Source organism: Ranitomeya imitator, chromosome 3, assembly GCF_032444005.1.
Source record: "Ranitomeya imitator isolate aRanImi1 chromosome 3, aRanImi1.pri, whole genome shotgun sequence".
In the NCBI taxonomy this organism is placed as follows: Eukaryota; Metazoa; Chordata; class Amphibia; order Anura; family Dendrobatidae; genus Ranitomeya; species Ranitomeya imitator.
In genome coordinates this window covers 725,750,729-725,822,817 of record NC_091284.1, presented here as the reverse complement: position 1 = coordinate 725,822,817, position 72,089 = coordinate 725,750,729, and the positions used below count along the sequence as shown (strand labels likewise).

At 42.9% G+C, this 72,089-nt stretch overlaps 1 protein-coding gene across 1 annotated transcript; it reads left to right on the top strand.

The window, feature by feature from the left end:
• The first annotated feature begins 19,962 nt into the window (after window positions 1-19,962).
• Window positions 19,963-64,384, top strand: AMHR2 (anti-Mullerian hormone receptor type 2). The gene is made up of 10 exons (XM_069759895.1): window positions 19,963-20,011; window positions 23,639-23,725; window positions 31,247-31,318; window positions 31,429-31,550; window positions 32,198-32,434; window positions 33,049-33,163; window positions 45,050-45,207; window positions 55,848-55,995; window positions 58,086-58,219; window positions 63,602-64,384. The coding sequence occupies exons 1-10, from the start codon at window positions 19,963-19,965 to the stop codon at window positions 63,740-63,742; spliced, it is 1,263 nt and encodes a 420-aa protein (XP_069615996.1). The 3' UTR covers window positions 63,743-64,384.
• The last annotated feature ends 7,705 nt before the right edge of the window (window positions 64,385-72,089 follow it).

Genomic DNA, 72,089 nt, shown 5'->3' with positions numbered 1-72,089 from the left:
GTCTGCAAATTGGGATTCTGGTTTGGTGTTTGTCTTACGTCATATTGAAAGGTTCATTAAAGGGAGGGTGCCGTGATTTTAGTTTTTGTATTAATAATTATTGATTATATAATCAATTATTTTTAATACAAAAGTAAATGCACTACTTTAGTACTTTTTTATTTATTCATTTTTACTTTTGCCACTGGAGGCCGCCATTTTCATTAGTGTGGGTGTAAGTGTCTGGGCACGACACTTGCACACCTCACTTACGGCAGCCATGGGCATAGGAGCCAACAGTCGGGCTCCGACCGCTCCTCCTGCCTCTCAGCTGTGACTTGGGCACGCCCACTGGGCTGCTACGTCACAGCTGTGAGAGATCGCGGCCATTTTGTTTTTTATTTTCCTCTGTCATCGCACACACAGCTCAGTGTGTGCGATGACAGGAGCTGCCAGGGAGAAGCTGCTGCTGCTGGGAAGAGAGGTTCCAGGTGAGTATCTGCAGCCAGGAGCTGTGATTGCAGCCTGTACTTAGTATTACAGCACAGGCTGCAATCACTGCTCACTGCCCACATGTTCAGAGCAGAGCAGGGAGATCGTCACACTGCTCTGCCCTGAACATGATTCAGCACTTCCTGGAAGAGGACTGAAGGTAAGTACAGAGTTTTTATTTTCTTATGCATCTACCACTGCTACCAGCCCCTATATACCACTGCTACCTGCCCCTATATACCACTGCTACCTGCCCCTATATACCACTGCTACCAGCCCCTATATACCACTGCTACCTGCCCCTATATACCACTGCTACCTGCCCCTATATACCACTGCTACCTGCTCCTATATACCACTGCTACCTGCCCCTATATACCACTGCTACCTGCCCCTATAAACCACTGCTACCTGCTCCTATATACCACTGCTACCTGCCTCTATATACCACTGCTACCTGCCCCTATATACCACTGCTACCTGCCCCTATATACCACTGCTACCTGCCTCTATATACCACCTACCACCGCTACCTGCCTCTGTATACCACTGCTACCTGCCTCTGTATACCACCACTACCTGCCTCTGTATACCACCGTTACCTGCCTCTGTATACCACTGCTACCTGCCTCTGTATACCACCACTACCTGCCTCTGTATACCACCGTTACCTGCCTCTGTATACCACCTACCACTGCTGCCTGCCTCTATATACCATCTACTACTGCTGCCTGCCTCTATATACCACCGCTACCTGCCTCTGTATACCACCTACCACTGCTGCCTGCCTCTATATACCATCTACCACTGCTGCCTGCCTCTATATACCATCTACCACTGCTGCCTGCCTCTATATACCATCTACCACTGCTGCCTGCCTCTATATACCATCTACCACTGCTACCTCTGTCCTGTGTAGCTAATCTAGTCCTGTGTAGCTAATCCTGTCCTGTGTACAGTATCACACAAGATAGGATTAGATACACGGCGCAGCACAGTATCACACAGGACAGGATTAGATACACGGCTCAGCAGTCAGTATCTAATCCTCTCCTATGCACTCCACTCCCCCCTGCGTGTCTTTCCCCATTGTGGTTTATTATTTTTGTTGTGGGAGATGAGGGAGTCGAGGATTATGCGTTCGGTATGGTATAAAAAAGATTAATAAAGGACTTTATTCTGGCCGAGTCTTTATTTACAATACATGTGAGATCTATGTGGCGGCATTATGGGTGATCTATATGGCGGTATTATGTGAGAAGTATATGGTGGTATGTGAGAACACTGGCGGTATTATGTGTGATCTATATGGTGGTATGTGAGAACACTGGCGGTATTATGTGTGATCTATATGGTGGTATGTGAGAACACTGGCGGTATTATGTGTGATCTATATGGTGGTATGTGAGAACACTGGCGGTATTATGTGTGATCTATATGGCGGTATGTGAGAACACTGGCGGTATTATGTGTGATCTATATGGTGGTATTATGTGAGAACTGTATGACAGTATTGTGTGATCTATTTGATAGTATTGTGTGATCTATATGGCGGTATTATGTGAGAACACTATGGCAGTATTATTTTCAGAAAGCGGACCCATTCTATGGTGGTTCTGGCTGAGCACCTGCACGCGGGTCTGGGGTAATAGAGGGGGCAGCATGACCTCCAGTTAGGTGCAGTCAGGGGAAGGCTGGTGAGGCAGCTGAAGAGAGGGGTCTCATTTTTATCGTTACTATATGGCTACATTTCCTTCCCAGCGTCACCCCGTACTTCGCCTGTCGCCTCGCTTTCACACATTGCCAGGACAGGATGGAGAAGACAGGATCTGAGGAGGGGAATGGGGTCTGTATGCAAAGTCTGGATCAGAACAGGCCATCAATCCGCAGAAATGTTTCCTGGATTTCTGTGGAGCAGACGGTCCATCCATGTGTATAAAAGACAGCGCTCTATGTACAATCCCTGGCTGCTCCGCGCACCAAACAGGGAGCCCCTATAGACCAGCACACTGCTCTCCTGAAATACTCTGTGCTGCTGTCACCCTGCTCCCTCCACCACATATCTCCCAGAATCCTTGCTGCCTGCCATCCTTGGTGACTGTCTACTTGTCAGTATAAGGCTGCAGTCACACTATCAGTATTTTGGTCAGTATTTTACCTCAGTATTTGTAAGCCAAAACCAGGAGTGGGTGATAAATGCAGAAGTGGTGCATATGTTTCTATTATACTTTTCCTCTATTTGTTCCACTCCTGGTTTTGGCTTACAAATACTGAGGTAAAATACTGACCAAATACTGATAGTGTGACGGCAGCCATACTCTGCAGTCACCAACAAAATGGCTGCTCACTGGGTTCCTGAATATCATCCTCTCTTATCCCTTAGCAAACACCCAGAAGGGGAGGAGAGGAGACATCACACATGTCAGCAGACTCCGCCCATAATTACTGCAGTGCAGTAATGTGAGCTAGTTGTACACTAGGTTTTTCTGAAATTTCAGCAGCTGCTAGTGTTTAAAAGTGGAAATTCCAAAACTTTTCAAATTATTTTTCATATTTTACTAAATTATAAACAAATGATAATATTTTTTAAGAAAATGTAATCATTAATTCTTTACATTTTTACAATTTCTGAAAAAAATTTTTTTTTGATGGCACCTTCCCTTTAACCCCTTCCCGACCCATGACGCCACGTAGGCGTCATGAAAGTCGGTGCCATTCCGACCCATGACGCCTATGCGGCGTCATGGAAAGATCGCGTCCCTGCAGATCGGGTGAAAGGGTTAACTCCCATTTCACCCGATCTGCAGGGACAGGGGGAGTGGTAGTTTAGCCCAGGGGGGGTGGCTTCACCCCCTCGTGGCTACGATCGCTCTGATTGGCTGTTGAAAGTGAAACTGCCAATCAGAGCGATTTGTAATATTTCACCCATTATAACGGGTGAAATATTACAATCCAGCCATGGCCGATGCTGAAATATCATCGGCCATGGCTGGAAATACTAGTGTGCCCCCACCCCACCGATCGCCCCCCCACCCCCCCGATCTGGCCGGTACACTGCTCCGGCTCCCCTCCGTCCAGTGCTCCGCTCCCCCCCGTGCTCGTGTCCGCTCCCCCCGTGCTCCAATCACCCCCCCGTGCTCCAATCACCCCCCCTGCACTCCGATCCACCCCCCCCCCGTGCTCCGTTCCACCCCCCGTGCTCCATTCCAGCCCCCCCGTGCTCCGTTCCACGCCCCCCGCGCTCCGTTCCACCCCTCCCGCGCTCCGATTCCCCCCCCCGTGCTCCGATCCCCCCCCCCGTGGTCCCCCCCCACCCTATCATACTTACCGATCCAGCCGTGGTCCCGTCCGTCTTCTCCCGGGCGCCGCCATCTTCCAAAATGGCGGACGCATGCGCAGTGCGCCCGCCGAATCTGCCGGCCGGCAGATTCGTTCCAAAGTGCATTTTGATCACTGAGATATAATCTATCTCAGTGATCAAAATAAAAAAAATAATAAATGACCCCCCCCCCTTTGTCACCCCCATAGGTAGGGACAATAAAAAAATAAAGAATTTTTTTTTTTCCACTAATGTTAGAATAGGGTTAGGGTTAGGGGTAGGGTTAGGGGTAGGGTTAGGGTTAAGGTTAGGGCTAGGGGTAGGGTTAGGGGTAGGGTTAGGGTTAGGGTTAGGGGTAGGGTTAAGGTTAGGGGTAGGGTTAGGGCTAGGGTTAGGGCTAGGGTTAGGGTTAGGAATGTGCACACGTATTCTGGTCCTCTGCGGATTTTTCCGCTGCGGATTTGATAAATCCGCAGTGCTAAACCGCTGCGGATTTATGGCGGATTTACCGCTTTTTTTCTGCGCATTTCACTGCGGTTTTACAATTGCAATTTTCTATTGGAGCAGTTGTAAAACCGCTGCGGAATCCGCACAAAGAAGTGACATGCTGCGGAATGTAAACCGCTGCGTTTCCGTGCAGTTTTTCCGCAGCATGTGTACAGCGATTTTTGTTTCCCATAGGTTTACATTGAACTGTACACTCATGGGAAACTGCTGCGGATCCGCAGCGTGTGCACATACCTTTAGAATTAGGCTATGTGCACACGGTGCGGATTTGGCTGCGGATTCGCAGCAGTGTTCCATCAGGTTTACAGTACCATGTAAACATATGAAAAATCAAATCCGCTGTGCCCATGGTGCGGAAAATACCGCGCGGGAACGCTGCGTTGTATTTTCCGCAGCATGTCAATTCTTTGTGCGGATTCCGCAGCGTTTTACACCTGTTCCTCAATAGGAATCCGCAGGTGAAATCCGCACAAAAAACACTGGAAATCCGCGGAAAATCCGCAGGTAAAACGCAGTGCCTTTTACCCGCAGATTTTTCAAAAATGGTGCGGAAATATCTCACACGAATCCGCAACGTGGGCACATAGCCTTAGGGTTAGGGTTGGAATTAGGGTTGTGATTAGGGTTAGGGGTGTGTTGGGGTTAGGGTTGTGATTAGGATTATGGCTACAGTTGGGATTAGGGTTAGGGGTGTGTTGGGGTTAGTGTTGGAGTTAGAATTGAGGGGTTACCACTGTTTAGGCACATCAGGGGTCTCCAAACGCAACATGGCGCCACCATTGATTCCAGCCAATCTCGTATTCAAAAAGTCAAATGGTGCTCCCTCACTTCCGAGCCCTGACGTGTGCCCAAACAGTGGTTTACCCCCACATATGGGGTACCAGCATACTCAGGACAAACTGCGCAACAATTACTGGGGTCCAATTTCTCCTGTTACCCTTGTGAATCTAAAAAAATGCTTGCTAAAACATAATTTTTGAGGAAAGAAAAATGATTTTTTATTTTCACGGCTCTGCGTTGTAAACGTCTGTGAAGCACTTGGGGGTTCAAAGTGCTCACCACATATCTAGATAAGTTCCTTGGGGGGTCTAGTTTCTAAAATGGGGTCACTTGTGGGGGGTCTCTACTGTTTAGGCACACCAGGGGCTCTGCAAACGCAACGTGACACCCGCAGACCATTCCATCAAAGTCTGCATTTCAAAAGTCACTACTTCCCTTCTGAGCCCCGACGTGTGCCCAAACAGTGGTTTACCCCCACATATGGGGTATCAGCGTACTCAGGAGAAACTGCACAACAACTTTTGGGGTCCAATTTCTCCTGTAACCCTTGGGAAAATAAAAAATTCTGGGCTAAATAATTATTTTTGAGGAAAGAAAACGTATTTATTATTTTCACGGCTCTGCATTATAAACTTCTATGAAGCACTTGGGGGTTCAAAGTGCTCACCACACATCTAGATAAGTTCCTTTCAGGGTCTAGTTTCCAAAATGGGGTCACTTGTGGGGGGTTTCTACTGTTTAGGCACATCAGGGGCTCTGCAAACGCAACGTGACGCCCGCAGAGCATTCCATCAAAGTCTGCATTTCAAAACGTCACTACTTCAATTCCAAGCCCCGGCATGTGCCCAAACAGTAGTTTACCCCCACATATGGGGTATCACCGTACTCAGGAGAAACTGGACAACAAATATTGGGGTCAAATTTCTCCTGTTACCCTTGGGAAAATTAAAAAATTCTGGGCTAAATAATTATTTTTGAGGAAAGAAAACGTATTTATTATTTTCACGGCTCTGCATTATAAACTTCTATGAAGCACTTGGGGGTTCAAAGTGCTCACCACACATCTAGATAAGTTCCTTTGGGGGTCTAGTTTCCAAAATGGGGTCACTTGTGGGGGGTTTCTACTGTTAAGCCACATCAGGGGCTCTGCAAACGCAACGTGACGCCCACAGAGCATTCCATCAAAGTCTGCATTTCAAAACGTCACTACTTCACTTCCGAGCCCCGGCATGTGCCCAAACAGTGATTTACCCCCACATATGGGGTATCAGCGTACTCAGGAGAAACTGGACAACAACTTTTGGGGTCAAATTTCTCCTGTTACCCTTGGGAAAATAAAAAATTGCAGGCTAAAAGATCATTTTTGAGAAAATAATTTTTTTTTTTATTTTCATGGCTCTGCGTTATAAACTTCTGTGAAGCACTTGGGGGTTCAAAGTCCTCACCACACATCTAGATTAGTTCCTTTGGGGGTCTAGTTTCCAAAATGGTGTCATTTCTGGGGGATCTCCAATGTTTAAGCACACAGGGGCTCTCCAAACGTGACATGGTGTCCGCTAATGATTGGAGCTAATTTTCCATTTAAAAAGCCAAATGGCGTGCCATCCCTTCCGAGCCCTGCCGTGCGCCCAAACAGTGGTTTACCCCCACATATGGGGTATCAGCGTACTCAGGACAAACTGGACAACAATATTTGGGGTCCAATTTCTCCCATTATCCTTGGCAAAATAGGAAATTCCAGGCTAAAAAATCATTTTTGAGGAAAGAAAAATTATTTTTTATTTTCATGGCTCTGCGTTATAAACTTCTGTGAAGCACCTGGGGGTTTAAAGTGCTCAATATGCATCTAGATAAGTTCCTTGGGGGGTCTAGTTTCCAAAATGGGGTCACTTGTGGGGGAGCTCCAATGTTTAGGCACACAGGGGGCTCTCCAAACGCGACATGGTGTCCGCTAACAATTGGAGCTAATTTTCCATTCAAAAAGTCAAATGGCGCGCCTTCCCTTCCGAGCCCTGCCGTGTGCCCAAACAGTGGTTTACCCCCACATATGAGGTATCGGCGTACTCGGGAGAAATTGCCCAACAAATTTTATGATCCATTTTATCCTACTGCCCATGTGAAAATGAAAAAATTGAGGCGAAAATAATTTTTTTGTGAAAAAAAAGTACTTTTTCATTTTTACAGATCAATTTGTGAAGCACCTGAGGGTTTAAAGTGCTCACTAGGCATCTAAATAAGTTCCCTGGGGGGTCTAGTTTCCAAAATGGGGTCACTTGTGGGGGAGCGCCAATGTTTAGGCACACAGGAGCTATCCAAACGCGACATGGTGTCCGCTAACGATGGAAATAATTTTTCATTCAAAAAGTCAAATGGCGCTCCTTCCCTTCCGAGCCTTACCATGTGCCCAAACAGTGGTTTACCCCCACATGTGAGGTATTGGTGTACTCAGGAGAAATTGCCCAACACATTTTAGGATCCATTTTATCCTGTTGCCCATGTGAAAATGAAAAAATTGAGGCTAAAAGAATTTTTTTGTGAAAAAAAAGTACTTTTTCATTTTTACGGATCAATTTGTGAAGCACCTGGGGGTTCAAAGTGCTCACTATGCATCTAGATAAGTTCCTTGGGGCGTCTAGTTTCCAAAATGGGGTCACTTGTGGGGGAGCTCCAATTTTTAGGCACACGGGGGCTCTCCAAACGTGACATGGTGTCCGCTAAAGAGTGGAGCCAATTTTTGATTCAAAAAGTCAAATGGCGCTCCTTCCCTTCCAAGCCCTGCCGTGCGCCCAAACAGTGGTTTACCCCCACATATGAGGTATCAGCGTACTCAGGACAAATTGGACAACAACTTTCGTGGTTCAGTTTCTCCTTTTACCATTGGGAAAATAAAAAAATTGTTGCTAAAAGATAATTTTTGTGACTAAAAAGTTAAATGTTCATTTTTTCCTTCCATGTTGCTTCTGCTGCTGTGAAGCACCTGAAGGGTTAATAAACTTCTTGAATGTGGTTTTGAGTACCTTGAGGGGTGCAGTTTTTAGAATGGTGTCACTTTTGGGTATTTTCAGCCATATAGACCCCTCAAACTGACTTCAAATGTGAGGTGGTCCCTAAAAAAAATGGTTTTGTAAATTTCGTTGTAAAAATGACAAATCGCTGGTCAAATTTTAACCCTTATAACTTCCTAACAAAAAAAAATTTTGTTTCCAAAATTGTGCTGATGTAAAGTAAACATGTGGGAAATGTTATTTATTAACTATTTTGTGTCACATATCTCTCTGGTTTAACAGAATAAAAATTCAAAATGTGAAAATTGCGAAATTTTCAAAATTTTCGCCAAATTTCCGTGTTTATCACAAATAAATGCAGAATTTATTGACCTAAATTTACCACTAACATGAAGCCCAATATGTCACGAAAAAACAATCTCAGAACCGCTAGGATCCGTTGAAGCGTTCCTGAGTTATTACCTCATAAAGGGACACTGGTCAGAATTGCAAAAAACGGCAAGGTCTTTAAGGTCAAAATAGGCTGGGTCTTGAAGGGGTTAAAGGGTCGAGTTCAAGTCCTCTACCTCTGTGATGAGACAACTTGCATACATAAAATGTCACAATGGGCTGACTGATGATTCCTAGTCAACTTATTCTCTAGCATCAGAGTATCAAAATATGGCCTGACTTGAGGGTATGTGCCCACGTTCAGTATTTGCTGCAGAAAAATTTGCTGCAAGTACTGATGTGCTGGTTGGAAAAACATATTATTCTATGCTTTTGTGCCATTCATTAGTATGGGTGAAATCTGCAGCAAAAACACAGAATTTACATGCTGCAGATATTATTCTGCAAGGAAAAAATAAGCAACATGTACTTGAGACTTCAGGAATGTCATTCACTTTGCTGGGTCTAGGAAATCCTTGAGATTTTATCATAAATCTGCACAAAAGAACAAACTAAACAACTCGTCAAAAAATGCAACTTGTGCACATACCCTTAAGGTACCTTCACGCCGAGCAACTTTAGAACAATAACGATAGCGATCCGTGACGTTGCAGCATCCTGGATAGCGATATCGTTGTGTTTGACACGCAGCAGCGATCAGGATCCTGCTGTGACATCGCTGGTCGGAGCAAAAAGTCTGGAACTTTATTTCGTCGCTGGATCACCCGCTGACCGCTGAATCGGCGTGTGTGACGCCGATGCAGCGATGTGTTCACTTGTAACCAGGGTAAACATCGGGTTACTAAGCACAGGGCCGCGCTTAGTAACCCGATATTTACCCTGGTTACCATTGTAAATGTAAAAAAAAAAAAAACACTACATACTTACATTCTGGTGTCTGTCGCGTCCCCCGGCGTCAGCTTCCCTGCACTGTGTCAGCGCCAGCCGGCCGTAAAGCAGAGCACAGCGGTGACGTCACCGCTCTGCTTTACGGCTGGCGCTTACACAGTACAGGGAAGCTGACGCCGGGGGACGCGACAGACACCGGAATGTAAGTATGTAGTGTTTTTTTTTTTTTTACATTTACAATGGTAAACAGGGTAAACATCGGGTTACTAAGCGCGGCCCTGCGCTTAGTAACCCGATGTTTACCCTGGTTACCCGGGGACTTCTGCATCGTTGGTCGCTGGAGAGCTGTCTGTGTGACAGCTCTCCAGCGACCACACAACGACTAAACAGCGACGCTGCAGCGATCGGCATCGTTGTCTATATCGCTGCAGCGTCGCTTAATGTGACGGTACCTTTAGAATATAGACCACCAATATCAGATGAATGCGAGTCTGATTCTTGGAACCCTTGCTGATCAGCCCTTCTAAAAGGGCCATGGCTCCTGTTTGAACACTGCATAATAATAGTAGATAATCTCCACTGCTGCTGCTAAGGCAGTGATGGGAAAGTATATGGCACAATCTAAAACATTGAAGACCCTGGAGCATGAGCAATGTGGCCCCTAAAAATAGCTAACCGCAGGGGCACCAAAAGTCATAACCTTATTGGAATTGGATTTTGGTCGGTATTTGTGGTCTGTTTCAACCACAGACCAGAAATTTATGTAACTATAATATAATCACACAGTAGCTAACTACATATACAGTGGGGCAAAAAAGTATTTAGTTAGTCAGCAATAGTGCAAGTTCCACCACTTTAAAAGATGAGAGGCGTCTGTAATTTACATCATAGGTAGACCTCAACTATGGGAGACAAACTGAGAAAAAAAAATCCAGAAAATCACATTGTCTGTTTTTTTAACATTTTTTTTTTGCATATTATGGTGGAAAATAAGTATTTGGTCAGAAACAAACAATCAAGATTTCTGGCTCTCACAGACCTGTAACTTCTTCTTTAAGAGTCTCCTCTTTCCTCCACTCATTACCTGTAGTAATGGCACCTGTTTAAACTTGTTATCAGTATAAAAAGACACCTGTGCACACCCTCAAACAGTCTGACTCCAAACTCCACTATGGTGAAGACCAAAGAGCTGTCAAAGGACACCAGAAACAAAATTGTAGCCCTGCACCAGGCTGGGAAGACTGAATCTGCAATAGCCAACCAGCTTGGAGTGAAGAAATCAACAGTGGGAGCAATAATTAGAAAATGGAAGACATACAAGACCACTGATAATCTACCTCGATCTGGGGCTCCACGCAAAATCCCACCCCGTGGGGTCAGAATGATCACAAGAACGGTGAGCAAAAATCCCAGAACCACGCGGGGGGACCTAGTGAATGAACTGCAGAGAGCTGGGACCAATGTAACAAGGCCTACCATAAGTAACACACTACGCCACCATGGACTCAGATCCTGCAGTGCCAGACGTGTCCCACTGCTTAAGCCAGTACATGTCTGGGCCCGTCTGAAGTTTGCTAGAGAGCATTTGGATGATCCAGAGGAGTTTTGGGAGAATGTCCTATGGTCTGATGAAACCAAACTGGAACTGTTTGGTAGAAACACAACTTGTCGTGTTTGGAGGAAAAAGAATACTGAGTTGCATCCATCAAACACCATACCTACTGTAAAGCATGGTGGTGGAAACATCATGCTTTGGGGCTGTTTCTCTGCAAAGGGGCCAGGATGACTGATCCGGGTACATGAAAGAATGAATGGGGCCATGTATCGTGAGATTTTGAGTGCAAACCTCCTTCCATCAGCAAGGGCATTGAAGATGAAACGTGGCTGGGTCTTTCAACATGACAATGATCCAAAGCACACCACCAGGGCAACGAAGGAGTGGCTTCGTAAGAAGCATTTCAAGGTCCTTGAGTGGCCTAGCCAGTCTCCAGATCTCAACCCTATAGAAAACCTTTGGAGGGAGTTGAAAGTCCGTGTTGCCAAGCGAAAAGCCAAAAACATCACTGCTCTAGAGGAGATCTGCATGGAGAAATGGGCCAACATACCAACAACAGTGTGTGGCAACCTTGTGAAGACTTACAGAAAACGTTTGACCTCTGTCATTGCCAACAAAGGATATATTACAAAGTATTGAGATGAAATTTTGTTTCTGACCAAATACTTATTTTCCACCATAATATGCAAATAAAATGTTAAAAAAACAGACAATGTGATTTTCTGGATTTTTTTTTCTCAGTTTGTCTCCCATAGTTGAGGTCTACCTATGATGTAAATTACAGACGCCTCTCATCTTTTTAAGTGGTGGAACTTGCACTATTGCTGACTGACTAAATACTTTTTTGCCCCACTGTAAATTGACCAACATGTAGAAACTCAATGAATGTTAAATGGAATATGACAATAGATTCATGCTGCCCAAACCACAGCTAGGCTGTGTAATGACAGACTGATATGTTTTACTTTAAAATGTTGCAGCATTTCAGAGAAGACATAATTTCAAAAGTCATCCGGTGACTACAGGGAGAGACGTGATTTGTCCAGCCCAGTCTATGGCCGGATATTACCCTCATAGTCCAGCCCAGTCTATGGCCGGATCCTATCCGCACTGTTCCAGTTTATGCTAAGGTCTCTTCACTGCACTGGATTCTATAAAGGGGACCATCACACTACCACCACATGTTACTGTTGGCATGATGTTCCTTTTCTGAAATGCTGTGTTACTTCTACACCAGATGTGATGGAACATACACCTTCCAAAAAGTGTAATTTTTGTTTCCTCAGTCCACAGAGTATTCTCCTAAAAAATATTGGGGATCATCAAAATGTTTTCTGGCAAAACTGAGGTGAGCCTTTATGTTCTTATTGCTCGGGTGATTTTCGTCTTAAACTCTGCCATGCATGCTATTTTTGCTCATTCTCTGTCTTATGGTGAGTCATGAACACTGACCTTAACTGAGACAACTGAGGCCTGCAGTTCTTTGGATCTTATTGTGGCGTCTTTTGTGACCTCTTGTATGAGTCATCGCTGCTTTCTTAAGGTAATTCTGGTTGGCCGGCAACTCCTGGGAAGGTTCACCACTTTTCCATATTTTCATCCTTTGTGGATAATGGCTCTCCCTGTGGTTCGTTGGAGTCCCAAAGCTTTAGAAATGGATTTATAACCTTTTCTAGACTGATAGATCTCAATTACTTTTGTTTCTAATTTGTTCCAGAATTTCTTTGTATAGCGGCATGATGTCTAGCTTTTGAGGACTTTTTGGTCTTCTTCACTTTGTCAGGCAGATCCTATTTAAGTGGTTTCTTGATTGAGAACAGGTGTGTCAATAACCATGCCTGAGTGTGGCTAGGGAATTAGAACTCAGCTTCCCAAAGATGTGATACACTACAGTTAATTTATGTTTTAAGGGTGTGAGGAAATCACTTTTTCACACAGGACCCTGTAGGTTTGGATTTATTTTTCCCTTAATAATAAAAACCTTAATTTAAAAACTTCATTTTGTGTTTACTTGTGTTATCTTTGTCTAATATTTAAATTTGTTTGGTTATCTGAAACATTTAAGTGTGACAAACATGGAAAAGAATAGGAAATAAGTAAGGGAATAAACTCTTTTTCACACAACTGTAAATACACTTCTCAAAAAAATAAAGGGAACATTAAAATCCCACATCCTAGATATCACTAAATGAAATATTCCAGTTGCAAATCTTTATTCATTACATAGTGGAATGTGTTGAGAACAACAAAGCATAAAAAATGATCAATGTAAATCAAAATGAATATCCCATGGAGGTCTGGATTTGGAATGACACTCAAAACTAAAGTGGAAAATCAAATTATAGGCTGATCAGTGAAAATGCCTCAAGACAAGGAAATAATGTTCAGTAGTGTGTATGACCTCCCTACAATGCTTGGGCATGCTCCCGATGAAGCGACAGATGTTCGCCTGAGAGATCTCCTACCAGACCTAGATTAAAGCAACAGTCAACTCCTGGACAGTCTGTGGTGAAATGTGGCATTGGTGGATGAAATGAGACATGATGTCCCAGATGTGCTCGATTGGATTCAGGTCTGGGGAATGGGCAGGCTAGTCCATAGCATCAATGCTTTCATCATGCATGAACTGCAGACACATTTCAGCCACATGAGGCTTAGCAATGTCATTCATCCGAAGGAACCCAGGTCCCAGTGCACCTGTATATGGTCTCACAATGGGTCTGAGGATCTCATCTCGGTAACTAATGGCAGTTAGGATATCCCTGGCTAGAACCTAGAGGGCCGTGTGGCCCTCCAAAGAAGTGCCTCACCACACCATTACTAACCCACTGCCAAAACGGTAAAGCTGGAAGATGCGGCATCTCCAGACTCTGTCACATGTGCTCAGTGTGAACCTGCTCTCATCCGTGAAGAGTACAGGGTGCCAATGTTGATTCTGCCAATTCTTGGGCTGTAAGCACCACACCCACTTTTGGATGTCAAGTCTGTTTCTTACAGTTTGAACAGACACATGGACGTCAGTAAACTGCTAGAGGTTCTTTTAGAGGGTTCTTGCATTGCTCCTCCTGTTACTCCTTGCACAGAGGAGGAGGTAGCAGTTCTACTACTGGGTTGTTGCCCTCCGACGGCCCCCTCTACATCTCCTGGTATGCTGGCCTGTCTCCTGGTATCTGCTCCATGCTCTGGACACTATGCTGACAGACACAGCTACCCTTCTGTGGAGCTATCCTTCTTGCCACAGCTCACATTGATGTGCCATCCTGGATGAGCTGCACTACCTGAGCAACTTCTATGGGTTGCAACCCCGCCTCAAATGACCAAAATATCAGCCAAAAAGGATGATAACAGAGAAATGTTCTATGGTCACCCACAGCAGGACCACTCTTTTATAGGGGTTATCTTGCAAATTGCTTATCATTTCTACCTGTTGTCTGTTCCATTTGCACAACAGCGGGAGAAATTGATTCACAATCAGTGTTGCTTCATAACTGGACTGGTTGATTTCACAGAAGTGTGATTGACTTGGAGTTACAGGTGCTTCTCACAAAATTAGAATAGCATAAAAAAGTTAATTTATTTCAGTTCTTCAATACAAATAGTGAAAGTGATTTTATATAGAGGCATTACAAACAGAGTGACCTATCATGATTATGGCTTACAGCCAATGAAAACCCAAAAATCATTATCTCAGTAAATTAGAATAACTAACAAAAAACATCTGCAAAGGTTTTTTAAAAATGGTCCCTTAGTCTGTTTCAGTAGGCTCCACAATCATGGGGAAGACTACTGACTTGACAGATATCCAGAACGCAGTCATTGACACACAGATGAGTACACCCTTCTAAGGTACTTTTGCACGGGTACTCAGTAGAAGGCCGGGGTCACACTAGCGATGAATACGGATGAGTGCTATGAGATATAACATTGCATAGCAGTTGGACCAGTATTCATCTATGGGGCAGCTCACATAAGCCTATGGGTGCAAGTGAGACAACGCACATCACTCGGATATCATCCGAGTGATGTGCAATATACGCTGACCCTGGCAATGGAGATGGAGAAATCATTTCCCCGCCTCCTCTACAGTTGTGCTCCGATCCTCTCTGTGCGAGAGGCTTGGAGCATAGACGCATGACACTCGGCTCCTGCTTACAGCAGAGCAGGAGCCGAGGGTCATTAGTGATCCTCTCGCATCAGATGTCATACGCTAGTCTGACCCGGCCAAAGGCTAATTTCTGCTCCTTGGCAGGCAGGCCCTAAAATCATTGTTTTTTTAAGCTTATTGCTCCATGTAAACAGGGAATGTCCTGCTGACAAGAAGCATAATGAATAGAAGCCAAACAATCGTTAATGCTATGTAGTTTGCTGCTCTTCTCAGTTGTCTTGTATACTGAGGTTTTGACGCCAATTTATTTTAATCTTATTTTGCAGGCTGTTTCCCTAAAAAAGAAAAATGCAGATGTGACATTTGTCTACCACACTACCGGCAAGGCACATACCAATGTTTTTGTTCTTCAGACATGTGTAATGCCAACATCAGCTTTTCTCACCAGCACATTTCTTGTAAGTACATTTATATATTATGGGAGTGCAATGTCTGTTGGGGTTATCTCTTCCTGTTCTGTATTTTGTTTTTCATCCTTTACCATCCCAAACACCCCAAAAATATATTTTGACTATATTTCACCCTTCTGTTCTACCTTATAAGCTCTTCCCCATTGTCACACTCTCTGGGTTCCAACGAGCTGAGACATAGGGTGTTGTTGGCCTGGTCTTTGCACCAGCAGCAAACTTTGTGGGTAACAGTTTAATTTCTAACATAAAAATAATTGCACTGCAAGGTTTAGAAAAAACAAAATCTTGATATCGATAAAGAAAAAAAAAAACATACCTATATGTTAAGGCGCAGTGGCGGAAACTAAGTAATTGATCAGTAATTGTCCCCAATGCAATATCTGCAATGCTATATCTACAATGCTACAGTGGGGGAAATAAGTATTTGATCCCTTGCTGATTTTGTTAGTTTGCCCACTGACAAAGAAATGAACAGTTTATAATTTTAAGGGTAGGTTAATCTTATCATTGATAGATAGAATATCAAAAATAAAATACAGAAAATCACATTGTTATAAATTATAGAAATTTATTTGCATTTTGCAGTGAGAAATAAGTATTTGATCCCTCTGGCAAACAAGACTTAATACTTGGTGGCAAAACCTTTGTTGGCAAGCACAGCAGTCAGGCATTTTTGTAGTTGATGATGAGATTTGTGCACATGTCAGGAGGAATTTTGGTCCACTCCTCTTTGCAGATCATCTCTAAATCATTAAGATTATGAGGCTGTTGCTTGGCAACTCGGAGCATCAACTCCCTCCATAAGTTTTCTATGGGATTAAGGTCTGGAGACTGGCTAGGCCACTCCATGACCTTAATGTGCTTCTTTTTGAGCCACTCTTTTGTTGCCTTGGCTGTATGTTTTGGGTCACTGTCTTGCTAGAAGACCGAGCCATGAACCATTTTTAATGTCCTGGTGGAGAGAAGGAGGTTGTCACTAAGGATTTTACGGTACATGGCTCCATCCATTCTCCTTTTGATGTGGTTGTTAGCACCACGCCGGATCCCTGCCCTGACAGGCAGGGTCTTTGGTGTGTCTCTACACTCACCCATGCTGCGGACAGGTCTTGCCTTCCCCTCTGCATGCTTCCAGCTGATCCTCTGGCCATGTCCTTAGGGCACGCAAGCAGCACTCCCGCCCTCTTAAAGGACCAGCGCGTGAACTCGCTATTTCCTCCCCAGCCAGTGGCTGTGGGACATTGTGTATATATTGCTTCCTCCTCACTGGGGAGTTGCCTGAGCAACCTTCCTGTTTACAGTCTATGTTGTGCAAGGTTGAATACCAGTGCAAGTCCTGTCTACTACACGTTAGTGCAAATCATGCCTGCTGCGCTCCAAGTGCAAATCCTGCCTGCTGCACTCGGATGCAAATCCTGCCTGCTGTACTTGGATGCAAATCCTGCCTGCTGCACTCGGATGCAAATTCTGCCTGCTGCACTTAGATGCAAGTCCTGCCTGCTGCACTTTAGTGCACTTCCTGCCTGCTGCGCTCTAAGTGCAAATCCCTCTTGCCACATTCTGATGCAGATCCTGTCTGCTGCACTCTGACACAAACTGCTGCACTCACTCTGAAGCAAGCTCTGCCTGCTGCTCTATCCAGTCTGTCCTTCTGGGTCAAGTTGCTGCTCGACTGTTGGTCTGCCTGAAATGGCACTTGGCGTTCATCAGGAGCCAAGTCTAACCTCACCATCAGAGGCTCTAGTTTACAGTCAGGTGATTGCTTAGTCATGCCCCTCTAGGCTCTCCGTGGTTCGAGGCACAGTGGTTCCACAAACCATGACCGTGAGTGACAGTGGTGAAGTAGTCCTGTGCCCTTAGCAGTGAAACACCCCCAAAACATAATGTTTCCACCTCCATGCTTGACAGTGGGGACGGAGTTCTTTGGGTCATAGGACAGCATTTCTCTTCATCCAAAAACTGCGAGTTGTGTTAATGCCAAAGACTTCAATTTTGTCTCATCTGACCACAGCACCTTCTCCCAATCACTCACAGAACAAATCCAGGAGTTCATTGGCAAACTTCAGTCAGGCCTGCACATGTGCCTTCTTGAGCAGGGGGACCTTGCGGGCACTGCAGGATTTTAAACCTTTACGGCGTAATTTGTTACCAATGGTTTTCTTGATGACTGTGGTCCCAGCTGCCTTCAGATCATTACAAGTTTGCCCTGTGTAGTTTTAGGCAGATCTCTCACCTTCTTCGTGATCAAGGATACCCCATGAGGTGAGATTTTTCATGGTGCCCCAGATCAATGTCGATTGACAGTCATTTTGTATTTCTTCCATTTTCTTACTATTGCACCAACAGTTGTCTCCTTCTCACCCAGCGTCTTACTTATGGTTTTATGTAGGTCTATGATCTTGTCCCTGACATCCTTATAAAGCTCTTTGGTCTTGCCCATGTTGTAGAGGTTAGAGTCTGACTGATTAATTGAGCCTATGGACATGAGTCTTTTATAAAGGTGACTATTTTAGACAGCTGTCTTTAATGCAGGTAACGAGTTGATTATGAGCGTCTAACTGGAATGTAGGATCAAATACTCATTTCTCACTGCAAAATGCAAATAAATTTATATAATTTATACAATGTGATTTTCTGGATTTTATTTTTGATACTCTATCTCTCAGTGTTAAAATTAACCTACCCTTAAAATAATAGACTGTTCATGTCTTTGTCAGTGGGCAAACTTACAAAATCAGCAAGGGATCAAATACTTATTTCCCCCACTGTAACATTGTAGATATAGCATTGGGGACAATTACTGCTGCCCCTGGACAGACTGTTAGGAAGAATAGAATCGATATTAAGACAATACTTATATTGGCTGCAGTTAAACCTGAAGTTTTAATGTTTTGAATAAAGATAGGCTTAAAGGTATAGTGTAATCAGAAAAAGATTGAACTTTTAAGTCATGTTTTTGTGTTAAATGTATGATTTTAATTTGTTGCTAACTTCAGTGATTCAAAAGATTAAAAAAATGTGATTACAATGACTAACAAAATCAAACCCTTAAAAACGTACACTTTATTCAACAATTAATTATTAAACCCTTCCCCAAATAGGTAAATGAGAAATAGACACTAAAAAATTAATATTTACACATATAAGTTAGGTAATAAGCACAGAGATATATGGCATATCAATTATCTAGGGTGTTGGGAACCTGCCTTTCTCTATTATTCTCTGGTATCTGCCCTGCCTAGCCATGGAGGTTAGAATCCTAAATTCAGCGCAAATTCTCACTCAATGGTGTCTCACCCTAATGTAACCTAGATAGTCATATATTAATTCCAGATATTAAAGGGAACCTGTCACCTGAATTTGGCGGGACCAGTGTTTGGTCATATGGGCGGAGTTTTCGGGTGTTTGATTCACCCTTTCCTTACCCGCTGGCTGCATGCTGGCCGCAATATTGGATTTAAGTTCATTCTATGTCCTCTGTAGTACACGCCTGTGCAAGTCTGTGTTGAGGCTTCAACAGAATCAGTGTTTTACCCAGGAGATTATCACTACAGGACTAGGTTTCTCGTACCCCCAGACGAAGTTATTTACTGAAACACATGGCAGGTAAATACCTCATAGCTTTCCCTTGCACGTCATCTTCCATATGTTTGATTTTCTATTGATTTCATTCATTATGCATGTGCACCTATATTCCATATTGCCACTGCACATTTAACACCCCAGGGTCCTGGTTGTTACAGTGGCATTGCTTTCCTCATGGGGAGAGTGAAGTCACGCTTGGAAGCAAAGGAGGATCTTCTTTATCAGGTAAACACAAGCATACAACATGTTCACACTCCAGGCCAGAAGGGGGAGCTCTGATCCAGCTTGTGGGTGGCTCCCCTATATATATTCTGGTCTGGAAGGAAAGTTAGTTAGTTCCTGACAGAGAGTGCCAGACAGCAGACTGGAAGAGTCTGAGGCAGAGAGGAGCGTGAGGGGCCGTGCAGCCAAGAGGGTGCTGCAGCTCCTGGACAGAGACAACATTGAAGGAAGAACAGATTGTAGTGAGCGTGGAGGAGAGTGAAGCACAGGAGAGTAAGAACTGGGGAGAATAGCTGCGATTGAGCTACCTCCCTGCAGAGTGCAGACACTGGTAGCCGGAAGACCGAGGATGTGTCAGATTCCAAGAAGCACAGCAGAAACCGGCAGGATAGCTGGACTACATGTCACCTGTCCGCCCTAACACCTGAAGAAACAGTGGCACATAGAGCCCGGGTTGTGATAGAGACCCTGTAAAAAGGCTTAAGTCAACTGTCATACAGGTTAGTATCCTAACCTTTAAGGAGGACAGAGAGAGAACAGTAAGAACCTTGACAGAAGCCACAGGCAGCAAGGGACTACACCACAGCATTGGTAGGAAGGCTTCTAACTCCACCTGGTAAAGGGGACTCTGAAATTGCTTTCAAGCCGGCCAGACACTGCCTGTACCCATGATCTGGTGCCCTGGACTGCAGCTTTCTGAAGTCTTCAGTAAACCAGGTAAAGAGACTGCAAACTTGTGTCCTCCATTTATTACTGGCACCACATCATCCTTGCCCAGCACACCGGGAGCCCTGGGGATCCAGCTTCACCTGTGGGCAGCAAGACCATCTTGCTGCCATACCATCACCCCCAGAGGACCCCTTTAAGCACCCTGAACGAAAACCACAGGTGGCGTCATGAACATAAACTTATTCACAAAACCCCCTTGAAGACATTTTCCCTTAACATGGGTGCCCAGGGCCACGGACCGGGTCGCCGCTGCCGTGAGACATCCCTTTAAGTACCAGACCCGGTACCGAGTACCCCACAGCCCTGGCGGGCGTTCCACACACCTACTTGTGTTTCCAATAAAGTTTTTTTCTATCATCTTTCATGGGTTTACCATGACAGAGAGGAGCCAGAAGACTGCAGCATCTGATTTCTCCTACTCCTGCACTGATTAGAAGCACTCGTTCATATTAACCAGTGTAAATATATTTTGGCACTGCTCAGTTGAGAGCTCCTGGAGCTAAGGCTCTAAGCTTTGCATTGTTAGCCACTTCCATCTCCTATATAATCTGGGTCCCGGCTAGCACTCATTGTCAGAGTGGCTTATGCTGCATGGCTGGAGGTTGTTGGTAGTTGTTAATTGAGTAGGCATTTGGTGGATTTATCTGTGATTGTTGCTAGGTTTTGAGTGTGTGATAATTCCCTTTCTTCTCCTACTTTGGTTTAACCTCATCCTCCACTCCCTGGTGTTTACCTCTGTTGTTTATGTGTGTATATTTGTATGATTGGTATTTACCTTTATCCTTATACGTATTACCTTGTTAGCCTGGTTGGTGTATTACGGTACACTACTACTCCCCTCTTCCCTGGTTGGGGGAAGGGTACAGACTGAGGGCAGATTCAGGACCTAAGGCGCCCCTAGCGTTAGGGACAGAGAAGGAGCCCCTGGTCCTGGGACACCCGACAACAGAATAGTAACATTATCTTTATATGACCACACTATTTAGTGACCACATATCAGATTTTCTTCTTTGGTTTTTCTGTTGTCTCGTGTATCCAAGTCAACTGCTCTGTGCAACCCCATCCTCGTCACTGATTAGAATCTGTTAATGTACATTGCACATGGAAGGCTGCCAATCAGTGGTGGGGCGGGGTTACACAGGGCTCAGCATTCAGAGAACTGCTAGATCTGCAGCAGACAAAACAATAATTGTATCAAAATGACTGAATGTAGACCAGCAGGAATCAGGGTCTCAGCCTCTACATTATGGCTGATCTCAGAGTACATAGAAAAAACCTGGTGACAGATTCCCTTTAAGATTCAGCAACTCTGTTTCAGTATTGTGTTACTTTACAAGTAGAATACGTGAATGTTTGATCAATACAACCAATAAAGAATTTGGACTTTGAGCTTTTTTTTAATCAAACTTTAAAAGGAAGTGAAATATAGCAGGCTATAATTATTACTGGATACATAAGCTACAACAGACTCCATGCCCTGCAAGCAATGAAGGGGGGATCAGTTAAACCATTTAAGGGAATCAGAGCAAATCCTGCCAACAAAAGCAGATTGTCCACGTGACATCCCTGACAAGATGGCATGTACCCATCTACTCCCCAGGCACTGCAATCAATAATTACAATGTAACACCAAAATAGTGTCCATGTATTAACCATTTATCCATTCCATGTTTGTTAATAGATAGGATGGCCTGTAATCTCACTGTAGTTGCCGTAAATTGATTTTGGTCAATACAATTACATCATCTACACTCCCTGACAGAAGTTATATCATTTATCCATGTTATGTGAGTAAAGGCTTATAACCTGACGTTAAATTCATCCATTGGTTGTATAAATTATTCTTTTGAAAGCTGAAATCCTCTGAAATGTGGTTTAGGTTAAGAAAATAAATTGGCATCAATGCAGAAATATTGATCAGTTAATGGACACAGAATGGTCAGATTTTGGCAAGACAAAAGTTTTGTCGCCTGGTCATATAATACACCCAATCCTAGTTTACATCCTCACCTCTGCTTAGTAAATAATCGGTTAATTAGTGTGCATGTATAAAAAGAAACCCAGCCCCCCAGACCTTCACTTGAACTGCAACTTGAGCTCTGACAACATGCCAAAAATCCACCCTGCAACCAAAGCCTGGATTATCAAGAGGCTGAAGACCAGATCCACTGTAGAGGTGGCTGGCACCTTTAATGTGTCTCAGCGTCAAGTACAAAGAATTAAAAAAAGATTTTAAAAGACTGGAGATGTGTTTGACAAACCCACGTCTGGCAGACCCCGCAAGACAACTGCTCAGGAGGAACGTTTGTTGGTTAGAAAATCCAAAGCAAGCCCTCAAGTCCCTGTGTCAACTAGAACAGTTTGTAGAATTCTGTCTACTGAAAATTCATCAGAGAAATCCACCTTCTGCCACTTTTCCAGCGTCCATCTATAGCAGGCTGTGGGACTTTACAAATGTCGCATGTTTTTTTATTTGCCTTTTGTTTAGTGCTGGCTTCTGGGCACTGATTCGACCATGGAGGCCATTTCTAGACAGAATCCTACAAACTGTTCTAGTTGACACAGGAACTTGAGGCGACTAGGCCTGTTGGAGCTCTGCTGCAGTGGAAGAGGGGCTTGCTTTGGATTTTCTAACCAACAAACGTTCCTCCTGAGCAGTTGTCTTGCGGGGTCTACCGGACGTGAGCTTGTCAAACACATCTCCAGTCTTTTCAAATCTTTTTTTAATTCTTTGTATTTGACACTGAGACACATTAAAGGTGCCAGCCACCTCTGCAGTGAATCTGGTCTTCAGCCTCTTGATAATCCAGGCTTTGGTCGCAGGGTGGATTTTTGGCATGTTGTCAGAGCTCATGTTGCAGTTCAAGTGAAGGTCTGGGGTACTGGGTTTCTTTTTATAAACGCAAACTAATTAACCGATCATTTACTGCGCACAGGTGAGGATGTAAACTAGGATTGGGTGCATTATATGACCAGGCAACAACATTTTTGTCTTGCCAAAATCTGTCCATTAACTGATCAATATTAATGCATTGACACCAATTTATTTTCTTAACCTAAACCACATTTTGGAGGATTTCAGCTTTCAAAAGAATAATTTATACAGCCAATGGATGAATTTAACATCAGGTTATAAGCCTTTATTTACATAACATGGATAAGCGACATAACTTCTGTCAGGGAGTGTATTTTGGAGAAAAGATGTATAGTTCTCCGATGGGGAAAATGAGAGGAAGGCAACATAAGTCTAAAAATAATAAATACATTTCTAAAAAATATAATAAGTACAGTGACTGGGAGTTCATTAACAGGTATGAGTCTTAAGCTCAGGTAAGGGTTTAATAGGGGTATGGTAAGTTAGATTCTCACAGACTTACAGTCTTTACCATTTTATTGCACCATGAAGGTGCCAATGTACTATATATATATATATATATATATATATATATATATATATATATATATATATAATTGCTTGCTGTCCACACAGTTGCGGAATGAATGGTGTTTTATTTTGCTAGAAGTATGATCACACAGACTGGGATGCTTATCAGTGGGGAAACGCAGGTGCTGTTGGGGGAGGACATCTGTTTCTCTGACTGTATTTCTTATCAGCTGAACTAGAGCACTCTGCACACTGGAACTCCTCCTGTGACTGGATGAACTCTACGAGGGAGCAACCTTGGAATGCAAACCGTTCCAGTAAGAGAATGACCACAGACTTTGATGTGTTTCATAGGAAAATGTGACAAGGGGAATGTTCGCTAACAATGGGTGTTGCTGTGGGTGACCTGTAAAGCTGACATGTGAGATATCACATACAGGTGCTTCTCACAAAATTAGAATATCATCAAAAAGGTAATTTATTTTGGTTCTTCAATAAAAAATTTAAACTCATATATATATATATATATATATATATATATATATATATAGAGTCATTACAAACAGAGTGATCTCTTTCAAGTGTTTATTTCTGTTAATGTTGATTATGACTTACAGCCAATGAAAACCCAAAAGTCATTATCTCAGTAAATTAGAATACTTTATAACACCAACTTGAAAAATGATTTTAAAATCCAAAATATTGGCCTACTGAAATGTATATTCAATAAATGCACTCAATACTTCGTCGGGGCTGCTTTTGCATCAATTATTGTATCAATGCGGTGTGGCATGGAGGCGATCAGTCTGTGGCACTGCTGAGGTGTTATGGAAGCCCAGGTTGCTTTGATAGCAGCCTTCAGCTCATCTGCATTGTTGGGTCTGGTGTCTCTCATCTTTCTCTTGACAATACACCATAATGATAATAATATTTATTTTTATATAGCGCTAACATATTCCGCAGCGCTTTACAGTTTGCAAACATTATCATCACTGTCCCCAATGGGGCTAACAATCTAAATTCCCTTTCAGTATGTCTTTGGAGTGTGGGTGGAAACTGGAGAACCCAGAGAAAACCCACGCAAACACGGGGAGAACATGCAAACTCCTTGCAAATGTTGTCCTATAGATTCTCTATGGGGTTAAGGTCAGAAGAGTTTGCTGGCAAATCAAGCACAGTGATACTGTTATTTTTAAACCAGGTATTAGTACTTTTGGCAGTGTGGACAGGGGCCAAGTCCTGCTGGAGAATGAAATTTCCATCTCAAAATATCTCCTTGGCCTAGGTAAGACACTTATGGTGTTGTCTATTGGTCATGAGTGGCTTAACTCAAGGAAGGCGACACTTGTAGCCCATGTCCTGGATACGTCTGTGTGTGGTGGCTCTTGAAGCAATGACTCCAGCAGCAGTCCACGCCTTGTGAATCTCCCCCAAATTATTGAATGGCCTTTTCTTAACAATCCTTTAAAGGTTGCGGTTATCCCGGTTGCATGTGCACCTTTTTTTACCATACTTTTTCCTTCCACTCAACTTTCCTTTAATATGCTTGGATACAGCACTCTGTGAACAGCCAGCTTAGTTAGCAATGACCTTTTGTGGCTTACCTCTTGTGGAATGTGTCAATGACTACCTTCTGGACATCTGTCAATTCAGCAGTCTTCCCCATAATTGTGCAGCCTACTGAAAAAGACTAAAGGTACCTTCACACATAACGATATCGTTAACGATATCGTTGCTTTTTGTGACGTAGCAACAATATCGTTAAGGAAATTGTTATGTGTTACAGCGACCAACGATCAGGCCCCTGCTGGGAGATCGTTGGTCGCTGAACAAAGTCCAGAACTTTATTTCGTGGCTGGATCTCCCGTGGACATCGCTGGATCGGCGTGTGTGACACCGATCCAGCGATGTCTTCACTGGTAACCAGGGTAAACATCGGGTAACTAAGCGCAGGGCCGCGCTTAGTTACCCGATGTTTACCCTGGTTACCAGCGTAAAAGTAAAAAAAAACAACCACTACATACTTACCTACCGCTGTCTGTCCCCGGCGCTCTGCTTCTCTGCTCTGGCTGTGAGCGTCGGTCAGCCGGAAAGCAGAGCGGTGACATCACCGCTCCGCTTTCCGGCCGCTGTGCTCACAGTCAGTGCAGGAGGAGTGCAGAGCACAGCGCCGGGGACAGACAGCGGTAGGTAAGTATGTAGTGGTTGTTTTTTTTTACTTTTACGCTGGTAACCAGGGTAAACATCGGGTTACTAAGCGCGGCCCTGCGCTTAGTTACCCGATATTTACCCTGGTTACCTGGGGACCTCGGGATCGTTGGTCGCTGGAGAGCTGTCTGTGTGACAGCTCTCCAGCGACCAAACAGCGACGCTGCAGCGATCCGGATCGTTGTCGGTATCGCTGCAGCGTCGCTTAATGTGAAGGGGCCTTAAGGGTATGTGTCCACGTTCAGGATTGCATCAGGATTTGGTCAGGATTTTTCATCAGTATTTGTAAGCCAAAACCAGGAGTGGAACAATTAGCAGAAAAGTATAATAGAAACATATGCACCACTTCTGTATTTTTCACCCACTCCTGGTTTTGGCTTACAAAAACTGATGGAAAATCCTGACCAAATCCTGATGCAATCCTGAACGTGGACACATACCCTTAGGTACCATTTTAGGAAGCCATTGTGTTTTTTTGGAAATATTGTAGTTTATTGTGATAATGACTTTTGGGTTTTCATTGGCTGTAAGCCTAATCATCAGCATTACCAGAAATAAACACTCGAAATAGATCACTCTGTTTTTATTGACTCTATATATGAGTTTCACTTTTTGTATTGAAATAAATTCTTTGATTATATTCTAATTTTGTGAGAAGCACCTGTAGATCAGAGCCTGGAATATATAGATGCCAACTATATATACAGTGGAAAATTTGAGAAATCTTGATCGATTTATATCAACTGAAATCCTTTCAGTTTTAAGAAGGATGTGATAAAATACATGTTCACCCTGGGTTAGCCGAATTACATATCATCCACTTCCTAATCTACATCTATTTTGGAAATTGTTCTCCTGAGAAGTGACATCACTGGCAGGGGACAGAATCAAAATCCATCATCAAAAGCACAGCCGCCCAAAAATAATCTGTAATTTTTCCTACTCTGCAGTAGACATAAAATTTGGTAGACTCATTTAATTCTGAATGGTTACACTCCTTGATGAGGTGCGCATATGATAAACCTTGAGTCTCCACGAAAAGCAAACAAACTGCTCAATATGGAAACCTTTAAAGAGAACCTTTGACCAGGTATAGCACAATAAACTGACCACATCATGAAGTAGAGGCTGCAGAGCTGAATAAAATTTTTTGTTAATTTTGTAATTTCTCCTCTCCATAACTTGTAAAGTTAACAAAGCTGTGTGCTATGTTCACTTTATACAGCGGTTTTGCAGTGCTTTTTCAAGTGTTTTCTGTGTGCACACTCCCTAAGGTTGAACCTGACAAATCTGTATTTTTTAAATCTATGTAAGTACTTAACATTGCAATTGCAACACCAAGAAGTAAAAGTCAGGGAATTATGGAAATAAGATGACCGATAGGCATGGTAATGATATGCAAATTGTAAACAAAATTGAAGAAATTTTTTCTAAATATTTTAATTTATTTAATTTCAAGTATGAAAACCACTCACTTACACATCTTGGCATGCCATCAACAAGGTTATTAATGGTTGTCTGAGGAATGTTCTGCCACGATGAATGCCTCTTCATGAAGTTGTCCATGTGGTCTCCAGGAGGAGACCTGAGGCTGAAATGGATCAATGGAGGCTAGATCAGAGGCCCATCCTCTTCAGCGATGAGTCTTGTTTTTGTCTTGGATGATAGTTGAAGACTGGTCTAGAGACCGCATGATTAACACCATGAATAGGCCTTCACAAGGAGATGTCACACCAGTCCTATTCCTGGGATTGGTGTGGTATAATGTACAGTAGCCAGACTCCCCTAGCCTTCATACCAGGTAAAGTAAAAGCTCAGCGCTACACTGATTTAGTTGTGGGATCAGTGATACAGCCATTTCTTCAAAGAGTCCCAGAAGCTGCTTGTTTACCAAACAAAGCTAGGCTGCATGTTGCTCATGCCAATGTGGGGAGCCTGCGTTCCCAAAAAGTGCTACCATGGGCTGCAGTGTCTCCTGACTTGTCTTCCATCAAGCACATCTCGAACGTCATGGGTCAGCAATTGCAAAGGGATTTGATTATTTTCCTAAATGCATTCAGCGTGGCAGAACATTCCTTAGACCACCATTAATAACCTCATTGGTATCAACCAAAGTGTGTAAGTGTGGGGATTTTTGCACATGGTGCTCCTAGTCGGTACCAAATAAATCAAGATGTTTTGAAAATTTTGTTTCCATTTTTTCATAATTTGCATATAAGTAACATGTCTATCCATCCTGTGATTTCCATATCTCCATGACTTTTCCTTCTTAATGTTGTAATATTAATGTTGAAGAGTGTATGTAATTTGTCGAATACATCAATCTTAAATAGGCTTTTTTCATATGTATTTTATTTTATTGCTGTTCTTGTGAAAAATGACATATGAATTTCATCCATCTTTTACAAGCTTATTGGTGGTCTTATTTCACACGTGTTTTTTTATGCATTTTTGTCTTATACTGAAATCTATGCGAAAAGCATGAAAAAATGCCACACCTAGAGCACTGTGCATTTTAAAAAAATGTCAAGGACAATGTAGAATCCTGACTATTCCAAAACAGCAATCCTCGAACTGTGGCACATCTGCCCTTGGCTCTGATTCCACTGGCTTGCTTCCAGCTATCCTAAACTCCTACATCACAGCTGTGTCTAAATCTTCTCACCTGTTTGCCGACCTGTTCCTGAAGTCATTGCTCCAAGTTAAAATGCCCACGCTATAGTTGCTCACATTACCTTCTAAGAGACATTCGAACATTGCCAACCATATGATTAGCAGCATCTTCCTTAACCCTAAAACCGCTAACACAATTTCTTATTTCCTGTTAATTTACTGTTTTGCACATTTGTCACCACGTCAACCACTCAAAACAGTTAACAACGCTGAATCTAAACAGTGTCTATTTTGCACACTCTTAAGATTCTGTATATTGCTTGCCAAAAATTTGTCCTAGTCTGCAAAACCGCTTTAACTTGGTTGGGTTCCTGAGCTGCCTGCTGATGCAGCCCTCTTCCAGCACAAGGTAGAATCCTTGTTACCCTATGTTTAACTTACCAGCCAGTGGTGATAGCGATGGTCCATCCATCGTCCCTAGTTTCATAACATGTAGACCCTGAGGAGGAGCGATACAGCTACTTACTTGAATCAGCCTCTTTCTTTATCTGCCCCGTGGTCCACAATGGCCTGTTGTTCTTCTCTTCAGATTTTGATGACTAGTTTCCCCTCTGCTGTGACATGCTACTCCCGGTGGCTTATTAAGAGATAACATTTTAGTGTAGGGTTACAAAAAGAAAAAAGTTGTAAAAAGTGTCATAAACACAATATACATACAACTCTCTGAATTATTTAGTCAAACAAATAATGTCACTATACAAGGGCCAAATAATATCACATGCCCTAAGTATCACAAACACTAAGCAGGGGGTTGGACCAGATGACCCAGGAGGTTCCTTCCAACTCTACCATTCTATGATTCTATGAAAACCAATAAAATATCATCATATAGTGGTCACATACTTGTTCTATGGTGTCTGCAGTGTAATCATGTTGTTCATCCAGTGACTCACAAGTGAGATCTTCTCTAGAAAGTCACTTACTTTACATGTTCTTTTCCATCTAGACCAGACCACCATGATACCGTTGCCTGGGCACAAACTTGTTTCTGCAGAATTTGCGTCCCAAATATTTTTGTTTCTTTGCTTTTTCAGCATACTGTCCACCCTCTACACAAATTTCACACCCTGCTGCCCTCTTTACCAGTATCCTACTGCTGCAAAAATGGTACCACAAAGATAATACCCCCATGAATAAAAGTGGCAAACAGGTAGTGCCTTACAATGTGGAGTTGTAACCTTCTATATAAAGCTGTGAGCAGGAACCTTTTTCCATTCTGTTTCAGATATGCAGGAATAAAAAGGAATACAAGACTACATCATTTGGGGGAATTGAACTTTTAAAAGGTTCTCCACCAATATTTGCTGTTATTGTTAGAAAAACCTCAGTATTTGAAAATGAATTACATTATTTCAGTGGTGCCAAAATTATGTTTTGGCTTTCAGCATAGTACCATTATTAAAACAATAAAATAAACATTACATTCCCTACTGCTCAAGTTCTGCTACATTGGTGGTCCTCAATGGTTCTTCAATGATGATGCTTTTATCATTGTGTTTGCCACTTGTTTCACTGTTTACATGCTACTGTGACTGCTAAGGCCAATGGCTCCCCGTGTTGTCACTGCAGTACAGTTGGGGAGTGGTGGTGCTGAACTAGCAAGAGACTGAATAGGTATGTAATGCTTATTATATTAACACATTTACAGCTGTTATTCCATTTTTTTGTAATATTCCTAGTAAGCCCTTTAATCTTTATTTTAACTTCTTTTGGGGTAATGCACCACTCCAGTGTTTTGGTTTTTTTTTACTTCAGTGCTTGAATGGTGACCATAATGTAAGCTCCCTGACCCTAGTATTATACTGTACATATCATCCGCTGTCTTCAGCCGTACCCGGCCCGCTTCGGTCCCACCATCTTGTTAACGCAATTTCTTACTGACCGGAAGTCAGAGGTAATGGACAAGCTCTCAGTGTAAGTCTATGAGAGCCTCATCCTGGCTCATGAATTGAGTTGCCCAGCAAACACTGGAACAATCCAGCAGGTCACAACCTGGAGTAGACCGACCAGAGCGACACTGATAACAGAAGCTGAAGGTGGCTGGAAAGTTTATTACTAGGGACAGGAAACTTAGATTAGGGACACCACTCCAGCAATAAAATAAGAAAAAATTGCTGGAGTAGTGCTTTACGGTTTTAGGGAGTTTCCCCCCTTGTCTCAACTTGTGATATTTTCAATTTACACTGGTCTTCCTGAATTTAAAGAGGACCTGTCACAAGGCCAAAAGTGGACAGTTTTTGCTTTCACTTTATTCCTTCTGCATTGCCGGAGATATGGGCCATTTTCTTATACAGTGCAAAATGTTATAGCCTTTACCAAAGGGGTGTTGCTCACTGGGTAATAATGCAGAACACTAATAAGACATGCCCTATCTGTAAGTAATGCTCCTTTGGTAAAGACTATAAAAATTAGAAATAAACAACACAGTTCACAGCTCTGAAAAAATATTACAAACAAAAAAAACAGAATGCTTAGAAACAAATAAGAGTAAAAATGGTCCACTTTTAACCTGGTGACAGGTCCTCTAAAATTAATAAAGTAACTTGAGGAACTACGAAATACAAGAATAAGTAATTATTCAATCTATTATACAACATAACATTAAGCAAAATATATTAATCTCACATAACACACAACATTCCAAAACATAGTAAATAATTCCAAGATGATGTATGATACTGTATATTATAAATCGGATAGGGGATAGATGTATGACGTGTATGTACGGAAGAACATATAAGTGGCATGATCACATGACACAGATGACCAGAATGAAGGGACTGAAATGTATAGAAGCAAGTGAGCTGGGATGAAACAAGTTACAGAGCTAGAATATTGCTGGTTAGTTACCAATATATAGGAAAAAAAAAAGAAAATTGCCACAGTGATAATGATTTTTTACCTGTTTATATTGTAAGAGTATAAAAATATACTAATGAACTATGTGTGAATTTCAGGGAACCATGTGGCTGTGCTGGTGGCTATCATCACCTTCTTTCTAATATTGAGCATTTTCGGTTTCATCTTAGGTAAGAAGAATGAGAAATCTTGTCTTGTGAAAAGTATCAATAGATGCAATAACAGTATATTGACAAATTAATTTGTTCCTCATTTGTGGTAATTAACCTACTCTCACTAGTGAGGAAAGCAAATCACTGTCTCCTGGACAGGGGGGAGGGCTTGCTGGAACATGAGGAGGTTCTTCTAGAAGAGAGAAGCTGCCCTCCAATGCGGCCAGTGGAAGGACTCACCCTACTGCAGGTTTGCGGTTTGTCAATATGCACTGAAGGTTCAGTCTAGTATTATCTAGACTTAATATGTCCACTCTTCTGTGCTGTACTCTGTCTGTCATTCTTTCTGGAAAATGGAAACTCCATAGAGCACAGTAATGGTGCGTGCGCATTTCTGCCCATTGGCGAACCATTAATGAGCGCTAACCCATATACAAGTCTTTCCACCCTTATATATCAGCCTGCTTACAAAAGACTGGGAAGAACGATTGTTACTACAATGGTGTTATACCTGTACAGTATCATTTATCGGCTGCTCATCCCTTGTTTATACAGTGCAATGTTTTGCAGTTCAATCACCTGAAGAACAAGCGATTTGCTGGAGCTGGAGCATCAGTGCTATGTTCACTGTTCCCACTCCCGGGTAATGCAGATCAGCTTGCTGGTGGTATTGGACCCCAACCCAAACAATTTGATATTGATTGCCTACCCTACTGATATGTCTTTAGTGTTATTTCTGAAAAAGCCCCTTGAAGCCTCTTTATTTTGCCAAACAATCTGACCTCATATCTCAAAGTACAGTATTTATTAGGCAATAGTAGCAAAAGGTCCCCAGAGCAGATTATTTTATTTTATTAATGCTGCTACCAATTTTAACAATTCCTTTTTGTGTTCTAGGTGCTTCGAGAAGATAGTTTGGCAGTAAGTCTGTGGTTTGGTAATCTGTATGGTAAAGGTGTTATCATAAAAGGCTTCCCACCACCAAAGAAGAACCTTTATCACCAAGAATGGAAGATACTGAACCTTCTGACCCCTCTACAGCATGAGAACATTGTTTGCCTCCTAGCAGCTGGATCTGGTAATGAGGGATTACTGCAGGACCATCAGCTTTTAGTCTTTCAACATTATCCCCAAGTAAGTGTTCAAGTCTTATATTCGAGTCACATACACATGACCTGCACTGTAAGGCCACCTGGATGGAAGTTTCTCAAGCTTCTCCCATTATTCAGGGAACAATGGTGGCACATGAATGGCATCTGATTGCTGTCATTTTTTTTTCACAGACCAACAGACTTTATTTTATGAGTTTTATCCATGACTCATATCAAAATGTGTCTAAATTTTGGTGTAGATAACTCGGTCTGAAAAAAAAGAGAAAATATGAACGGTCCCATATGTCCTATACGTACATATGTATGACTTCTATCCAGGAAAAACACAGAGAAAACTCATATGGGAAAAACTGATGTCAACATGAGACCTTACAGTTGCAGTATAATACATGTGGATGGGATGGGAAGTTTGCCATGGGGAAAAATTAATGTGTTGCAGATATCAGAATTATTGATTTGATTTAGGTTTCTCTTTTTGTTCTTTCATTTTGTATTTTGTTAATTAATAAAAATAAATGCTTCCATTTTTATAGAATTCTTACTTTGCAACATTTTTTCCAGACCTGCCTAAAATGCTTTAAGAGCCCTAATATATTTATAGTTTTAATATCTGCAACCTCACTATTTTACCATCAGGGCTCTTTGAGGAACTACTTGACTGATCGAACAATTGACTGGGACACAGCTTGCTGCATGGCCATTTCCATAGCCAGAGGTTTGGCTTTACTCCATACTGACTTGAGGAATGGGGGTTAGTAGAGGTGTTTTATTGGTTCATATTGGAATATGTAGTACAAAAAAACATTATTATTTGCATTACTGAGTTTGATTAATGAACCTTTATGCATGGGACACACTTTTGCTTTAAAGGACAAAGAAATGTTTCAGGCTTCAAAAGCAGTGAAGCAGCTTAAAGAGGTGACCTGACTATTTTCTGGCAGCTCATTATTTTATACATACAGACAAAAAAAATGATCAGTAGCAAAGCCGCCGCAAAAATTACCAGACTTCAAAAAAGACATTTCAGCAAAATCACTGCCTTCAGTCGTTTTCCTAAAAAGTGTTCTGCTTAAAAAAACTAGGTGGGAACTCTGGCGTGTAAAAGATATGGTGTGCACATACCCTAACATAAATGGAGAAATGTCTTTTCTAAGGGGTCGTCTCAGGAGAGATATTGGTTATAAATCGCTAGGCCATCATTGCCTGATCAGTGGGGGTTCAACTAGAGGCAGTGGAGATAGGTGAGTCCTGTGTCACTTTGTCTTCTGTTGACTTTACTTAGCATTTTCTGGAGGTACCATAGTAAAGGCCCCTTCACATTAAGCGACGCTGCAGCGATACCGACAACGATCCGGATCGATGCAGCGTCGCTGGAGAGCTGTCACACAGACCGCTCTCCAGCGACCAACTATGCCGGTAACCAGGGTAAACATCGGGTAACTAAGCGCAGGGCCGCGCTTAGTAACCCGATGTTTACCCTGGTTACCATCCTAAAAGTAAAAAAAACCAAACACTACATACTTACCTACAGCTGTCTGTTCTCCAGCGCTGTGCTCTGCACTCCTCCTGTACTGACTGTGTGAGCACAGCGGCCGGAAAGCAGAGCGGTGACGTCACCGCTCTGCTTTCCGGCTGACCGACGCTCACAGACAGTACAGGAGGAGAGCAGAGCACAGCGCTGGAGGACAGACGGCTGTAGGTAAGTATGTAGTGTTTGTTTTTTTTTTACTTTTAGGATGGTAACCAGGGTAAACATCGGGTTACTAAGCGCGGCCCTGCGCTTAGTTACCCTATTTTTACCCTGGTTACCAGTGAAGACATCGCTCGATCGGTGTCACACACGCCGATCCAGCGATGTCTCCAGGGAGTCCAGCGACGAAATAAAGTTCTGGACTTTATTCAGCGGCCAACGATCTCCCAGCAGGGGCTTGATCGTTGGTCGCTGTCACACATAACGATTTCATTAACGATATCGTTGCTACGTCACAAAAAGCAACGATATCGTTAACAATATCGTTATGTGTGAAGGTACCTTAAGGCTATTTCAGGGAAGGCCACTAGTTAATGTGAGCCGGGCAGTATACCTTGGGTCAAATCCCCAAGGATAAAGACTATGGATGAGTAAGTACTAAATAAAATGCTCTAATACTCGAACTGGGAAATTCCTAATGTTCGGATGCTTGTTCCGAGTAACGAGTAGAATGGGAGTCAATAGGAAATCCAAGCATTTTTCCACTAGAAGCTACAAAGAGGTCTGGGGAGGCACTGAAAATATTGAAATGGATGGGAAAAGTGCTGTATGTAAGGAGAACATCATGGGGAAGACCCCTGGAAGCATCTTTGACTCCCAGATCGCTGCTGAAAACAATGGTGTCACACATTTACTCTACTTTAAGGACTGAGAGTAAAACACTCAAAATAAAAGAGAACTTGGAGTTTACAGGGAAAAAAGTTAAGAAACATTTTTCCTGTATGACTTGTCTATGAGACAAAATTTAAAAAGGATATAAAAAATAATTTAAGTAAACCAAAATTGATTTTTTTATTAAAAATGGGGAATTTCAGTGTAATTTATGAAGGAAGCAAGAAGTGTCAACAATTAGAGACTCAGAGGGACTCAGAAACACCCTGCATTAGACATAGACTGGCCTATCACCTCCGCATACTTATCTAACTATCCCTGTCTAGCCTGTTGTGAATTCTGTGGCAGAGCTCCCTCCTGTGGTCACAAGTGGTACTTCGGCTGATTCTCTCTGTGAGCTTCCGTTGGTGGAGGAAAGTGGTACTGCGGCTTCTGAGTTTCCTTCCTCAGGTGATGTGGTGAAGTCGTTAGGTGCTGCTCTAACTCCACCTAGTGCTTTGATCCTGGCCTCCAGTCAATGTTCTAGTATTGGACCTGTTTCCTCCTGGATCGTTCCTGTGGCCTGCTGCTCTGCATAGCTAAGTTCCACTTTGCTATTTTGTTTGCTGTTTTTTTCTGTCCAGCTTGTCTATTTGTTTTTTCCTGCTTGCTGGAAGCTCTGGGACGCAGAGGGTGTACCTCCGTGCCGTTAGTTCGGTACGGAGGGTCTTTTTGCCCCCTTTGCGTGGTTTTTTGTAGGGTTTTGTGTTGACCGCAAAGTTACCTTTCCTATCCTCGCTCTGTTCAGAAAGTCGGGCCTCACTTTGCTAAATCTATTTCATCTCTACGTTTGTCTTTTCATCTTAACTCACAGTCATTATATGTGGGGGCTGCCTTTTCCTTTGGGGTATTTCTCTGAGGCAAGGTAGGCTTATTTTCTATCTTCAGGCTAGCTAGTTTCTCAGGCTGTGCCGAGTTGCATAGGGAGCGTTATGCGCAATCCACGGCTGCCTCTAGTGTGGTTGGAGAGGATTAGGGATTGCGGTCAGCAGAGTTCCCACGTCTCAGAGCTCGTTTAATGTTTTTGGGTTATTGTCAGGTCACTGTATGTGCTCTGACCTCTATGTCCATTGTGATACTGAATTACCTTATCATAACAGTACTGGAGGCCCAAAGTACTAATGATTCTCAATAGAGGGAAAAAAGAAGTTCTGAGACCATTTTTTTTTCTCTGCACTGTGTTTTGTCTTTTTTTTCCCCTAGACATTTGGGTGGTTCAGGACACAGGTGTAGCGATGGACATTAAAGGTCTGTCTTCATGTGTGGATCAGCTCACGGCAAGAGTACAAAATATTCAAGACTTTGTGGTTCAGAATTCTATGTTAGAACCGAGAATTCCTATTCCTGATTTGTATTTTGGAGATAGAACTAAATTTCTGAGTTTCAAAAATAATTGTAAACTATTTCTGGCTTTGAAACCTCGCTCCTCTGGTGACCCAGTTCAACAAGTTAGGATCATTATTTCTTTTTTACGTGGCGACCCTCAGGACTGGGCATTTTCTCTTGCGTCAGGAGATCCTGCATTAAGTAATATCGATGCGTTTTTCCTGGCTCTCGGATTGCTGTACGATGAACCTAATTCAGTGGATCAGGCAGAGAAAAATTTGCTGGCTCTGTGTCAGGGTCAGGATGAGATAGAGGTATATTGTCAGAAATTTAGAAAGTGGTCCGTACTCACTCAATGGAATGAAGGTGCGCTCGCAGCTATTTTCAGAAAGGGTCTCTCTGAAGCCCTTGAGGATGTCATGGTGGGATTTCCTATGCCTGCTGGTCTGAATGAGTCTATGTCTTTGGCCATTCAGATCGGTCGACGCTTGCGTGAGCGTAAATCTGTGCACCATTTGGCGGTATTACCTGAGCTTAAACCTGAGCCTATGCAGTGCGATAGGACTTTGACCAGAGTTGAACGGCAAGAACACAGACGTCTGAATGGGCTGTGTTTCTACTGTGGTGATTCCACTCATGCTATCTCTGATTGTCCTAAGCGCACTAAGCAGTTCGCTAGGTCTGCCACCATTGGTACGGTACAGTCAAAATTTCTTCTGTCCGTTACCTTGATCTGCTCTTTGTCATCGTATTCTGTCATGGCATTTGTGGATTCAGGCGCTGCCCTGAATTTGATGGACTTGGAGTATGCTAGGCGTTGTGGGTTTTTCTTGGAGCCCTTGCAGTGTCCTATTCCATTGAGAGGAATTGATGCTACGCCTTTGGCCAAGAATAAGCCTCAGTACTGGACCCAGCTGACCATGTGCATGGCTCCTGCACATCAGGAGGTTATTCGCTTTCTGGTGTTGCATAATCTGCATGATGTGGTCGTGTTGGGGTTGCCATGGCTACAAGTCCATAATCCAGTATTAGATTGGAAATCCATGTCTGTGTCCAGCTGGGGTTGTCAGGGGGTACATGGTGATGTCCCATTTCTGACTATTTCGTCATCCACCCCTTCTGAGGTTCCAGAGTTCTTGTCTGATTACCGGGATGTATTTGATGAGCCCAAGTCTGATACCCTACCTCCGCATAGGGATTGTGATTGTGCTATCGATTTGATTCCTGGTAGTAAATTCCCAAAAGGTCGACTGTTTAATTTATCTGTGCCTGAGCACGCCGCTATGCGGAGTTATGTGAAGGAGTCCTTGGAGAAGGGGCATATTCGCCTGTCATCGTCGCCATTAGGAGCAGGGTTCTTTTTTGTAGCCAAGAAGGATGGTTCGCTGAGACCTTGTATAGATTACCGCCTTCTAAATAAGATCACGGTTAAATTTCAGTACCCCTTGCCGTTGTTATCTGATTTGTTTGCTCGTATTAAGGGGGCTAGTTGGTTCACCAAGATAGATCTTCGTGGTGCGTATAATCTTGTGCGTATTAAGCGAGGCGATGAGTGGAAAACTGCATTTAATACGCCCGAGGGCCATTTTGAGTATCTAGTAGTGCCATTCGGACTTGCCAATGCTCCATCAGTGTTTCAGTCCTTTATGCATGACATCTTCCGAGAGTACCTGGATAAATTCCTGATTGTGTACTTGGATGACATTTTGATCTTCTCGGATGATTGGGAGTCTCATGTGAAGCAGGTCAGAACGGTGTTTCAGGTCCTGCGTGCTAATTCTTTGTTTGTGAAGGGATCAAAGTGTCTCTTTGGTGTTCAGAAGGTTTCATTTTTGGGGTTCATCTTTTCCCCTTCTACTATCGAGATGGACCCTGTTAAGGTCCAAGCCATCCATGATTGGACTCAGCCGACATCTCTGAAAAGTCTGCAAAAGTTCCTGGGCTTTGCTAATTTTTATCGTCGCTTCATCTGCAATTTTTCTAGTATTGCTAAACCATTGACCGATTTGACCAAGAAGGGTGCTGATGTGGTCAATTGGTCTTCTGCTGCTGTGGAAGCTTTTCAAGAGTTGAAGCGTCGTTTTTCTTCTACCCCTGTGTTGTGTCAACCAGATGTTTCGCTTCCATTCCAGGTCGAGGTTGATGCTTCTGAGATTGGAGCAGGGGCTGTTTTGTCGCAGAGAAGTTCTGATTGCTCGGTGATGAAACCATGCGCCTTCTTTTCCAGGAAGTTTTCACCTGCTGAGCGAAATTATGATGTGGGCAATCGAGAGTTGCTGGCCATGAAGTGGGCATTCGAGGAGTGGCGTCATTGGCTTGAAGGAGCTAAGCATCGCGTGGTGGTCTTGACTGATCATAAGAACTTGACTTATCTCGAGTCTGCCAAGCGGTTGAATCCTAGACAGGCTCGTTGGTCGCTGTTTTTTGCCCGTTTTGACTTTGTGATTTCGTACCTTCCGGGCTCTAAAAATGTGAAGGCGGATGCTCTGTCTAGGAGTTTTGTGCCCGACTCTCCGGGTTTATCTGAGCCGGCGGGTATCCTCAAAGAGGGAGTAATTGTGTCTGCCATCTCCCCTGATTTGCGGCGGGTGGTGCAAAAATTTCAGGCTAATAAACCTGATCGTTGCCCAGCGGAGAAGCTGTTTGTCCCTGATAGGTGGACGAATAAAATTATCTCTGAGGTTCATTGTTCGGTGTTGGCTGGTCATCCTGGAATCTTTGGTACCAGAGAGTTAGTGGCTAGATCCTTTTGGTGGCCATCTCTGTCGCGGGATGTGCGTTCTTTTGTGCAGTCCTGTGGGATTTGTGCTCGGGCTAAGCCCTGCTGTTCTCGTGCCAGTGGGTTGCTTTTGCCCTTGCCGGTCCCGAAGAGGCCTTGGACACATATCTCTATGGATTTTATTTCAGATCTTCCCGTCTCTCAAAAGATGTCAGTCATTTGGGTGGTCTGTGATCGCTTCTCTAAGATGGTCCATTTGGTACCCTTGTCTAAATTACCTTCCTCCTCTGATTTGGTGCCATTGTTCTTCCAGCATGTGGTTCGTTTACATGGCATTCCAGAGAATATCGTTTCTGACAGAGGTTCCCAGTTTGTTTCGAGGTTTTGGCGAGCCTTTTGTGGTAGGATGGGCATTGACTTGTCTTTTTCCTCGGCTTTCCATCCTCAGACTAATGGCCAGACCGAACGAACCAATCAGACCTCGGAAACATATCTGAGATGCTTTGTTTCTGCTGATCAGGATGACTGGGTGTCCTTTTTGCCTTTGGCTGAGTTCGCCCTTAATAATAAGGCCAGCTCGGCTACCTTGGTTTCGCCGTTTTTCTGCAACTCTGGGTTCCATCCTCGTTTCTCTTCAGGGCAGGTTGAGTCTTCGGACTGTCCTGGTGTGGATACTGTGGTGGACAGGTTGCAGCAGATTTGGACTCATGTAGTGGACAATTTGACCTTGTCCCAGGAGAAGGCTCAACGTTTCGCTAATCGCAGACGCTGTGTGGGTCCCCGACTTCGTGTTGGGGATTTGGTTTGGTTATCTTCTCGTCATGTTCCTATGAAGGTTTCCTCTCCTAAGTTTAAACCTCGTTTCATTGGTCCATATAGGATTTCTGAGGTTCTTAATCCTGTGTCTTTTCGTCTGACCCTTCCAGATTCTTTTTCCATACATAACGTATTCCATAGGTCATTGTTGCGGAGATACGTGGCACCTATGGTTCCATGTGTTGATCCTCCTGCCCCGGTTTTGGTGGAGGGGAAGTTGGAGTATATTGTGGAGAAGATTTTGGATTCTCGTGTTTCAAGACGGAAACTCCAGTATCTGGTTAAGTGGAAGGGTTATGCTCAGGAAGATAATTCCTGGGTCTTTGCCTCTGATGTCCATGCTCCCGATCTTGTTCGTGCCTTTCATATGGCTCATCCTGGTCATCCTGGGGGCTCTGGTGAGGGTTCGGTGACCCCTCCTCAAGGGGGGGGTACTGTTGTGAATTCTGTGGCAGAGCTCCCTCCTGTGGTCACAAGTGGTACTTCGGCTGATTCTCTCTGTGAGCTTCCGTTGGTGGAGGAAAGTGGTACTGCGGCTTCTGAGTTTCCTTCCTCAGGTAATGTGGTGAAGTCGTTAGGTGCTGCTCTATTTAACTCCACCTAGTGCTTTGATCCTGGCCTCCAGTCAATGTTCTAGTATTGGACCTGTTTCCTCCTGGATCGTTCCTGTGGCCTGCTGCTCTACATAGCTAAGTTCCACTTTGCTATTTTGTTTGCTGTTTTTTTCTGTCCAGCTTGTCTATTTGTTTTTTCCTGCTTGCTGGAAGCTCTGGGACGCAGAGGGTGTACCTCCGTGCCGTTAGTTCGGTACGGAGGGTCTTTTTGCCCCCTTTGCGTGTTTTTTTGTAGGGTTTTGTGTTGACCGCAAAGTTACCTTTCTTATCCTCGCTCTGTTCAGAAAGTCGGGCCTCACTTTGCTAAATCTATTTCATCTCTACGTTTGTCTTTTCATCTTAACTCACAGTCATTATATGTGGGGGCTGCCTTTTCCTTTGGGGTATTTCTCTGAGGCAAGGTAGGCTTATTTTCTATCTTCAGGCTAGCTAGTTTCTCAGGCTGTGCCGAGTTGCATAGGGAGCGTTATGCGCAATCCACGGCTGCCTCTAGTGTGGTTGGAGAGGATTAGGGATTGCGGTCAGCAGAGTTCCCACGTCTCAGAGCTCGTTTAATGTTTTTGGGTTATTGTCAGGTCACTGTATGTGCTCTGACCTCTATGTCCATTGTGGTACTGAATTACCTTATCATAACACTAGCCTATACAACATTTTTTTTCAATACCAGGACCCTCGAATCATCTGTTCACACACCGTACATGCACTTAATAGCCCTCTGTGTCCCTTCACCTACTGGTTGGTGACCAGTTCATACAATTCCAGCAATTGTTACCATCCACCAAGGGACAGCACAAGCACAAAAAAAAGATGTGTGAAAGAGCCCTCAGGTTTCATTCAGACATCCTTTCTTATATGTAACAACGTGGACACAGTGTGTTGTTGTTTGTTGGATCCGAATTTCATCAGTGTTTGATCAGTATAAGTTTTTACCATCAGCATTTTATCAGTGATTCTCACTGATGAAAAAGTAATTACAAATCTTCTCCTATATACTGCAGTGTTAATCCCAGGCAGCACACAGGTTGTACACGGAGGCCAACTATGTGATGTCTATGATTTTCATGGACACTGATATGTATCACGAAGATTGCTATCTTCCATGATGTGAAAACCCAGAAGTATTCCTCCAGCATGTTATGTGCTGAGATGGGTTAATCAGCTATGACAGGGTTGATCTTTTTTTGTGAGTGGCTGTAAAAGATTGGGAGGGGGGGTGATGGCCCCTCACCATATCTCCTCCCCAAGGGTGTGGTTTGCCAAGTTAAGTGTCTGACCACTGAGGGTTTTTTTTTTCTCTGTATGTGGGTTTTGGAGGCATGAAGCTCCTGGGAAGTATTTATGTTTATGTGCAACTGCGCTGGACTATTGATTGGACCCTAAGCGGGTGGATCACCGTAGGCATATGGACTGCACTATACATTATCTTTTTCCCGTTTTGCCAGAAAAGGCCATGTGTGTGTTATTGAATCCTGCACTGGTTTATGCCATGTTTGAATAAACCATCAGAATAAACGTTCCTGTGTGTACTTGTGTGAGCAGTTGAGTGAGTCGCATTACCACAACACATAAACTTGTATTGATGATTTTGAACAGTGACTTCAATCAAAACGAACACGTTTCCATGATTTTTTTGGACCTACTAGTCTGCACAAAAGGTCATGTGAACAGCCCAATAGAATATAATGAAAACACTAATAGAACACGTACGTGACTCAAGAACGTATGAATGAGGCCTTAAATGTATCAACCCAAGATTGTAATCAAGAGTTAAAGGGAATCTGTCACCCAAAAAATCGTATATGAGCTAAGGCCACCGGCATCAGGGACTTATCTACAGCATTCTGTAATGCTGTAGATAAACCCCCGATGTAACCTGAAAGGTAAGAAGAACAGGTTATATTATACTCACCAAGAGGCGGTCCCGCTGCCGTCCAGTCCGATGGGCGTCACGGTCTGGGTCCAGCACCTCCCATCTTCATATGATGATGTCCTCTTCTCGTCTTCCTGCCGGGGCTCCGGCGCAGGCGTTCTTTGTCTGCCCTGTTGAGGGCAGAGCAAACTACTGCAGTGCGCAGGCGCTGGGCCTCTCTGACCTTTCCCGGCACCTGCGCACTGTAACATAGTAACATAGTAACATAGTTAGTAAGGCCGAAAAAAGACATTTGTCCATCCAGTTCAGCCTATATTCCATCATAATAAATACCCAGATCTACGTCCTTCTACAGAACCTAATAATTGTATGATACAATATTGTTCTGCTCCAGGAAGACATCCAGGCCTCTCTTGAACCCCTCGACTGAGTTCACCATCACCACCTCCTCAGGCAAGCAATTCCAGATTCTCACTGCCCTAACAGTAAAGAATCCTCTTCTATGTTGGTGGAAAAACCTTCTCTCCTCCAGACGCAAAGAATGCCCCCTTGTGCCCGTCACCTTCTTTGGTATAAACAGATCCTCAGCGAGATATTTGTATTGTCCCCTTATATACTTATACATGGTTATTAGATCGCCCCTCAGTCGTCTTTTTTCTAGACTAAATAATCCTAATTTCGCTAATCTATCTGGGTATTGCAGTTCTCCCATCCCCTTTATTAATTTTGTTGCCCTCCTTTGTACTCTCTCTAGTTCCATTATATCCTTCCTGAGCACCGGTGCCCAAAACTGGACACAGTACTCCATGTGCGGTCTAACTAGGGATTTGTACAGAGGCAGTATAATGCTCTCATCATGTGTATCCAGACCTCTTTTAATGCACCCCATGATCCTGTTTGCCTTGGCAGCTGCTGCCTGGCACTGGCTGCTCCAGGTAAGTTTATCATTAACTAGGATCCCCAAGTCCTTCTCCCTGTCAGATTTACCCAGTGGTTTCCCGTTCAGTGTGTAATGGTGATATTGATTCCCTCTTCCCATGTGTATAACCTTACATTTATCATTGTTAAACCTCATCTGCCACCTTTCAGCCCAAGTTTCCAACTTATCCAGATCCATCTGTAGCAGAATACTATCTTCTCTTGTATTAACTGCTTTACATAGTTTTGTATCATCTGCAAATATCGATATTTTACTGTGTAAACCTTCTACCAGATCATTAATGAATATGTTGAAGAGAACAGGTCCCAATACTGACCCCTGCGGTACCCCACTGGTCACAGCGACCCAGTTAGAGACTATACCATTTATAACCACCCTCTGCTTTCTATCACTAAGCCAGTTACTAACCCATTTACACACATTTTCCCCCAGACCAAGCATTCTCATTTTGTGTACCAACCTCTTGTGCGGCACGGTATCAAACGCTTTGGAAAAATCGAGATATACCACGTCCAATGACTCACCGTGGTCCAGTCTATAGCTTACCTCTTCATAAAAACTGATTAGATTGGTTTGACAGGAGCGATTTCTCATAAACCCATGCTGATATGGAGTTAAACAGTTATTCTCATTGAGATAATCCAGAATAACATCCCTCAGAAACCCTTCAAATATTTTACCAACAATAGAGGTTAGACTTACTGGCCTATAATTTCCAGGTTCACTTTTAGAGCCCTTTTTGAATATTGGCACCACATTTGCTATGCGCCAGTCCTGCGGAACAGACCCTGTCGCTATAGAGTCACTAAAAATAAGAAATAATGGTTTATCTATTACATTACTTAGTTCTCTTAGTACTCGTGGGTGTATGCCATCCGGACCCGGAGATTTATCTATTTTAATCTTATTTAGCCGGTTTCGCACCTCTTCTTGGGTTAGATTGGTGACCCTTAATATAGGGTTTTCATTGTTTCTTGGGATTTCACCTAGCATTTCATTTTCCACCGTGAATACCGTGGAGAAGAAGGTGTTTAATATGTTAGCTTTTTCCTCGTCATCTACAACCATTCTTTCCTCACTATTTTTTAAGGGGCCTACATTTTCAGTTTTTATTCTTTTACTATTGATATAGTTGAAGAACAGTTTGGGATTAGTTTTACTCTCCTTAGCAATGTGCTTCTCTGTTTCCTTTTTGGCAGCTTTAATTAGTTTTTTAGATAAAGTATTTTTCTCCCTATAGTTTTTTAGAGCTTCAATGGTGCCATCCTGCTTTAGTAGTGCAAATGCTTTCTTTTTACTGTTAATTGCCTGTCTTACTTCTTTGTTTAGCCACATTGGCTTTAAATTTAAAAAACTGCAGTCAAGAGACATGGGTTTTCTAATATCAAAAGCTGGAAAACCCTTTCAAGTCCTGTGATAATAGCAGCAGTGGCACTGTTTCAAGAAGGCAGTCTTTCTATTCCTGTGTGAGAGGCTTGAGGGTATGGCAGGACTGCCAGTGAAAAGATCAATTAACACTGCAATCTGCAGTGCCTTTTTTTTCAACTGTGCAATCTGCTAAAGACAGTGAGAACATTGTTCTGCAGTTCTTGGGCACCTACTCAAGTGTTTGCAACTTCTGTCTATGCCTTGCATAGATATGTCTGTTCTTATAAGTATACATTGTTTCAACACCTTAGAAGTAAATTACGAATTATCAAGACAACACAGTATTTGAGATGTCATACCAAGAAAAATAGACTTTAAATGTTTTGATGACTGTTTATACCAATGTCTTATTAATTGTCTACGTTTCAGAACTTGGAAAAGTAGATGAAAAACAAGTTATTCTCAATTTTTGACAATAACCCCTTACAAATGTTTTATTTGGTACATAATCTATTTTGTGTGCTGTTAGCATTTTGTAATGAGGTGATGAATATGTCTATACATTTTTACTTTCTACTAACAGACATATGCAAACCTGCAATCGCTCATCGAGACTTGAGCAGTGACAACGTCTTGGTGACTGAAGATTCTTCTTGTGTGATAACAGACTTTGGTTTATCTGTGGTACTGGAGAATTGTCAAACAAAAAAGAATCCACGGGATCCAGCGATATTAAACATGGTATGTGTTGGGATACACCAAACTGTAGTAGCAGAGAGCCAGTGGTGTAACATGAACCTCATGGGCCCAAATGGAAAAGTTCTGACAGGGCCCCCAATTATTACAAGTCTTTAATGGTACTGGTCTTTTCACATAGGCCAAAGGGACTTTTTGGGCTCCTTAGGCTCCAGGGCCCAGGTGTAATAGCAACCCCTGCATCTATTATAGTTACACCCCTTCCCAGAGCCTTCAAAATTTGTAAAGGATTATTGCCAATCTTGGATTCTTGGATATGAATGAACTATGCTAAAAGGAAAATGGGGTTTGTAGATATGTAGTCATTTTGGATAAATTGGAGAGGGTTTGAGGGCCAAAAGGACATGGATTTTTGCATTTAACCCGACATGAGCTGTACATATACTGCTAAGCGGCCAGCCCTGATCGCGGGCATTTAACCCCTCTGATGCTACTGTCAGTAGTGGTAGCGATATAGACGAGCATTGTGCAGGGAATGGGTTCCCTGCACACTTCCATCAGGACAACACAATCCGATCGCGTGGTCCTAATGATGGAGACCCCCCATCCACAAGATGGCCACAGGGTCCTGCAGGGAAAGTGGCTTGTGAGCGCTTGCTAAGAGCAGGCGCTGACATGCCTCCTTCCCTGCCTGTCAGACACTGATGTGATACTCTGCAGTGCAAAGCATTGCAGAGTATCAGATCAGCAATCTGACACTATACAGAGATATTCCAGGATGGGGCAATGTAAAAAAAGTCACAAAAAATAAATATATATATTAAGTGTTAAAATATTTTTTAAACTCCCGGATGTATTTTCGTTTTTGCTACCCATCGTCCCAGAGCCATAATTTTTTTTGTTTTTCAGTCAATATGGCCACGTGAAGGCTTGTTTTTTGTGGGACGAATTGTACTTTTGAATGACTCCATTTATTTTAACATATCGTATACTGGACAACAGGAAAAAAATTCCAAGAGCGGTGAAATTGCAAAAAAAGTGCAATTCCAGAATTGTTTTTTTGTTTTGCTTTTTTACTATGTTCACTAAATGCTAAAACTGACCTGCTATTATGATTCTCCAGGTCATTTTGAGTTCATAGACATCAAACATGTCTGGGTTCTTTTTTATCTAAGTGGAGAAAAAAACATTCAAAGTTTGTTTTAAAAAAAAAAAAAAGCGCCACTTTCCGAGACCCGTAGCATCTCTATTTTTCATGATCTCGGGTTGGGTGAGGGTTTATTTTTTGCGTGCTGAGCTGACATTTTTAAAGATACCATATTGGTGCAGATACAATCTTTTGATCACCCTATATTGCATTTTAATGCAATGTTGCGGTGACCAAAAAATCGTAATACTGGCGTTTTGACTTTTTTTTCTCATTATGCTGTTTAGCGATATGGTTAATTCTTTTTTTATATTGATAGGTTGGGTGATTCTGAATTCGGCGATACCAAATATGTGTATGATTGATTTTTTTATTTTTTTATTTTGAATGGGGCGAAAGGGGGGTGATTTGATCTTTTATAAATATTTTTATATACTCGAGTATTAGCCAACCCGAATATAAGCCGAGGCACCTACTTTTGGCACAGAAAACTGGGTAAACTTATTGACTTGAGTATAAGCCTAGTATGTATTGTCCCCTCATCCCTGTCCTGCTATGCATGGCTCCCCCTGTCCTGTCTTGCTATGCGTGGCTCCCCCTGTCCTATCCTGGTATGTGGCTCCCCCGTCATGTCCTGGTATGTATATAGAAGTAATGGTGTGCACTCAGGTCAGGGACAGGGAGGTGCCGGTAAATCAGACCGTGTGGTCCAGTAAATCATATAGGAAAAATTACCGCACACTCAAAACTGGTATGATGCAAATGGGTATATGCCAGGTTTATTCAAAAGAACAAAAAAGGTTGCCACATAAAAATTGCAGAAAGAAACCCAACGTTTCGACCCTCCCGGGTCTTATTCATGGGGTTACTTTGATCCTTTGGTAAATATACATAAGAGTGGCAATGGTAGAGGGTGGGCGAACGATCCCTTTTAAAGCATATCCTGTCACTTGCTGTAGGGCCAGTAAAGGCCCTACAGCAAGTAGGGCCTTTATTGTAAAAAGCAAAGGCCCTATAGTAAAGGCCCTACAGCACTACCAGCAGGGTGCGGGAGCGCCGCTGATCCTGTAACACGGCTTAGGACACTACAGGCCCTTCTTAAATGTGACGGCCATTCCAATCCAGCTTCATCCACCCGGGACACACATGCCTTTACTGGCCCTACAGCAAGTGACAGGATATGCTCTAAAAGGGATTGTTCGCCCACCCTCTACCATTGCCACTCTTATGTATGTTTACCAAAGGATCAAAGTAACCCCATGAATAAGACCCGGGAGGGTCGAAACGTTGGGTTTCTTTCTACAATTTTTATGTGACAACCTTTTTTGTTCTTTTGAATAAACCTGGCATATACCTATTTGCATCATACCAGTTTTAAGTGTGCAGTAATTTTTCCTATATGATGTCCTGGTATGTGGCTTCCCCTGTCCTGTCCTGGTATGTGTGGCCCCCCTTTTGTATGCATGGCTTCCCCTGGTCCCACATTGCTCAGCTCCCCCGGTCTCGCATTGCTCAGCTCTCCCAGTCCCGCATTACTCAGCTTCCCTGGTCCCGCATGGCTCAGCTCCCTGTCCCTCATGGCTCAGCTCCCCCCCTTCCCCTGGTTGTATGCATGGCTCACATTGTCCCCCCATCATACTCATCCTCCTCGCGCCTGCATCCCCGTCCCTGCATCTCTGTTGTCACGGCGCCAGCCGCTCTCCTCTCCTCTGCTCAGCGGTCACATGGTACCACTCATTAAGGTAATGAATATGTGCTCCATGCCTATGGGAGTGGAGATGCATCTATATTCATTACCTTAATGAGCGGTACCACGTGACCGCTGAGCAAAGGAGAGGAGAGCCGCCGACACCGTGACAACAGACATGCAGGGACGGAGAGGCAGTGATGGAGGGTGAGTATGATGTCTTCTGATAGCCGCTCTCCCTCCTCCGCCAGCGTTCTGGACAATTGACTCGTGTATAAGCCGAGGGGGGCGTTGTCAGCACAACAAATTGTGCTGAAAATCTCCGCTTATACACGAGTATATACGGTATATATATTTTTAAAAACTTTTTTTTACTTTTGGCATGCTTCAATAGTCTCCATGGGAGATGATCGGCACTGCTACATACAGGCGATGATCAGATCGCCTGTATGTAGCAGAATTGCTTACTTGCTATGAGCGCTGACCACCGGCTGGCGCTCATTGCAATCCGGCAGTGACAACCATAGAGGTCTGTTGGAGACCTCTGGTTGTCATGACATCCCATCATCAACCTGAGGTCATGTGACATAGGCGCCGATGGGCGGGATTTCCGATGCGCTTGCCAGAAGTGCATGTTAAACGCCGCTGTCAGAGTTTGACAACAGTATTTAACCAGTTAACAGCCGCAGGTGAATCGCGATTCCATCCACAACTGTTAGAGGCACATGTAAACTGTTCAAAACAGCTGATATTTGCCAGAAAAGATGTGGGCTCAGCGCCGAAGCCCACATCAAAGGTAGGGAGTTAAAACTTCTGTGAAGCAGCTGTGGGTTCAAGGTGCTCGATACACATCTATATAAGTTCCGTAAGGGGTCTAGCTTCCAAAATGGTGTCACATGTTGGGAGTTTTCACTGTATAGGCACATCAGTGGCTCTCCAAACATGACATGATGTTCTTATGCAAGCAAATTTTACATAAAAAAAGTGAAATGGCGCTCCTTCCCTTCCAAGCCCAGCCGTGTGCCCAAACAGTAGATTTTCCCCACATATGGGATATCAGCATGCTAAGGAGAAATTGCACAACAAATTGCATGGTCCATTTTCTCCTGTTACCCTTGCAAAAGTAAAAAAATTAGGTCTTGAGGAAAATTTTTGTGAAAGAAAAGTAAATGTTTATTTTTTCCTTCCACATTCCAAACATTTCTTTGAAGCACCTGAAAGGCTAATTAAACATCTGGAATGTGGTTTTGAGCACCTTGAGGGGTACAGTTTTTAGAATGGTGTCACTTTGGGGTATTTTCTGTCATAAGGTCCCCTCAAAGTCACTTCAAATGTGAGGTGGTCCCTAGAAAATGGTTTTGTAAATTTTGTTGTAAAAATGAGAAATCACTGGTCAAATTTAACCTTTATAATTTCCTAACAAAACTGTGTTTCAAAAATTGTGCAGATGTGAAGTAGAAATGTGGGAAATGTTATTTATTGACTATTTTGTGCGATATGACTCTCTGATTTAAGAGCATAAAAATTAAAAGTTTGAAAATTGCAAAACTGTCAAAATTTTCGCCAAATTTTAATTTTTTTCGCAAGTCATATCAAAGAAATTTTCCCACTGTCATAAAGTACAATATGGCACGAGAAAACAGTTTCAGAATCAGTGGGATCCATTGACGAGTTCCAGAGTTATGACCTCATAAAGTAAATGGTCAGAATTGTAAAAATTGGCCTGGTCAGGATGGTGAAAACAGGCTTTGGGGTGAAGGGGTTAATCTATCTCTCTATAAGCCTCCAATGGCATAGCACATTATGCAGAGTTTTAATTTTCTCATGTTGACCCAAAATAGAATACCAGCTATGCTTTCACTGCAATCTATTTATTAAAAACCTGGTAATCGATTAATTATTGTCAAAATCTCTATGTGTAGTTTTGACAATGAACCAAAAATGGCATATATGGCTGCCTGGAAAATTCAAATTCCAAAATGTGTTTCAGTGTGCCAATGAAAGGACTAGATATCACTAAAAGGTTATTGACAGCATTGAAAGAACAGACATGGATTTGTAGCAGAGAACACATTTGTAAAAATAAGTATTTTTGATCTGGTTGATAAAGAACGCTTTGGAAGTGAGTGTGATGGTTAATGAGTAGCATATGATTTTTTTAACCGTAACATCTCCTCCCCTTTTTCAACAACCACAGATAATTCTAATATACTTTTGTATCTCTCCCACCATTTCTCTGAAATTATTCATCTGTTTACACCTGAGTACCAAAGTAGTATTAAGGCTATGTAAATTAAAGTGTTATATGTGTTACTGATCTGTGAAAAGAACACTTAGAATGTGATGTGTGAGTATTTTTTCCCTTCTAGATTGCATGAAAATTTGCATACATTACTTTTTATAGCCTATATACAGTTGTGTGAAAAAGTGTTGGTCCCTGTTCTTTTGTATGTTTGTCACACTTAAATGTTTCAAATCACCAAACAACTTTATATATTAGACAAAGGTAAGCTCAAAATGCAGTTTTTAAATTGAGGTTTTTATTATTAAGGGAAAAAGAAATCTAAACCTACTGGGCCCTGTATGAAAACATGATTACCCCCCTACCATAAAACATAAATTAACAGTTTTTTTTGGGGAAGATGAGTTCAAATTCCCTAGCCACATGCAGGCCTGGTTACTGACACATTTGTTCTCAATAAAGAAATCACTTTAATAGGACCTGCTCCACAAAGTGAAGAAGATCAAAAGATACTCAAAAAGTAGACATGCCATGATCCAAAAAAAATCTGGAACAACAAAAGAAACAAAGTAATAGAGATCTATACCAAGAGACTAGAGACAACTCATCCAAGAGGTCACAACAGACCCCACAACAACATCCAAAGAACTGCAGGCCTCACTTGCCTCAGTTAAGGTCTGTGTTCATGACTCCACCATAAAAAAGAGACTGGGCAAAAATGGCCTGCATTGCAGAGTTCCAAATCGAAAACCACTGCTGAGCAATAAGAACATAAAGGCTCATCTCACTTTTGCTAGCAAACATCTTGATGATCCCCAAGACTTTTGGGAGAATACTCTGTTGACTGACAAGACAAAAGTTGAACTTTTTGGAAGGTATATGTCCCATTACATCTGGCATTGAAGTAACAAAGCATTTCAGAATAGGAACATCATACCAACAGTAAAATATGGTGGTGGTAGTGTAGTGGTCTGGGGCTGTGTTGCTGCTTCAGGACCTGGAAGACTTGCTGTGGTAAACGGAACCATGAATTCTGCTTTCTACCAAAAAATCCTCAATAAGAATGTCCGTCCATCTGTTCATGACCTCAAGCTGAAGGGTGCTTGGTCACCAGAAACGAGTTGATATCGCATTTTTGTTCTCTGTAATTGCTGATATTTTTATCCTCCACTGAACACATTTTCCAAGTGAATAAAGAAAAGGGTTTTTTCACTATCTCGTTGAGCTGGATTCCTCATCATTTCCTTGGCACTTGAGTTATGCAGAAGGACAATTGTTATGAACAGGTAATTCAGAACCACAATGGACCTTGAAGTTCAGAGCACACAAGGTGACCTGACATTTACCAAAAACATAGGACAAGCTCTGAGACGTGGAAACTCTGCTGACCGCAATCCCTAATCCTAACACACCACACTAGAGGTAGCCGTGGATTGCGCCTAACGCTCCCTATGCAACTCGGCACAGCCTGAGAAACTAACTAGCCCTGAAGATAGAAAAATAAGCCTACCTTGCCTCAGAGAAATTCCCCAAAGGAAAAGGCAGCCCCCCACATATAATGACTGTGAGTAAAGATGAAATACAAACACAGAGATTAAATAGATTTAGCAAAGTGAGGCCCGACTTACTGAATAGACCGAGGATAGGAAAGATAGCTTTGCGGTCAACACAAAAACCTACAAACAACCACGCAGAGGGGCAAAAAGACCCTCCGCACCGACTAACGGTACGGAGGTGCTCCCTCTGCGTCTCAGAGCTTCCAGCAAGCAAGAAAAAACCAATATAGCAAGCTGGACAGAAAATATAGCAAACAAAAATAACACAAGCAGAACTTAGCTTATGCAGGATAGAGAGGCCACAGGAACGATCCAGGAGGAAGCAAGACCAATACTAGAACATTGCCTGGAGGCCAGGATCAAAGCACCAGGTGGAGTTAAATAGAGCAGCACCTAACGACTTAACCTCATCACCTGAGGAAGGAAACTCAGAAGCCGCAGTACCACTCTCATCCACCAAAGGAAGCTTATAGACAGAACCAGCCGCAGTACCACTCACGACCACAGGAGGGAGCTTGGCCACAGAATTCACAACAGACAATGATCCAAAACACTCCAGCAAATCCACCTCTGAATGGCTTAAGAAAAACAAAATTAAGACTCTGGAGTGGCCTAGTCAAAGTCATGACCTTAATCTGATTGAAATGCTGTGGCATGACCTTAAAAAGGCAGTTCATGCTCAGAAACCCTCCAATGTGGCTGAATTACAACAATTCTGCAAAGATGAATGGGCAAAAATTCCTCCAGGGCACTGTAAAAGACTCATTGCCAGTTATCGCAAACGCTTGATTGTATTTGTTGCTGCTAAGGGTGGCCCAACCAGTTATTAGGTTTAGGGGGACAATCATTTTTTCACACAGGACACTGAAGGTTTGGATTTCTTTTTCTTTTAATAATAAAGACCTTTATTTAACAAATAGTCAGCTGCCCACTTATATATTAGTAGCTGAGTTTATTCTTTCAGCGCTGCCTACTGATATATATGTACCCCAATTAATCAAAATTATACAGTATTATATGAACAATATTAGCGTTGTAGGGACTTTCCCTTTTCACTTTCTCAGTAATGTCTTCAGCAGATAGTCGCTGATTGGGGGGGGGGGGCAATAATGATGTCAGTGTTCAATGTGTTAAAAACTGCATTTTGTGTTTACTTGTGTTATCTTTGTGTAATATTTAAATTTGTTTGGTGATCTGAAACATGTAAGTGTGACAAACATGCAAAAGAATAGGAAATCAGGAAAGGGGCAAACACTTATTCACACAACTGTATTTGCCCTATATGCTCCTATAGATTCCTAACCTTCCTAAATTTCATCCTAAAAGTGTATCTAGATACTCAAACAGGACAGTATTAGGGGTTGGGGCTGCGGTCACTGCTGCATCTGCTTTACCCACCCTGAAAAGAAGTGACATGACAGGGCTAGTCCTTACTCTACTCAGCATAGTTAATTCCGATGCATGCTCAATATGAATGCTTACAATGCAGTGACAGTGCACTCCCTCTCCAGCTCTAATGAGAAGTGACAAGTTGGCAAGAAAACACACTGTCAGTGCACATTGAATAGGAGAGAACATGGCAAACAGGGAGGACAAAGACTAGCCCTCAAAAGAGACAACATTGATGATGTCCTGTTTCAGGGCGGTGACATGTGTTTCATGGACTAGTCTGTTCTCTGCTCTCCCTGTTTGCTACATACTTTCCTTTTCAATGCACACTGACACTGCGCTCTGTTACCAGTTTGTCCCTTCTCATGAGACTTAACAAGGTAGTACACTGTCACTGTGCATTCAAAGGAATATAGTACAGTGAGCACGGAGCCCGTACTGAACATGCATCGGAATTAACAATCAACACATGCTCAGTGGAGCAGGGAGGAGCACAGTCCATGAAACAGATGTCACTGATGACGTTTAGTTTCAGGGTGGGTAAAGCAGTTGCGGCAGTGACCGTAGCCCTGCACTCCTGATGACGTCTTGACTGAGTATCCTGGCATGCACTGGGAATCTCAAATGAAACATCTGCCTGAACAGAACTTTAAAAAAAAGTTGGAATAGAGAATATAGAGGGATCGATAGGAGTTTTTTCATTGAAGTATATTAGAAAAGATTTAATGATTAGATTAAATTGATATACATTTAGGATGAAATTCAAATTTGGTTTTAAATCACCCCTTTAATCTCCTTTTAATGAATAAATAAAATGGATATGGAAGTTACAAAGCTTGTCTCCAATAAAAAGATGATGGCGAAAAACTACTTTGCCAGATCAGAACACAGTCATCAGATTAGAACATAATCAGTAGGGTAGGGGGCACACAATTAGGAAATACTGTACATTTTAAAGGGTGCTAGTTTCAGTATGGAGCCAACCACTGAGTACCTGTAAGACTAGAGCAGATAGGAAGAAGGAACTGCACATCGTAAGGCCCATGTAGATGCTTTTAATAGGAATTATTATAAGTATCTCATATCCAATGATCACACCACATTCAATACAGACGTTACACAGACCACCAGTAGGTTATAAGATTGTGTCTTGGTTTGCATTTTGAGGAAGCCCACTCAGTACCCTGCATCTCGTTAACTTATGTGCAGTGACTCTTGCTTACACGCCCGATGAAGGGTGTCATACCTGAAACATTTCACCACTTATTTCTGTACCTATGGTGGTGTGGTCAGTGGATATGAGATATAATTAATTCTAATAAAGCATCTCTACGTGCCACTTGGTGTGCAGTTCCTTCCTCCTACTTACTGTAATGTGCTGCTGCAATGCAGTATAGAGCAACCTCCACCAGGGGGTGCTGGTTAAGGAAAGGAGGTTGTACACACAGCGCAGCAACACTGAACAACAACACAGGTGTCACAGGTAAAGAAAGAGACGTGAGACAAGCCAAGGTCATACACGGAGATAGCAGCGTGGTACAGAAGGGACGAGCAGAGAATAGTTGGGGACAAGCAAGACGTCAGAGCCTACCGGGAACGTGGTAACCAAAACGTGAGACGTAAGACGGAGTCAGGGTACAGGCCAAAGGTCGGAACAAGTCATAAACGGGTGCAGGCAGTCAGAGGCAAAGAGGGACACCAGTACAGGGATCCAGGTCAGGTGCTCAAACCGTGTAGCATGAACTATAGATGACACTGGCCCACAGGCTGCAGAGGACTTAAATAGCTCAGCCAGCTTCAAAGTGAGGCAGAGGGGGGTGCTCTCTTTATCAGCTGTGGTGACTCTCCCTGGGGGGTGTCAAGTCACTGTTATGCCTGGAAACCTTGGATTGCTTACAGTGGACTTTGAGCCAGTAGACTTGAAGAATTCCCAAGTGTGGCGCTGTCACCTTGTAAAGAAATTCTCGGCTCACCGATATTACAATTAATTTCCCTTTATTAAATAAATAAACAAACACAATACAATAAATAAAAAAACAATAAAAAATGTATATATCGTTACAAAGCTGGTCTCCAATAAAAAAAAAAAGGTAAGTTTTGATGTACGATACCTTTATTAGATCAGAAGACATTCTGATCGGATGACAGTAGTAAGCGTCATGATCCAGTTCTGAGTTTATATTCAGCTGTTATATCTCTGGACTGGTCATGTGGGAGTTAATCCCCAAAAGCTCGCTCTCTACTGCTGTGACCAAAGAGTACAGAGCATTGTACATATGAGTTGACATAATTCGTCTAACAGGTATTTCCCTCCCCCTATACATAAGCACCTTTGAGTGGCCAATCAAGTATGATTCTAAATGGGGAGGGAAATAAACTACTGCCAGTCCCCTTCACAGGCAGAGAAATGGGATTGGAAATGTAGAATTCCAACAGCCCATACTTGACCCACCATTATCTGCTATTGGGGGAAGTCAGGACACCCCCATACATTTTTGATGGTTGTCTGGTGCCACTGAAACCAGCAAGTTTGGTCGGTGTTCCTCTATGTGTAGTAGCACTATATTAGTGGAAGTATTTTATTAACGGTCACATGCTGTCAATATCTTGATCTTTAGTAAATTTGGTAACTATACAGCGTTGCTGGTTTTCTTTCATTGACAGACAGGAACATTACGCTACATGTCCCCAGAGATGTTGGATGGCTCCTTGAACCTTAAGTCCTGGAAAAAAGCTTTAACTCAGGCTGATATATATTCGCTAGGCCTCCTGATGTGGGAAATATTCAGCCGCTGTAATGATTTGTATGCAGGTAACAGTCATTTCATTTTACTCACTAAAACTAAAATTGTACACGGTAAGTATTCTTTTTGTGCTGGCCATAGAGTTCATCATTGAACATTTTTTAATACAAAAAAAATTTGAACACATACTTTCTTTTACTATTGGATTCATTTCTGGCTTTGGCTGAAAAAACTGGAGCAAATGCTGAATGTGTGATTTTGTCACGGCCACTCCTTTTGCGGCCGTGCCTGCTGCCGGGACCACCGCCGCTCCCCCCACTCATACTTACCCGCTGTGGCGCGCTCCTCCTGCAGGTGCGCATCCTCTCCTTCATTCTTCTCCGCTCCCCGGTTCTCGTCGGGTGCACGTGCGCACCGCCCACTCCAGCACTTCCTCTTTCTGATTTACAGATGCTCTGTATCTCCTGTCTGTGATACTGGAGGACCGTGACCCGGAAGTCCTTCTGCACTCCATGTATTTAAGGCTGGGTTCACACTGCGCTAGCAGCAGCCCGTTCAGCACATACTGCTGCTAGCGCAAATGCCGGCGCTCAATGGCGCTAGCGCAGACAGAGCAGCTGCTAGCTCTATTGCGTTAGCAGTGACAGACCCGGAAATGCTGCAGCCCACGTCTCTGGGTCCGTCACTCAATGACAGCACATCCCTAGCGCACGACCATTGTGGGCGTGCGCTAGCGATGCGTCCGACATTGCAGTCAATGGCGGCCGTAACGGACTACGTTACACCGTGTTTATGCCGCGGTGTAACGTAGTCCGTCTAACGGACTGCCTTGACGCAATGTGAACCAAGCCTAAGGCGATTCCTCCCTCTGCTCCTTGCCTGTCTGTCATTTGTGCTTCTGTGACTCAGGTCCACCTTTGTCTTTGCTCTGCCTGTCCTGAGTCTCTGCTCTGTCCCAGGCTTCCTTGTCTCCTCGTCGAGTCCAGCCTTCCCAATGTCCGCTCCGTACTCTGTTAGTCTGGTGTCTCTGTCCTGTCCTGCTTCCTTTGTGTCTTCCCCTTCCCAGTGCTCCTTTGGTCTCGCCTGTACTCAGCTCTTACCAAACTGTACTTCATCTTACCCCGCTCTGTCCATCCTACGCCCAGCTTCTCTATTTTGTACCTCCTACTACCTGTCTGGTTTGGTTCCAGCTTCTGCGGCAATAGTCTCCCTTGGGTCTGCCCCTAACCCTCCCTGTATAGGGGGTGGTCTACCTGGTCAGCTCACCCTTGGGAGGTTCGTTGTCATGGATCTGTGGGTCAACTCCAGGTGTTCCAAAAGATCTCACAGATTTCAACATTAAAGGGATTGTCCAGTCCCACTCACATCTGCGCTAAGACATAGAGACTGTCGGACACTGGGCAGGGAGCATGTACACTCGTAGAAATCGTGCATGTGACCTATTGTAATCAGTAGGGCAGGTGTATGGTAACCTGCTAGGTGTCCAACAATTATAATTTCAGCAGGATTTTTCCGAAATTTTAAGTGAGGTGCTGAGCAAGAATGACACATAGGTAAGGAACTATGCATGCATATCCCTTGACTTATATGGACCCCATCAACACAAAGAGAGAGTTCTTTTGGCTTTCTCCTGTGTATTATACATTGTCATACTTTTTTTTTCACAGACCACAATGCTTGTTACTAGTATCTTGTACTTACTGTTAGTCGTGTAGGTTTTTCTATAATGGAAGACAAGGGGATATATGTATATAACACAAACATGCACTGTATACACACGTGTAGCAGATCCTAACATAGGAGATTAACATTGGTCATCAATTTAAGATTGAGGTGGTCCGCTCCATTCACTGTGTAATAGCCATTAAAAGCTACTGTAGATCAGCTCCTATTGAAGTGATAGGAGCTGCAATATCCCAGAACGTCCACTACACCGTGTACTGAGCCTGGATGTTCAGGTTCTGTACACAGCTCACATCCGACCGCCACTGGAGCTGCAAACATCTGATCGGTGGTGGGGTAGGTACAGGACCATCCTTTTGATATTACCCACAAATATGACTGCTCCTAAGGACTTTCTACAATCTGTCTTGAGTTCTGGACACAGGTTTTTTGTTTTGCATTACTCCTATGGTGGATAACTGACTCCCTTCATCAGATCACCAATGTCCAGAATTTCGTGTGGCCTATACGGATGAATTGGGTCCAAACCCCACCCTAAATGACTTACAATCTTTGGTGGTAGAGAACAAGCAGCGGCCAATACCGAGAAACTGGAGAAAGAATCTACAGGTAAAATCTCTGCTGAAGAAACACAATTATAATACATGCATATACACATGCTATATATATATATATATATATATATATATATATCTCTTGTATGGCACTGGATGCGGCCATGGCAACTCACATGAAAACATGCATTGTTCAGACTGCTGAGAAGCAGAAAACTGCAAAACAGAAATACGGTTTATACTGAAACGTTCCTTTTATAAGGCGACTTTACAGCTTTATCTGCGTACTATGTACCGGTATTTATAAATCCTATGTGTTATTATACGGTAATAGAAGGTAAGGTGTATACCTGCACTTTCAGAAGACCTTTGACCTGTCATAAAGAAAAGAAGACAAAAATAAATAAAAAAGCACCGTATCACTAGCAATTTAGTTATTGTTTATGTTCTGCTCGCTATAACAGCATTCGGGAGGACTGCAATGTCAAATAATAATAATAATTATAATTTTTATTTATATAGCGCCAACATATTCTGCAGCGCTTTACAAATTATAGAGGGGACTTGTACAGACAATAGACATTACAGCATAACAGAAATACAGTTCAAAACAGATACCAGGAGGAATGAGGGCCCTGCTCGCAAGCTTACAAACTATGAGGAAAAGGGGAGACACGAGAGGTGGATGGTAACAATTGCTTTAGTTATTCGGACCGGCCATAGTGTAAGGCTCAGGTGTTCATGTAAAGCTGCATGAACCAGTTAATTGCATAAGTATGTAGCAGTACAGACACAGAGGGCTATTAACTGCATAAAGTGAATGAGAACATGATGCGAGGAACCTGATTGTTTTTTTTTTTTTATTAAATAGGCCACACAGGGATCGTTAGGTTAATGCATTGAGGCGGTAGGCCAGTCTGAACAAATGACTTTTTAGAGCACGCTTAAAACTGTGGGGATTGGGGATTAATCGTATTAACCTAGGTAGTGCATTCCAAAGAATCGGCGCAGCACGTGTAAAGTCTTGGAGACGGGAGTGGGAGGTTCTGATTATTGAGGATGCTAACCTGAGGTCATTAGCGGAGCGGAGGGCATGGGTAGGGTGGTAGACTGAGACCAGAGAGGAGATGTACGGTGGTGCTGAGCCATGGAGTGCTTTGTGGATGAGGGTAGTAGTTTTGTACTGGATTCTGGAGTGGATGGGTAGCCAGTGTAATGACTGGCACAAGGTAGAGGCATCGGTGTAACGGTTGGTGAGGAATATGATCCTGGCAGCAGCATTCAGGACAGATTGGAGCGGGGAAAGTTTGGTAAGAGGGAGGCCGATTAGTAGAGAGTTACAATAGTCCAGACGAGAATGAATAAGTGAAACAGTAAGAGTTTTTGCAGAATTGAAAGTAAGAAAAGGGCGAATTCTAGAAATGTTTTTGAGATGCAGGTAAGAAGAGCGAGCCAGTGATCGGATGTGGGGGGTGAATGAAAGGTCAGAATCAAGGATGACCCCAAGGCAGCGGGCATGTTGCTTTGGAGTAATGGTGGAACCGCACACGGAGATGGCAATGTCAGGCAAAGGTAGGTTAGTAGAGGGAGAGAACACGAGGAGTTCAGTTTTTGACAGGTTTTGTTTCAGATAGAGGGAGGACATGATGTTAGAGACAGCGGTAAGACAATCACTGGTGTTTTCTAAAAAGGTCGGCGTGACAACAGAAGAAGAGGTGTATAATTGGGTGTCGTCAGCATAGAGATGGTACTGGAAACCAAATCTACTGATTGTTTGTCCAATAGGGGCAGTATACAAAGAGAAGAGGAGGGGGCCTAGGACTGATCCTTGAGGAACCCCAACAGTAAGGGGAAGGTGAGAGGAGGAGGAACCAGCAAAAGATACAGTGAAGGATCGGTCAGAGAGATAGGAGGAGAACCAGGAGAGAACGGTGTCCTTGAGGCCGATGGAGCGGAGCAAATAAGCAAGGAATCCACCAGACATAAGTCTAGAAAAAAAGTGAAGTAACAGCAATTCAATACAAGATACAATAAAAGAATGTGCTTCAAATTCCATTAACACAATAACCATATAACATTTTTACCCCATTATATGAATTTGTTAAAAAGGTATTCCCAACTCCAAAACCCTATCCCAATATGTAGTAGGTGTAATAATAATAATATTAGCAAATATCTCCAATTAGTTCTTCTGCTTAGCTATGTTGTTTTCCTGTGTGCAGAGCATTGCAGTAGCTTAGGTATCCATGGTTGCAACCACTGATATAGTGACCGTTAGCTTTTAGTGGTGGTAGCTGTTATGACCTGGTGGTAAGGACAATAATGGACCTGGTGGTTAAGAGCACACGGAATGACCTGATAGCTACTAATAATATAGGACGAGCTCTGAGACGTGGGAACTCTGCTGACCGCAATCCCTAATCCTATCACACACACTAGAAATAGCCGTGGATTGCTCCTAACGCTCCCTATGCAACTCGTCACAGCCTAAGGAACTAGCTAGCCCTAGAGATAGAAAAATAAAACCTACCTTGCCTCAGAGAAATTCCCCAAAGGAAAAGGCAGCCCCCCCACATATAATGACTGTGAGTAAAGATGAAAATTACAAACACAGAGATGAAATAGATTTAGCAAAGTGAGGCCCGACTTACTGAACAGACAGAGGATAGGAAAGGTAACTTTGCGGTCAGCACAAAAAACTACAAAAAGACCACGCAGAGGGGGCAAAAAGACCCTCCGCACCGACTCACGGTGCGGAGGCGCTCCCTCTGCGTCCCAGAGCTTCCAGCAAGCAAGACAAAATCAAAATAGCAAGCTGGACAGAAAAATAGCAAACCAGAGAAAAGCAAGCAGGAACTTAGCTTCTGCTGGGAAGACAGGTCACAGGAACGATCCAGGAGAGAACAAGACCAATACTGGAACATTGACAGGTGGCATGGAGCAATGATCTAAGTGGAGTTAAATAGAGCAGCCAGCTAACGAATTAACCTCGTCACCTGTGGAAGGAAACTCAGAAGCAGCAGCTCCACTCACAACCACCAGAGGAAGCCCATGGACAGAACCAGCCGAAGTACCATTCATGACCACAGGAGGGAGCTTGACAACAGAATTCACAACAGGTAGCCATGGATCCCTAAACTCCTGCAATGCCCTGCACATGGGGTTATCGACACAGCAAATCAAAAGAAAATACTACATTTCTAATTTGAGGTAATTGCTAATATTATCATTATTACATCTACTACATATTAAGATAGGATCTTGGCGATGGGAATATCCCTTTAAGATAAGGCATATGCTTGACAAAGACCCATTACAAGGGCAACCAGTCCTTGTTCATTGTATTGATAGATTGATAGATATTGGAATAAAGAAGAAACCTTTTTTCACCTTATGTCATAAAGACAAGTTATAGGTTTTCATTGATGAAGTGTTGAGATCCCCAGAGATCACACAAACTAAAAGACAAAATCACTCAGCTGTGTGCCGAAACTGAAAAAGTCCATAGACTTTCTATCAAGTTTGAATTAGGTCTTTGAGGAGAGTTCGTCTCATCTCAGTACTTCTGCTGCTTAGTAATAGAGGAGAGAGACCAAGTACCCCATCTACCATGTCAAAACCTTTTTAAACAGTTCATTCATCAAAAGGAACATAATGTAATATTTGTCATAATGTACACTCCGTGACAGAAGTTATGTCGCTTATCCATGTTATGTAAACAAAAGCTTATAACCTGACGTTAAATTCATCCATTGGTTGTATAAATTATTCTTTTGACAGCTGAAACCCTCCGAAATGTGGTTTAGGTTAAGAAAATAAATTGGCAGCAATGCAGAAATATTGATCAGTTAATGGACACAGAATGGTCAGATTTTGGCAAGACAAAAGTTTTGTCGCCCATAGAAATATTCAAACAAATAATTAACTTAAAATACAAATATATGTTGCATAACATTGGTGAATAAAGTTGTGGTGCTATTAGAGTTATATTTAATATTTTGTGTAACTTCCATGAGCTTGAAGGACTGCATCCATGCGGTTCAACAATGATTTATACAATTTATTAATGAAGTTATCAGGAATAGCAAAGAATAGAGTCTTACATGCCTCCCAGAGTTCATCTAGGTTCTTTGGTTTTGTCTTCCAAGCTTCCTCTTTCATCCTACCCCAAATATGCTCAATGATGTTCATGTCTGGTGACTGGGCTGGCCAGTCCTTGAGCACCTTGATCTTTTTTTGACTGGAGGAACTTTGTTGTAGAGATGGATGTATGAGATGGAGCACCATCCTGCTGCAGAATTTGACCCCTTTGGATGATTTGGAATATAAGAGGTAGCTAATACTTCTTGATATTTTAGGCTATTGATATTGCCTTCCACCTTGCAAATGTTTCACACACCCCCATACTGAATGTAACTTCAGACCATAATCTTTCCACCACCAAATTTAACTGTTTTCTGGGTGTATTTTGGATCCATACGGGCTCCAGTAGGTCTCATGCAGTATTTGCGGCGGCTGTGGTGTAATTCTACTGAAGATTCATCAGAGAAATCCACCTTCTGCCACTTTTACAGCGTTCATCTGTTTAGCAGGCTGTGGGACTTTGCAAATGCCACACGTTTTTTTTTTATTTGCTTTGTTTAGTGCTGGCTTCTTGGCACTGATTTGACCATGGAGGCCCTTTCGAGACAGAATCCTACAAACTGTTCTAGTTGACACAGGGACTTGAGGTGACCAGGCCTGTTGGAGCTCTGCTGCAGTGGAAGAGAGGCTTGCTTTGGATTTTCTAACCAACAAACGTTCCTCCTGAGCAGTTGTCTTGCGGGGTATGCCGGACCTGGGCTTGTCAAACACATGTTCAGTATCTTCAAATCTTTTTTTAATTCTTTGTACTTGACGCTGAGACACATTAATGGTGCCAGCCACCTTTGCAGTGGATCTGGTCTTCAGCCTCTTGATAATCCAGGCTTTGGTTGCAGGGTGGATTTTTGACATGTTGTCAGAGCTCAAGTTACTGTTGAAGTGAAGGTCTGGGATGCTGGGGTTCTTTTTATACACACACACTAATTAACCGATCATTTACTGAGCACAGGTGAGGATGTAAACTAGGATTGAATGCATTATATGACCAGGCAACAACATTTTTGTCTTGCCAAAATCAGACCATTCTGTGTCCATTAACTGATCAATATTTCTGCATTGATGCCAATTTATTTTCTTAACCTAAACCACATTTCGGAGGGTTTCAGCTTTCAAAAGAATAATTTATACAACCAATGGATGAATTTACCATCAGGTTATAAGCTTTTATTTACATACATGGATAAGTGACATAACTTCTGTCAGGGAGTGTATTGTAAATTATGCAAAATCCATAACAGATACATGTCACATCGAACTGCACATCTGATTACAGCATATTGTCCATTTTATTCAGCTCTTCGAGACATTGTGGGAAACATTAGAAGATTGCTGGGACCCCGACTCCGAGGCTCGTCTGACCGCACAATGTGCAGAGCAGAGACTCCGAAATCTTCTCTCTGCACCCTTCAGTGTGTTGCCAGGGAATGGCACTTAAAGCAAGGAAATGTCTAAAGCTTTGCATTTCAGGATAAAGCAAAACAACTAAATCGTACAGTTTTGGTTCCTTTGTTGGATCCTGGTTTACCTGTTCGATTGTTGCACTCTCATTTTACTACATGTAAATGAATAAGTTCACCTTCTTGTGTGACTTAGAATATTCTTATTATGGTGTGCATATGTAATTGAAGCCCAAAAAAAGATGTTTTTTCCTGTTGACTGCTGTGTTGTCACCCCCATTGTTCACACTGCTGATTAAAGCAAGGGTGGATGTGCATGTGTCGTAGTTTTATGCTGCTGACAAATCCACCCAAAAAATCTACAAGTCTTACAGAAGCCACATGGACCATAGGAAACAATTGGCAGGAAATGTTCATTGACTTCCATGGGAGAGTTTTCTAGGCATGCCCTGTGATCTGTGCACAGAGATGGAAGAGGTGAGCTGTCATCACTTACTGTAAATGGTGAATCCTGTGTTATCTATATACAGATATGTGTTATCTTTCATGGGAATCCTGTCTGTAATGATAATAAAATGACCACTGCGAAGTGATCTCTACAGAACAGGAATTGTCAGATTAATGTGAGCCTCCTCAATGAAAACGATAAGATATCAGGATTTTTCCTAATGTAGATAGTGGCATGGACATAAAAAAATTGTTAAAAATATTATGTTTAACACAGAAACAATAAAACATTTTCTGAGCACACATTCTCTAAAATTAATATGTATATTGCAGTAGGGTTATAACCTGCATACCTAACCAATTCCTTACTGTTCAACCGGTTGATGTGTTTGTATGACATTCCTTGCTCCAGGGTAAACAGGGACACTGGGGGACCTGAAGCGTAGTGAAAAAAGTAATGGCAGGAAATCCATAAGGTAACTACAGTAGCATGTAAAAGTTTGGGAACACCTTGTCAAAATTATTGTTATTGTGAACAGGTAAGCAAGTTTAAGATGAAATGCGCTCTAAAAGGCTTAAAGTTGAAGATGACACATTTACTTTGTAGTTTAGGGGGAAAAAAAAAAAAATATATATATATATATTTTGTAATTTTTAACATTTTAAAAATTACAACAAAAAAAATGGGCGGCTGCAAAAGTTTGGACACCCTTGGAGATTCGTGTGCTCAGATAACTTTGATCAAGTCCTGTGGATCAATGAGGTTAAATAGAACTCTTTGACCACAATGATCAAAGGTATGTGTGGAAAAAAAGGGCACAGAATTTCAGGAAAACAACATCTTGCCAACCATTAAGTATGGGGGTGGATCAGTCATGCTTTGGAGTTGTGTTCCAGTCAATGGCACGGGGAACATTTAATGGGTAGAGGGAAGAATGGATTCAATGCAATTTCAACAAATTCTTGATGCAAACATAACACCATCTGTAAAAAAAAGCTGAAGTTGGAAAGAGGATGGCTTCTACAAATGGATAATGATCATAAACACACATCAAAATCCGCAATAGACTACCTCTAGGTTTTACAATGGCCCTCACAGTCCCCTGATCTGTACATCATTGGAAATCTATGGCTAGATCTCGGAATAGCAGTGCATGCAAGCCGACCCAAGAATGTCTCAGAACTGGAAGAATGTTCAAAGGAAGAATGGCTGAAAATCCCTCAAACAAAAATTGAAAGACTCTTGGCTGGCTACAAAAAGAGTTTACAAACTGTGATACTTTCAAAAAGGGGGTTATACTAGGTACTAACTATGCAGGGTGCCCAAAATATTGCATCAACTCATTTTCCTTTTTGTAATTTTTAAAATGTATAAGATGAAAATAAATAAATATATATATATATATATATATATATATATATATATACACAAATATAAATATTATACATACATATATATATATATACATATATATATACAGTGGGGCAAAAAAGTATTTAGTCAGTCAGCAATAGTGCAAGTTCCACCACTTAAAAAGATGAGAGGCGTCTGTAATTTACATCATAGGTAGACCTCCACTATGGGAGACAAACTGAGAAAAAAAAATCCAGAAAATCACATTGTCTGTTTTTTATCATTTTATTTGCATATTATGGTGGAAAATAAGTATTTGGTCACAAACAAAATTTCATCTCAATACTTTGTAATATATCCTTTGTTGGCAATGACAGAGGTCAAACGTTTTCTGTAAGTCTTCACAAGGTTGCCACACACTGTTGTTGGTATGTTGGCCCATTCCTCCATGCAGATCTCCTCTAGAGCAGTGATGTTTTTGGCTTTTCGCTTGGCAACACGGACTTTCAACTCCCTCCAAAGGTTTTCTATAGGGTTGAGATCTGGAGACTGGCTAGGCCACTCCAGGACCTTGAAATGCTTCTTACGAAGCCACTCCTTCGTTGCCCTGGTGGTGTGCTTTGGATCATTGTCATGTTGAAAGACCCAGCCACGTTTCATCTTCAATGCCCTTGCTGATGGAAGGAGGTTTGCACTCAAAATCTCACGATACATGGCCCCATTCATTCTTTCATGTACCCGGATCAGTCGTCCTGGCCCCTTTGCAGAGAAACAGCCCCAAAGCATGATGTTTCCACCACCATGCTTTACAGTAGGTATGGTGTTTGATGGATGCAACTCAGTATTCTTTTTCCTCCAAACACGACAAGTTGTGTTTCTACCAAACAGTTCCAGTTTGGTTTCATCAGACCATAGGATATTCTCCCAAAACTCCTCTGGATCATCCAAATGCTCTCTAGCAAACTTCAGACGGGCCCAGACATGTACTGGCTTAAGCAGTGGGACACGTCTGGCACTGCAGGACCTGAGTCCATGGTGGCGTAGTGTGTTACTTATGGTAGGCCTTGTTACATTGGTCCCAGCTCTCTGCAGTTCATTCACTAGGTCCCCCCGCGTGGTTCTGGGATTTTTGCTCACCGTTCTTGTGATCATTCTGACCCCACGGGGTGGGATTTTGCGTGAAGCCTCAGATCGAGGGAGATTATCAGTGGTCTTGTATGTCTTCCATTTTCTAATTATTGCTCCCACTGTTGATTTCTTCACTCCAAGCTGGTTGGCTATTGCAGATTCAGTCTTCCCAGCCTGGTGCAGGGCTACAATTTTGTTTCTGGTGTCCTTTGACAGCTCTTTGGTCTTCACCATAGTGGAGTTTGGAGTCAGACTGTTTGAGGGTGTGCACAGGTGTCTTTTTATACTGATAACAAGTTTAAACAGGTGCCATTACTACAGGTAATGAGTGGAGGAAAGAGGAGACTCTTAAAGAAGAAGTTACAGGTCTGTGAGAGCCAGAAATCTTGATTGTTTGTTTCTGACCAAATACTTATTTTCCACCATAATATGCAAATAAAATGATTAAAAAAAACAGACAATGTGATTTTCTGGATTTTTTTTTCTCAGTTTGTCTCCCATAGTTGAGGTCTACCTATGATGTAAATTACAGACGCCTCTCATCTTTTTAAGTGGTGGAACTTGCACTATTGCTGACTGACTAAATACTTTTTTGCCCCACTGTATATGTATGTATAATATTTATATTTGCGTATATACAAATATATATATATATATATATATATATTTATTTATATTTTGCCTGAAATACGAAGGAAAATGTCATCTTTAACTTTAGGCCTTTTCGAGATAATTTCACCTTCAACTTGCTTAGCTGTTCACATTAACAGTAATTTTGACCAGGAGTGCCCAAACATTTACATACCACTGTACATGACTAACATTAACCCCTTAGTGACAGAGCCAATTTGGTACTTAATGACCAGGCCAATTTTTGCAATTCTGACCACTGTCACTTTATGAGGTTATAACTCTGGAACACTTCAACGGATCCCGCTGATTCTGAGACTGTTTTTTCGTGACATATTGTACTTCATGTTAGTGGTAACATTTCTTCGATATTACTTGCGATTATTTATGAAAAAAACGGAAATATGGCGAAAATTTTTAAAATTTTGCAATTTTCAAACTTTGTATTTTTATGCCCTTAAATCAGAGAGAAATGTCACGAAAAATAGTTAATAAATAACATTTCCCACATGTCTACTTTACATCAGCACAATTTTGGAAACAAAATTTTTTTTTGTTAGGGAGTTATAAGGGTTAAAAGTTGACCAGCAATTTCTCATTTTTACAACACCATTTTTTTTTAGGGACCACATCACATTTGAAGTCATTTTGAGGGGTCTATATGATAGAAAATAATGAAGTGTGACACCATTCTAAAAACTACACCCCTCAAGGTTCTCAAAACCACATTCAAGAAGTTTATTAACCCTTTACGTGCTTCACAGGAACTGAAACAATGTGGAAGGAAAAAATGAACATTTAACTTTTTTTTGCAAACATCTTAATTCAGAACCATTTTTTTTATTTTCACAAGTGTAAAAACAGAAATGTAACCATAAATTTTGTTATGAAATTTCTCCTGAATACGCAAATACCCCATATGTGGGGGTAAACCACTGTTAGGGCGCACCGCAGAGCTTGGAAGAGAAGGAGTGCCGTTTTACTTTTTCAATGTAGAATTGGCTGGAATTGAGATCGGACGCCATGTCACGTTTAGAGAGCCCCTGATGTGCCTAAACAGTGGAAACTCCCCACAAGTGACACCATTTTGGAAACTAGACCCCTTAAGGAACTTATCTAGATGTGTGGTGAGCACTTTGAACCCCCAAGTGCTTCACAGAAGTTTATAACGTAGAGCCGTGAAAATAAAAAATCGCTTTTGTTTACACAAAAATGATCTTTTCGCCCACAAATTCTTATTTTCACAAGGGTAACAGGAGAAATTAGACCACAAAAGTTGTTGTGCAATTTCTCCTGAGTACGCTGATTACCAATATGTGGGGGTAAACCACTGTTAGGGCGCACCGCAGAGCTTGGAAGAGAAGGAGTGCCGTTTTACTTTTTCAATGTAGAATTGGCTGGAATTGAGATCGGACGCCATGTCGCGTTTGGAGAGCCCCTGATGTGCCTAAACAGTAGAAATCCCCCACAATTGACCCCATTTTGGAAACTAGACCCCCCATGGAACTTATCTAGATGTGTGGTGAGAACCTTGAATGCCCAAGTGCTTCACAGAAGTTTATAATGCAGAGCCGTGAAAATAAAAAATATTTTTTTTTCCACAAAAAAGATTTTTTAGCCCCTAAGTTTTTATTTTCACAAGGGTAACAAGAGAAATTGGACCCCAAAAGTTGTTGTCCAATTTGTCCTGAGTATGCTGGTACCCCATATGTGGGGGTAAACCACTGTTTGGGCGCACGGCAGAGCTCGGAAGGAAGGAGCGCTGTTTTGGAATGCAGACTTTGATAGAATGGTCTGCGGGTATTATGTTGCGTTTGCAGAGCCCCTGATGTACCTAACCAGTAGAAACCCTCCACAAGTGACCCCATTTTGGAAACTAGACCCCCCAAGGAACTTATCTAGATGTGTGGTGAGAACTTTGAATGCCCAAGTGCTTCACAGAAGTTTAGAATGCAGAGTCGTGAAAATAAAAAATATTTTTTTTTTCCACAAAAAAGATATTGTAGCCCCCAAGTTTTTATTTTCACAAGGGTAACAGGAGAAATTGGACTGCAATAGTTGTTGTCCAATTTATCCCGAGTACGCTGATGCGCCATATGTGGGGGTAAACCACTGTTTGGGCGCACGGCAGAGCTCGGAAGGGAAGGAGCGCCTTTTTGGAATGCAGACTTTGATAGAATGGTCTGTGGGCATTATGTTGCGATTGCAGAGCCCCTGATATACCTAAACTGTAGTAACCCCCCACAAGTGACCCCATTTTGGAAACTAGACCCCCCAAGGAACTTATCTAGATGTGTGGTGAGAACTTTGAATGCCCAAGTGCTTCACAGAAGTTTAGAATGCAGAGTCGTGAAAATAAAAAATATTTTTTTTTTCACAAAAAAGATATTGTAGCCCCCAAGTTTTTATTTTCACAAGGGTAACAAGAGAAATTGGACCCCAGAAGTTGTTGTCCAATTTATCCCAAGTACGCTGATGCCCCATATGTGGGGGTAACCCACTGTTTGGGCGCACGGCAGAGCTCAGAAGGGAGGGAGCACCATTTGACTTTTTGAGCGCAAAATTGGCTGTCGTGTTTGGAGACCCCCTGATGTACCCAAACAGTGGAAACCCCCCAATTCTAGCTCCAACCCTAACCCCAACACACCCCTAACCCTAATCCCAACCTGATCCATAATCCTAATCACTAACCCTAACCATAATCACAACCCTTACCCCAAAACAACCCTAATGTCAACCCTAACCATAACCCTAATCAAAACCCTAAATCCAACACACCCCTAATCCTAATCTCAACCCTAACCTCAAACCTAACCCTAATCCCAATACACCCCTAATCACAACCCTAACCTTAACCCTAATCCCAAACCTAACCCTAATCCCAAGCGTAACCCTAATGCCAACCCTAACCCTAATACCAACCCTAATCCAAACCCTAACCCTAATCCCAGCTCTAACCCTAACTTTAGCCCCAACCCTAGCCCTAACTTTAGCCCCAACCCTAACCCTAGCCCTAAGGCTACTTTCACACTTGCGTCGTTTGGCATCCGTCGCAATCCGTCGTTTTGGAGAAGAAACGGATCCTGCAAATGTGCCCGCAGGATGCGTTTTTTGCCCATAGACTTGTATTGCCGACGGATCGTGACGGATGGCCACACGTCGCGTCCGTCGTGCACTGGATCAGTTGTGTTTTGGCGGAGCGTCGGCACAAAAAAAGTTCAATGAAACTTTTTTTGCACGTCGCATCCGCCATTTCTGACCGCGCCGTAACTCCGCCCCCTCCTCCCCAGGACATAGATTGGGCAGCGGATGCGTTGAAAAACTACAGCTGCTGCCCACGTTGTGCACAATTTTCACAACATGCGTCAGTATGTCGGGCCGACGCATTGCGACGGCCCCGTACCGACGTAAGTGTGAAAGAAGCCTAACCCTAAATTTAGCCCCAACCCTAACCCTAAATTAGCCCCAACCCTAACCCTAAATTTAGCCCCAACCCTAGCCCTAACCCTAGCCCTAACCCCTACCCCTAACCCTACCCCCAACCCTACCCCCAACCCTACCCCTACCCCTAACCCTAACCCTACCCCTAACCCTACCCCTAACCCTACCCCTAACCCTAACCCTAATTTTAGCCCCAACTGCTGTTCTCCTGCCGGCCGGCAGATGGAGACAGATGGCGGGCGCACTGGGCATGCGCCCGCCATTTTCTTCTGCCGGCGGCCAGGAGGAGCAGCAAGAGGATCCAGGGACCTAGGTGAGTATGCTAGGGTCCCCGAATCCCCCTATTTCTCTGTCCTCTGATGTGCGATCACATCAGAGGACAGAGAATTACACTTTACTTTTTTTTTTTTTGCGGTCGCCGGTAAACAGTTAATTACGGCGATCGCAAAACAGGGGTCGGTAATACCGACCCCGATCATGCTCTTTGGGGTCTCGGCTACCCCCGGCAGCCGAGACCCCAAAGATTCTCCCGGTGCCGGCCGGCGGGCGCACTGCGCATGCGCCCGCCATTTTGAAGACGGCGGCGCCCACCGGGAGACACGAGGAGCATCGGGGGAGCTAGGTGAGTATTGGGGGGCCACCTGGGACCCCCTTTCTCTGTCCTCCGATGTGCGATCACATCGGAGGACAGAGAAATTAAAAAGAGATTGCGTTTTTGTTTTTTTTTTGCGATCGCCGGTAAACGGTTAATTACCGGCGATCGCAAATGCGGGGTGGGTTAAAAAAACCCCGAATCATGTTCTCTGGGGTCTCGGCTACCCCCAGCAGCCGAGACCCCGGAGAAAATCGGCCTCAGGGGGGCGCTATTGACTTTTTCCACAGCGCCGTTAATTAACGGCGCTGTGGTTTAAGTACCCTTAGCGGCCGCCGTTAAAAGGCGTATCGGCGGTCGCTAAGGGGTTAAGGTCCCTATACACATTGAACCAAAATTATCTGAACCTACCGATTATTAAATTGAAAAAACATTAAAGTCTAATGTGTATGCAGGCTTCCCATCTCTCCCCTGATAGATGATGTGGGAGCAGGGATAGATGGCTATTGGCCAAATTGTGTATGGTGGCCTTTATAAGTAGATTGATACCAATTGTTTTTAAACTACATACAAAACAAGCACAAAAATGGGTGTGAGAAATGCCCCACACCAAAAACAAGACAAATGGACAGTTGTACTACTTAGACAATATTTTATTAAATTAAACAAGTATGGACATTACATTTAAGACCATTAGAGAACACAATAATATGAAAACCGAGGGCCAGCACCCCGATAAGTACACAAAACTAATTTGCCTTCCCCCTCACAAAGAAAGAGCCATGACTCCCAA

Excerpts from the sequence above, each read along its gene's own strand:
- AMHR2 (XM_069759895.1), top strand. The coding sequence starts at position 19,963 with ATGATCTGGTGCCCTGGACTGCAGCTTTCTGAAGTCTTCAGTAAACCA. Across the intron at positions 32,435-33,048 it reads TCTTTCAACATTATCCCCAA|GGCTCTTTGAGGAACTACTT; the intron begins GTAAGTGTTCAA and ends TTTTACCATCAG. Across the intron at positions 55,996-58,085 it reads CTGTAATGATTTGTATGCAG|ATCACCAATGTCCAGAATTT; the intron begins GTAACAGTCATT and ends TCCCTTCATCAG.